The 72,089-nt window shown below is 43.3% G+C and overlaps 3 protein-coding genes across 3 annotated transcripts; 2 read left to right on the top strand and 1 right to left on the bottom strand.

Annotated features, from left to right (window-relative positions):
• The first annotated feature begins 22,490 nt into the window (after window positions 1-22,490).
• On the top strand, window positions 22,491-24,925 carry LOC138351998 (uncharacterized). The gene is made up of 3 exons (XM_069304170.1): window positions 22,491-22,620; window positions 23,711-23,782; window positions 24,250-24,925. Exons 1-3 carry the CDS (start codon window positions 22,596-22,598, stop codon window positions 24,492-24,494), a joined length of 342 nt encoding a protein of 113 aa, XP_069160271.1. The 5' UTR covers window positions 22,491-22,595; the 3' UTR covers window positions 24,495-24,925.
• Window positions 24,926-25,036: 111 nt separating this feature from the next.
• LOC138352082 (uncharacterized) lies at window positions 25,037-30,082 on the top strand. The gene is made up of 11 exons (XM_069304302.1): window positions 25,037-25,524; window positions 25,869-25,973; window positions 26,129-26,358; window positions 26,564-26,742; window positions 27,074-27,191; window positions 27,427-27,518; window positions 28,362-28,569; window positions 28,703-28,873; window positions 29,154-29,338; window positions 29,591-29,826; window positions 29,979-30,082. The coding sequence occupies exons 5-10, from the start codon at window positions 27,110-27,112 to the stop codon at window positions 29,816-29,818; spliced, it is 966 nt and encodes a 321-aa protein (XP_069160403.1). The 5' UTR covers window positions 25,037-25,524; window positions 25,869-25,973; window positions 26,129-26,358; window positions 26,564-26,742; window positions 27,074-27,109; the 3' UTR covers window positions 29,819-29,826; window positions 29,979-30,082.
• A 7,545-nt stretch (window positions 30,083-37,627) lies between these two features.
• Window positions 37,628-47,633, bottom strand: LOC138352081 (uncharacterized). The gene is made up of 5 exons (XM_069304301.1): window positions 46,654-47,633; window positions 42,322-42,466; window positions 40,408-40,613; window positions 39,480-39,588; window positions 37,628-38,241 (listed from the first exon to the last, which is right to left on the bottom strand). The coding sequence occupies exons 2-5, from the start codon at window positions 42,422-42,424 to the stop codon at window positions 37,892-37,894; spliced, it is 768 nt and encodes a 255-aa protein (XP_069160402.1). The 5' UTR covers window positions 42,425-42,466; window positions 46,654-47,633; the 3' UTR covers window positions 37,628-37,891.
• Between the last annotated feature and the right edge of the window lie 24,456 nt (window positions 47,634-72,089).

Genomic DNA, 72,089 nt, shown 5'->3' with positions numbered 1-72,089 from the left:
AAAGAGATGTGTGAAGAACTCAACAAAAGGTTCCAAGAGGTCTTTACAATAGAACAGGGAGAAGTCACGGTTCTAGGAGAGGTGGCAGCAAACCAGGTGACCTTGGAAAGGTTCGAAATTACAAGAGATGAGGTCAAGAAGCACCTATTGGAGCTGGATGTGAGAAAAGCTGTTGGGCCGGATGGAATCTCACCATGGGTATTGAAAGAGTGTGCAGGAGCACTTAGCTTGCCGCTCTCCATAGTGTATAGTAGGTCACTTGAACGGGAGACCTACCAGAAGTATGGAAGACTGCTAATGTAGTACCAATATTTAAAAAGGGTGACAGACAAGAGGCACTGAACTACAGGCCAGTGTCCTTAACTTGTATACCATGCAAGGTGATGGAGAAGATTGTGAGAAAAAACCTAGTAACACATCTGGAGAGAAGAGACTTCGTGACAACCCATCAACATGGGTTCAGGGAGGGTAAATCTTGCCTTACAGGCTTGATAGAATTCTATGATCAGGTGACAAAGATTAAGCAAGAAAGAGAAGGATGGGCGGACTGCATTTTTTTGGACTGACGGAAAGCCTTTGACACAGTACCCCATAAAAGGTTGATGCATAAGCTGGAGAAACAGGCAGGAGTAACTGGTAGGGCGCTCCAGTGGGTAAGGGAGTACCTAAGCAATAGGAAGCAGAGAGTTATAGTGAGGGGTGAGACCTCAGAATGGCGGGAAGTCACCAGTGGAGTCCCACAGGGCTCTGTGCTTGGACCTATCCTGTTTCTGATATACGTGAATGATCTCCCAGAGGGTATAGACTCATTCCTCTCAATGTTTGCTGACGATGCCAAAATTATGAGAAGGATTAAGACAGAGGAGGACAGCTTGAGGCTTCAAGAAGACCTGGACAAGCTGCAGGAATGGTCGAACAAATGGATGTTAGAGTTTATCCCAAGCAAATGTAATGTAATGAAGATAGGAGTAGGAAGCAGGAGACCAGATACAAGGTATCACTTGGGAGATGAAATACTTCAAGAGTCAGAGAGAGAGAAAGACCTGGGGGTTGATATCACGCCAGACCTGTCCCCTGAAGCTCATATCAAGAGGATAACATCGGCAGCATATGCCAGGTTGGCTAACATAAGAACGGCCTTTAGAAACTTGTGTAAGGAATCTTTCAGAACATTATATACCACATATGTCAGACCAATCCTGGAGAATGCGGCTCCAGCATGGAGTCCATATGTAGTCAAGCATAAGAGTAAACTGGAAAAGGTTCAAAGGTTTGCCACCAGACTAGTACCCGAGCTGAGAGGTATGAGCTACGAGGAGAGACTACGGGAATTGAACCTCACTTCGTTGGAAGACAGAAGAGTTAGGGGGGGACATGATCACCACATTCAAGATTCTCAAGGGAATCGACAGGGTTGATAAAGATAGGCTATTTAACACAAGGGGCACACGCACTAGGGGACACAGGTGGAAACTGAGTGCCCAAATGAGCCACAGAGATATTAGAAAGAACTTTTTTAGTGTCAGAGTGGTTGACAAATGGAATGCATTAGGAGGTGATGTGGTGGAGGCTGACTCCATACACAGTTTCAAGTGAAGATATGATAGGGCCCAATAGGCTCAGGAATGTGTACACCTGTTGATTGACGGTTGAGAGGCGGGACCAAAGAGCCAGAGCTCAACCCCCGCAAACACAGCTAGGTGAGTACACACCCACACACACACACACACCCACACACACACACACACACACACACACACACACACACACACACACACACACACACACACACACACACACACACACACACACACACACACACACACATACACACACACACACACACCGTGGATACTAAAAGAAGCAGCGCAGGCCCTCAGAGTGCCTCTGGCAGTGAACTTTAATGAGTCACTTATGTCGGGAGAATTGCCCAGTTGCTGGAAGAAGGCAAATGTCGTGCCGATCTTCAAGAAAGGCGATAGGGAGGAGGCACTTAACTATAGACCTGTATCACTGACAAGCATCCCCTGTAAAATATTGGAAAGAATAATTAGGATACGACTGGTTGCACACCTGGAGAACATTAGGTTTGTGAACAAACATCAACATGGGTTCTGGACAGGAAAATCGTGCCTAACAAACCTTCTGGAATTCTATGATAAAATAACGAGGATAAGACAGGACAGAGATGGTTGGGCAGACTGCATATTTCTGGATTGCCAAAAAGCCTTTGATACAGTACCGCACATGAGACTGCTGTTCAAGCTCGAGAGGCAGGCGGGGGTGGGGGGAAAGGTCCTAGCATGAATAAGGAACTACCTAACAGGAAGAAGCCAAAGAGTTACGGTAAGGGGCGAGAAGTCGGACTGGCGAACAGTAACAAGTGGAGTATCACAAGGTTCGGTGCTGGGACCAATTCTATTTCTTGTATATGTTAACGACACGTTTACAGGCGTAGAGTCCTACATGTCGATGTTTGCGGATGACGCAAAGTTGATGAGAAGAGTTGTGACAGATGAGGATTGCAGGATCCTCCAAGAGGACCTGAACAGGTTGCAGATATGGTCAGCGAAATGGCTACTGGAATTCAACACGAGCAAATGTAAAGTTATGAAAATGGGACTAGGAGATAGGAGACCAAAGGGACAGTACACAATGAAGGGGAACAGCCTACCTGTGACGACGCGCGAAAGAGACCTGGGTGTGGACGTAACACCTAATCTATCTCCTGAGGCACATACTAATAGGATAACGACAGCAGCATACTCTACACTGGCAAAAGTTAGAACATCATTCAGAAACCTAAGTAAGGAGGCATTTAGGGCGCTTTACACTGCCTACTTGAGGCCAGTCTTAGAGTATGCTGCCTCATCATGGAGTCCCCATCTGAAGAAGCATATAATGAAACTGGAAAAGGTTCAGAGGTTTGCAACGAGACTCGTCCCAGAGCTATGAGAGATGGGGTATGAGGAGCGCCTGAGGGAACTGTGCCTTACGACACTAGAAAGAAGCAGGGAGAGGGGGGACATGATAGGAACGTATAAAATACTCAGAGGGGTTGACAGAGTGGACATAGACGAAATGTTCACACGGAATAGTAACAGAACAAGGGAACATGGATGGAAGCTTAAAACTCAGATGAGTCACAGAGATGTTAGGAAGTTTTCTTTTAGCGTGAGAGTAGTGGGAAAATGGAATGCATTTCAGGAACAGGTTGTGGATGCAAATACTATTCATAATTTTAAAACCAGGTATGATAGGGAAATGGGTCAGGAGTCATTGCTGTAAACAACCGATGCTCGAAAGGCGGGATCCAAGAGTCAATGCTCGATCCTGCAGGCACAACTAGGTGAGTACAACTAGGTGAGTACACACACACACACACACACACACACACACACACACACACACACACACACACACACACACACACACACACACACACACACACAAACACACACACACACACACACACACACACACACACACACACACACACACACACACACACACACACACACACACACACACACACACACACACACACACACACACACACACATAACGCATAACGTCTGCGGCATATGCGAGGCTGGCTAACATCAGAACAGCGTTCAGGAACCTGTGTAAGGAATCATTCAGAATATTGTACACCACATACGTACGACCAATCCTGGAGTATGCGGCCCCAGCATGGAGCCCGTCCCTTGTCAAGCACAAGACGAAGCTGGAAAAAGTCCAAAGGTATGCCACTAGACTAGTCCAAGAACTAAGAGGCATGAGTTACAAGGAAAGGCTTCGGGAAATGCACCTTACGACACTGGAAGACAGAAGAGTAAGGGAAGACATGATCACAACCTACAAAATCCTCAGAGGAATCGACCGGGTAAACAAGGATAAACTATTCAACACGGGTTGGACGCGAACAAGGGGACACAGGTGGAAACTGAGTACCCACATGAGCCACAGAGACGTTAGAAGGAACTTTATCAGTGTGAGAGTAGTTAACGGATGGAATGCATTAGGCAGTGATGTGGTGGAGGCTGACTCCATACACAGTTTTAAATGTAGATATGATAGAGCCTAGTAGGCTCAGGAATCTGTACACCAGTTGATTGACAGTTGAGAGGCGGGACCAAAGAGCCAAAGCTCAACCCCCGCAAGCACAAATAGGTGAGTACAAATAGGTGAGTACACACACACACACGCATACGCACACGCATATGCACACACACACACACACTGGAGAGTGTGTGTGGGAAGGAATGGGAAGTGATGTGGTGGAGGCTGACTCCATACACAGTTTCAAGTGTAGATATGATAGAGCCCAATAGGCTCAGGAACCTTTACACCTTTTGATTGACGGTTGAGAGGCGGGACCAAAGAGCCAGAGCTCAACCCCCACAAGCACAATTAGGTGATTACAATTAGGTGAGTATAAACACACACACGCACACACACACACCTGGAGACCTAATAGCTGAGTGAACAGAGCTCTGGACAAGTAATCCAATATATATATATATATATATATATATATATATGTCGTACCTAGTAGCCAGAACGCACTTCTCAGCCTACTATGCAAGGCCAGATTTGCCTAATAAGCCAAGTTTTCATGAATTAATGTTTTTTCGGCTACCTAACCTACCTAACCTAACCTAACCTAACTTTTTCTGCTACCTAACCTAACCTAACCTATAAAGATAGGTTAGGTTAGGTTAGGTAGGGATGGTTAGGTTCGGTCATATATCTACGTTAATTTTAACTCCAATAAAAAAAATTGACCTCATACATAATGAAATGGGTAGCTTTATCATTTCATAAGAAAAAAATTAGAGAAAATATATTAATTCAGGAAAACTTGGCTTATTAGGCAAATCGGGCCTTGAATAGTAGGATGAAAAGTGCGTTCTGGCTATTAGGTACGACATATATATATATATATATATATATATATATATATATATATATATATATATATATATGTCGTACCTAATAGCCAGAACGCACTTCTCAGCCTACTATTCAAGGCCCGATTTGCCTAATAAGCCAAGTTTTCATGAATTAATGTTTTTTCGTCTACCTAACCTACCTAACCTAACCTAACCTAGCTTTTTTTGGCTACCTAACCTAACCTTACCTATAAATATAGGTTAGGTTAGGTTAGGTAGGGTTGGTTAGGTTCGGTCATATATCTACGTTAATTTTAACTCCAATAAAAAAAAATTGACCTCATACATAGAGAAAAGGGTTGCTTTATCATTTCATAAGAAAAAAATTATAGTAAATATATTAATTCAGGAAAACTTGGCTTATTAGGCAAATCGGGCCTTGAATAGTAGGCTGAGAAGTGAGTTCTGGCTACTAGGTACGACATATATATATATATATATATATATATATATATATATATATATATATATATGTCGTACCTAGTAGCCAGAACGCACTTCTCAGCCTACTATGCAAGGCCCAATTTGCCTAATAAGCCAAGTTTTCATGAATTAATTGTTTTTCGACTACCTAACCTACCTAACCTAACCTAACCTAACTTTTTCGGCTTCCTAACCAAACCTAACCTATAAAGATAGGTTAGGTTAGGTTAGGTAGGGTTGGTTAGGTTCGGTCATATATCTACGTTAGTTTTAACTCCAATAAAAAAAAATTGACCTCATACATAATGAAATGGGTAACTTTATCATTTCATAAGAAAAAAATTAGAAAAAAATATATTAATTCAGGAAAACTTGGCTTATTAGGCAAATCGGGCCTTGAATAGTAGGCCAAAAAGTGAGTTCTGGCTACTAGGTACGACATATATATATATATATATATATATATATATATATATATATATATATATATATATATATATATATATATATATATGTCGTACCTAGTAGCCAGAACGCACTTCTCAGCCTACTATGCAATTCCTGTTTTGCCTAATAAGCCAAGTTTTCATGAATTATTATATTTTCTCTAATTTTTTTCTTATGAAATGATAAAACTACCCATTTCATTATGTATGAGGTCAATTCTTTTTATTGCAGTTAAAATTAACTTAGATATATGACCGAACATAACCAACCCTACCTAACCTAACCTATCTATATAGGTTCGAACTAGGTTTTGGTGTCCCCCATGGCTGTGAAGCAGCAGCTCATGCAGCACGAGCCTATATCAAGCACCTCCCAGAAAATAAGGCATTAATTAAATTAGACTTTAAAAATGCTTTCAACCAGGTAAAAAGGGATGTGGTACTGGAAGCAGTTCGAACAAGCTTTCCTTCTCTACTCCCCTTCGTCTCAGCAGGGTACAGAAGGGAATCGACGCTGCTGTTTGGGGAACATGAAGTTGTTTCTGCAGAAGGTGTCCAGCAGGGAGACCCACTTGCCCCCTTTTTTTTTTTGCATGGCTGTTAAAGAGGTCACAAGCAGGTTGACTAGCGAACTCAACATCTGGTACCTGGACGATGGCACCCTGGCAGGGACACAGGAGTCCCTGCTAGAAGATCTACAGCTGGTGAAATCTAAAGGAGAGGAGTTAGGACTCACCCTAAACCCATTAAAGTGTGAAATCATCTCATCTAGCCAACCAACCATAGATGCAGTGCGAACCATATTGCCAGGAGCCCCAGTGATCGCTCCCACCGACAGTGTGCTGCTAGGGGCACCTCTGGGCTCGAGCGCCATTGAGGTAGTCCTCGAAGAAAAGCTGAACGACCTGAGGAGGATGGAGGGAAGAATAGGGGCTTTGGACGCCCACGATGCTTTGTACCTTCTCGCAAGGTGCCTGGTTTTGCCCAGACTGACCTATTTCCTAAGGTGTGCTCCCTCCTTCGACAGCCCAAAATTAACAGAATATGACACACTCCTAAGGTCAATTACCGTGAAAGTGTTAAACCTCTCCCTGCAAGATGACCAATGGGACCAAGCAACGCTCCCAGTTAGACTCGGGGGAATAGGTATTCGCAAGGCGACACAGTTAGCATTGCCAGCATTCTTATCCTCGACCAGTGCAACAGGTGAATTAGTTAAGGAAATACTACCGGAACACCTAAGAGACTCCATTGGGATTCATGATCCCAAATTCGCGGAAGGAGCCGGTCAGTGGGACACTCGTCAACTCTCATCCTCGACCGACTTTTCCAAATGACTGCAAACAGTCCAAATGGGATAGCCCCATAGTGGAGAACATCGCCACATCATTGCTGGAGGCAGCTTCCAGGAAGGACAAAGCGCGTCTTCTAGCTGTGCAAGCGCTCCATGCCGGGGACTTCCTGGTGGCAGTCCCTAATTCCGCCTTGGGCACCCGCCTGGACCATCGGACCCTAAGTATTGGTGTTGCTCTGCGCCTTGCCGCCCCTATCTCCACCGAGCACCGGTGTATTTGCGGCCATGCACGGGCAGACCAATACGGCAGCCATGGTCTCATCTGTCGTAAGACACAGGGAAAGATTGCCAGACATGAAGCAGTCAATGACATCATCAAGAGAAGTTTGGCTTCAGCTGGATGTCCAGCACAAAGGGAACCTCAGTTGTGCAGATGCGACACTTGAGCGCGTTTTGTAAAACTTATTACATTTTCAAAGACTTTAGTTTACACATACACAACTGAATAGAACTTACACATCTTCGATTTGTTTATATCTACATTTGAGGTGGATGGGGTGAGGTGGTATTAGTAGGGTATTAAATTGCTAAACACAAGACAGAACACGAAACAATGGGTATTGAATGGAAGTGATTGTAGAAAGCCTATTGGTCCATATTGCCAATTAAGAGAAATCCTAATAAACAACACAGAAATCATCGATAGATACAGCGATAGTAGGCGGCTTGACGTCTGCGAGGCACTACACATCAAGAAGTCAACACCAGCAATCAACAGCCAATTAATGCACAACTATATTCTACCCACCTCAAGACTCCGCTCCAATATAGAAGCATCAAGAAATATGGACCAATAGGCTTTCTACAATCACTTCCATTCAATACCCATTGTTTCGTGTTCTGTCTTGTGTTTAGCAATTTAATACCCTACTAATACCACCTCACCCCATCCACCTCAAATGTAGATATAAACAAATCGAAGATGTGTAAGTTCTATTCAGTTGTGTATGTGTAAACTAAAGTCTTTAAAAATGTAATAAGTTTTACGAAACACGCTCAAGTGTCGCGTCAGACTAGAAATAAAAATGAATTTTGGAGAATTGATTTTTGAATTACCACCAACAGTGAAAAGAAACGTACGAAAGATCGAGAAAATTCGTGTTAGAAATATTAATCTTACTTTTTCGGTCATATTTAATAATATATGTCTACAGGAAAGACTGCTACCAAAATATACTAATATTAAAACGCACGACCCAGCAGCAAGGAATCAAGCTTTCACGATAAAATATCGCCAGGATCTGATTCGTGATCAGATATACAAGGCAGAAAATGAAATCAAACACAACAAAACGCAACTACTTCATGCTACAAATGAATGGAGAAATAGCAACATCGACGAAAGTCTCCGTACCCGCATTGAACAACACCTCGACATCCTCACAGACCGACATCACCTCAGCACTGAAACAAGGATTATCAAGAAACTAACAACGTTATATGGAGGACCTATGGCAATTCCACGACCAAGAGATGGCTTCCTGAACCTGGCAGGAATTAACCTCACTGAGGACCAAGTCACTCTCCTAAATCTGGGTATAAACTGTCACGTTATGTCGCCAATATACGTCATTCTTAAAAAAGACGAATATCTGGCGAAAATGAACCTCATACTCTCTGACCAAACTAAATTCCAAAGGGTAACGAAGGACACTACAGCCGAATTGAAAGCAAAGGTCAACAAACTGATCGAAACTGTGAACGCCAAGAAATCCGGACTCCACCTGCCAAAGATTGTTGGGGAATATAAACCTGGATATGCGTATGGAAATGTCAAGACACACAAGCCTGGAAACCCACTTCGGCCAATCATTAGCCAGATACCCACACCCACGTACAGACTGGCGAAGCGACTCAACGGCCTGCTGACACCTTATGTCCCTTGCGCCTTCAGCCTGAAGTCTCCAAAGGAATTTGTTGACTTACTGCGGGGCACACGGGCCACAGGGATAAGAGCCTCGTTGGACGTCGAATCACTGTTTACCAACGTACCTGTGGACGAGACAATCAGGATGATAGCCGACAGAGTGTATCGTGATCCGGCCTGTACTCCTCTTGACATACCCGAAAATATTCTAAAGAAACTACTCCAAGCTTGTACTAAAGAGGCACCCTTCTTGAGCCCGGATGGGCACATGTATAAGCAAGTAGATGGGGTGGCCATGGGTTCTCCCCTAGGTGTCCTGTTTGCAAATTTCTACATGGGTCCCATCGAGCAAAAAGTTTTAGTCGACATGAACTTGAAACCGGCCATATACTGCAGGTATGTTGACGACATTTTTACACAGGTACCTGATGTCAGACATCTGCAGGAGCTGAAGGAGGCATTTGAGCAGAGTTCCGTGCTGCGTTTCACTTACGAGATGGAAAGGGATGGGAAGCTGCCCTTTCTAGATGTAACAGTCATGGAAAAGAGCGGAGGTTTCCACACTGCAGTCTACACTAAGGAAACAAACATAGGAATGTGCCTAAGTGCCAACAGCGACTGCCCAGACAGGTACAAGATGAGTGTTGTTAACGCCCATGTCGACCGTGCTCTCAGCCACAGCTCAGAATGGAAGCAAGTCGACGAAGAACTCTGTAGGGTAAGGCAGGTCCTAGTCAACAACGGCTTCTCCAATGGTTTCGTCGAAGACATCATAAGGAAAGTGAAACGCCATGCAACCTCTGAAGAGACAACTAAAACAACACCTATACCCCCTATTAGACTACTTTACAGGAACTTCTTTTCCACAGCCCATAAAACGGAGGAAAGGGTCCTGAAAGATATTGTCAGTAGAAACGTTATCCCTACAGACAAAAATCAGAGGATACAACTGACGATTTACTATAAAACCAGAAAAACGGCCAGCCTACTCATGAGAAACTCTCCAGACACAAAGCAGAACGCTTTAAAAGAGACCAACGTCGTCTATGCCTTCAAATGCCCTCTTGGGGACTGTAAGCTCCAAAAAACCCAGTATATAGGCAAGACAACAACATCTCTTTCTAGGCGTTTAACGATGCATAAGCAACAGGGCTCCATTAAGGAACATATAATCTCTTCCCACAACCAAACCATCGCCAGAGAAATCCTAGTAAACAACACAGAAATCATCGATAGATACAGCGATAGCAGGCGGCTTGACGTCTGCGAGGCACTACACATCAAGAAGTCAACACCAGCAATCAACAGCCAATTAATGCACAACTATATTCTACCCACCTCAAGACTCCGCTCCAATATAGAAGCATCAAGAAATATGGACCAATAGGCTTTCTACAATCACTTCCATTCAATACCCATTGTTTCGTGTTCTGTCTTGTGTTTAGCAATTTAATACCCTATTAATACCACCTCACCCCATCCACCTCACTCAAATGTAGATATAAACAAATCGAAGATGTGTAAGTTCTATTCAGTTGTGTATGTGTAAACTAAAGTCTTTGAAAATGTAATAAGTTTTACGAAACGCGCTCAAGTGTCGCGTCAGACTAGAAATAAAAATAAATTTTGGAGAATTGATTTTTGAATTACCACCAACAGTGAAAAGAAACGTACGAAAGATCGAGAAAATTCGTGTTAGAATTATTAATCTTACTTTTTCGGTCATATTTAATAATATATATATATATATATATATATATATATATATATATATATATATATATATATATATATATATATATATATATATATATATATATATATATATATATATATATATATATATGTCGTACCTAGTAGCCAGAACGCACTTCTCTGCCTACTAGGCAAGGCCCGATTTGCCTAATAAGCCAAATTTTCCTGAATTAATATATTTTCTCTAATTTTTTTTCTTTTGAAATGATAAAGCTACCCATTTAGTTATGTATGAGGTAAATTTTTTATTACTGGAGTTAAAATTAACGTAGATATATGACCGAACCTAACCAACCCTACCTAACCTATCTTTATAGGTTTGGTTAGGTTAGGTAGCCGAAAAAGTTAGGTTAGGTTAGGTTAGGTAGGTTAGGTTGTCGAAAAACAATTAATTCATGAAAACTTGGCTTATTAGGCAAATCGGGCCTTGCATAGTAGGCTGAGAAGTGCGTTCTGGCTACTAGGTACGACATATATATATATATATATATATATATATATATATATATATATATATATATATATATATATATATATATATATATATATATATATATATGTCGTACCTAGTAGCCAGAACGCACTTCTCAGCCTACCATGCAAGGCCCGATTTGCCTAATAAGCCAAGTTTTCATGAATTAATTGTTTTTCGACTACCTAACCTACCTAACCTAACCTAACCTAACTTTTTCGGCCACCTAACCTAACCTAACCTATTAAGATAGGTTAGGTTAGGTTAGGTAGGGTTGGTTAGGTTCGGTCATATATCTACGTTAATTTTAATCCAATAAGAAAGAATTGACCTCATACATAATGAAATGGGTAGCTTTATCATTTCATAAGAAAAAAATTAGAGAAAATATATTAATTCAGGAAAACTTGGCTTATTAGGCAAATTAGGCCATGCATAGTAGGCTGAGAAGTGCGTTCTGGCTTCTAGGTACGACATATATATATATATATATATATATATATATGTCGTACCTAGTAGCCAGAACTCACTTTTCAGCCTACTATTCAAGGCCCGATTTGCCTAATAAGCCAAGTTTTCCTGAATTAATATATTTACTATAATTTTTTTCTTATGAAATGATAAAGCAACTCTTTTCTGTATGTATAAGGTCATTTTTTTTTTATTGGAGTTAAAATTAACGTAGATATATGACCGAACCCAACCAACCCTACCTAACCTAACCTAACCTATATTTATAGGTAAGGTTAGGTTAGGTAGCCAAAAAAAGCTAGGTTAGGTTAGGTTAGGTAGGTTAGGTAGACGAAAAAACATTAATTCATGAAAACTTGGCTTATTAGGCAAATCGGGCCTTGAATAGTAGGCTGAGAAGTGCGTTCTGGCTATTAGGTACGACATATATATATATATATATATATATATATATATATATATATATATATATATATGTGTGTGTCGTACCTAGTAGCCAGAACGCACTTCTCAGCCTACTATGCAAGGCCCGATTTGCCTAATAAGCCAAGTTTTCCTGCATTAATATATTTTCTCTAATTTTTTTCTTATGAAATGATAAAGCTGCCCATTTCATTATATATGAGATCAATTTTTTTTTATTGGAGTTAAAATTTACGTAGATATATGGCCAAAACTAACCAACCCTACCTAACCTAACCTAACCTAGGGTTGTTAGGTTAGGGTTGTTAAAGTTAGGTTAGGTTAGGTTAGGTAGGTTAGGTAGTCGAAAAACAATTAATTCATGAAAACTTGGCTTATTAGGCAAATCGGGCCATGCATAGTAGGCTGAGAAGTGCGTTCTGGCTATTAGGTACGACATATGTATATATATATATATATATATATATATATATATATATATATATATATATATATATATATATATATATATATATATATATATGTCGTACCTAGTAGCCAGAACTCACTTCTCAGCCTACTATGCAAGGCCCGATTTGCCTAATAAGCCTAGTTTTAATGAATTAATGTTTTTTCGACTACCTAACCTACCTAACCTAACCTAACCTAACGTTTTCGGCTACCTAACCTAACCAAACCTATAAAGAGAGGTTAGGTTAGGTTAGGTTAGGTAGGGTTGGTTAGGTTCGGTCATATATCTACGATAATTTTAACTCCAATAAAAAAAATTTGACCTCATACATAATGAAATGGGTAGCTTTATCATTTCATAAGAAAAAAATTAGAGAAAATATATTAATTCAGTAAAACTTGGCTTATTAGGCAAATCGGGCCTTGCATAGTAGGCTGAAAAGTGAGTTCTGGCTATTAGGTACGACATATATATATATATATATATATATATATATATGTCGTACCTAGTAGCCAGAACTCACTTCTCAGCCTACTATGCAAGGCCCGATTTGCCTAATAAGCCAAGTTTTCATGAATTAATGTTTTTTCGTCGACCTAACCTACCTAACCTAACCTAACCTAGCTTTTTTTGGCTACCTAACCTAACCTTACCTATATATATAGGTTAGGTTAGGTTAGGTAGGTTTGGTTAGGTTCGGTCATATATCTACGTTAATTTTAACTCCAATAAAAAAAAATTGACCTCATACATAGTGAAAAGGGTAGCTTTATCATTTCATAAGAAAAAAATTATAGTAAATATATTAATTCAGGAAAACTTGGCTTATTAGGCAAAACGGGCCTTGAATAGTAGGCTGAGAAGTGAGTTCTGGCTACTAGGTACGACATATATATATATATATATATATATATATATATATATATATATATATATGTCGTACCTAGTAGCCAGAACGCACTTCTCAGCCTACTATGCAAGGCCTGATTTGCCTAATAAGCCAAGTTTTCATGAATAAATATATTTTCTCTAATTTTTTTCTTATGAAATGATAAAGCTACCCATTTCATTATGTATGAGGTCAATTTTTTTTATTGGAGTTAAAAATAACGTAGATATATGACCGAACCTAACCAACCCTACCTAACCTAACCTAACCTATCTTAATAGGTTAGGTTAGGTTAGGTAGCCGAAAAAGTTAGATTAGGTTAGGTTAGGTAGGTTAGGTAGTCGAAAAACAATTAATTCATGAAAACTTGGCTTATTAGGCAAATAGGGCCTTGAATAGTAGGCATAGAAGTGAGTTCTGGCTATTAGGTACGACATATATATATATATATATATATATATATATATATATATGTCGTACCTAGTAGCCAGAACTCACTTTTCAGCCTACAATGCAAGGCCCGATTTGCCTAATAAGCCAAGTTTTCATGAATTAATATATTTTCTCTAATTTTTTACTTACGAAATGATAAAGCAACCCATTTCATTATGTAAGAGGTCAATTTTTTTTATTGGAGTTAAAATTAACGTAGATATATGACTGAACCTAACCAACCCTACCTAACCTAACCTAACCTATCTTTATAGGTTAGGTTAGGTTAGATAGCCGAAAAAGTTAGGTTAGGTTAGGTTAGGTAGGTTAGGTAGTCGAAAAGCAATTAATTCATGAAAACTTGGCTTATTAGGCAAATCGGGCCTTGCATAGTAGGCTCAGAAGTGAGCTCTGGCTACTAGGTACGACATATATATATGTATATATATATATATATATATATATATATATATACATATATATATATATATATATATATATATTACATATATATATATATATATATATATTACATATATATATATATATATATATATATATATATATATATATATATATATATATATATATATATATATATATATTGACAGGTCCACCATCGACATGGTCTTTTCCCTCAGACAACTGCAGGAGAAATGCGGGTAACAGAAGCAACCACTCTTCGTAGCCTTCATGGATCTGACGAAGGTCTTCGACTTCGTCAGCAGGGATGTCCTGTTCAAGATCCTCCCCAAGATCGGATGCCCACCCAGGCTCCTCAGCATCATCAGATCTTTCCATGAGAACATGAAGGGCACCGTGGTCTTTGATGGCCTAACATCAGACGCCTTTGACATCCGAAGTGGAGTAAAGCAGGGCTGCGTACTGGCTCCAACCTTATTCGGGATTTTCTTTGCAATTATGCTGAGGCACGCCTTCGGATCTGTCACGGAAGGCATTTACCTCCGGACCAGGTCGGATGGAAAGCTCTTTAACCTCGCCAGGCTGAGTGCCAAGACGAAGGTTCGGCTGAGGTGTCTGCGCGACTTCCTTTTTGCCGACGACGCAGCAGTCACTGCGCACTCAGCTGAAGATCTCCAACGGCTCATGACCCGCTTCAGCGAGGCCTCTCAGGCTTTCGGACTCACCATCAGCCTGAAGAAAACACAAGTCATGGGACAACGAGTGGACTCCCCACCTGACATCGGCATCTCCGATTCCAAACTGGAAGTCGTTCACGACTTCGTGTACCTGGGCTCCACAATCTCTGACTCCCTCTCTCTTGATACGGAGCTAAACAAACGCATCGGTAAGGCATCTACTACCATGTCCAGACTGACATAGAGAGTGTGGCTAGCAATAGGCTAACTGAGTATACTAAGATTCAGGTTTACAGAGCCTGCGTCCTGAGCACTCTCCTTTATGGCAGTGAGTCTTGAACACTCCGCGCCCGTCAGGAAAGACAGCTGAATGCCTACCACATGCGCTGCCTTCGACACATCTTGGACATCACCTGGCAGGACAAGGTGACAAACAACAACGTCTTGGGGAGAGCAAGAATCACCAGCATGTACACAATGCTGAAACAGAGACGAATGCGCTGGCTCGGGCACGTTGTGCGAATGGGTGACGGCAGGATCCCCAAGGATCTCCTGTATGGAGAGCTGAGGCAGGGAAAGCGTCCAACAGGCAAGCCCCAGCTACGGTACAAAGACGTATGCAAGAGGGACCTGAAAGCCATTGACGTCGATCTTGCTATATGGGAGACACTGGCTGCAGACCGTTCAGCCTGGGGGCAGTCTGTTCAAAGAGGTCTCTCCAAGTTCGAGGAGTCACTTGCCAAGGAATCGGAGGCAAAGAGACAGAGAAGGAAAGCCGGTAGCCAGGAAGACAGACCAGAATCGGACTTCGTTTGTGCTCGGTGTGGGATGGACTGCCACTCTCGGATTGGCCTCATCAGTCACACCAGACGCTGCACCAGGATTGACAACTAGGGCGCAACTCCATAGTCTCCCGAGACTGAAGAATGCCTGCTATATATATATATATATGCCACTGAAAACTCACCCCACCCCAGAAGTGACTCGAACCCATGCTGCCAGAAGTAATGCACCTGATGTTCAGGATCTCTTAACCACTCGACCAACACGACTGGACAAAAGAGGATGGTAGTTGAGGCTATTTCTATCCCCGCACCGGCACTCGGATGGTATTCTTGGGCATGGAATTTTATCAAATCACCTCATTCTTTGGGGCACATGTGAGGAACACAAATGCGAACAAACGTGAAGGGTTTCAAGGCATATATGCCACTGAAAACTCACACCCCAGAAGTGACTCGAACCCATACTGCCAGAAGCAATGCAACTGATGTACAGGATCCTTTAACCACTCGACCAACATGACCGGACAAAAGAGGATGGTCGCCGAGGCTATTTCCATCCCCCCCGCCGGCACTCGGTTGGTAATCTTGGGCATGGTATTTTCACTTCTGGGGTGTGAGTTTTCAGTGGCATATATGCACACACACAGAGGAAGTGTGTGTGTGCATATAACAATAACATAAGATAGTAAATATTTACAATGAAGTAGTGAGACAAATGGGTATCAATGATCCTGCTCAAATCGCCCTTTAATTTATCTATCAAAAATGGATCTAAGTTATATAAACCACTGCTAATATTCAAATTACTTTTTTTTGTAATCTGTATTAAAGCAGATTCAATTATGTTCCTGTTATAAGTGCTTTTACAATTCGTTATTGAAGAAGCCATCTCCCAATCATTTTGGTGAGCATTTTCAGGCAGATGAACAAACAAAGCATTAGACAATTTGGCCATGTCTTACTGAGTATTTATGTTGCGAAATTCTACATTTCAAATCTATAGATGTTTGTCCAACTTAGAACTTATTACAGTCTTTACAAGGTATTTTATATATGACACAATTATCACTACGAGGGCTGTTTCTAACTAATAGCTTACCAACAGCATTTTCGTAGCTAAACAATAAACAGGCCTTGACAATATTCTCAAACCCAGAGATAAACCAGATATACATAAGGGTAAAGTGTGAGGCATAAAGGAGAAAAAAGTAGAATAAGGCTAAATAGGGTACAAAACACATACAAAGATTAATCAGGTGTAGTGGGCGTTGTTTGTCGAGCAGTGTCTTCTATGTTGGCATCTTGACGTTTTGGTCTTGTTCCTACTCTCATGGTGGGTAGAGTGAATAGTTTTGTAATTTGAGTATTTATGGTAGGTTGTTCTATTTTTATGTGGATTGCTTCAAGAATTTGTAATCTTCTTACATTTTGGGTTTTGTCTATTATCCAAGTGTTTTTATTCAACACTTCTCTTGCTAAGGGTGATATCGTGGGCTTGTCTAATCTGATTTCTGGGGGCACCGGATTCAAGATGACAGGTCAAATGTCTCGTCACCTTGGTTGACGTCATACCTAATGTACTTAAATTGAAGGTTACATCCTTCGTCGGGGCAGGTGAACATGTATACAATGCTTGACTGCTGTAAAGGGTTCTCAATCGGCTTCCGACTGTTTTTGATAAGAAGGTCAGTAGTATTTTTTGTTTTATAGAATATGATCAGGTCTATGCCTTGGTTAGGCGTAATGCGGATTATTTCTTTCATTATTCTTTTTTTTATGTTTGCTATGCATACTTGATTTGTAATATTATTTTATTGGAGTTGTTGTGGTTTCTGTTCTATGTTCAGGATTGTAATATCGGTCCAAGTGTCTTCTTATAGCAGCATTTGTTTCCATATTGCTATATCCACCCAGTACACTAGCATCACACTACCTGTAGTGTGATGCTAGTGTACTGACCCACCTCTGATGTGATCCAGGTGTATTGACCCAACTGTGGAGTGATGCTAGTGTACTGACCCACCTGTCGGATGATCTCCGTGTACTGACCCATCTGTGGTGTGATCCTGATGTACTGACCCACCTGTGGTGTGATGCTGCTGTACTGACCCACCTGTGGTGTGATGCTGCTGTACTGACCCACCTGTGGTGTGATCGTGGTGTACTGACTTACCTGTGGTGTGATGCTGGTGTACTGACCTACCTGTGGTGTAATGCTGGTGTACTGACCTACCTGTGGTGTGATGCTGGTGTACTGACACACCTGTGGTGTGATCGTTGTGTACTGATCCCACCTGTGGTGTGATCGACTTGTACTGACCTACCTGTTGTGTCATCGTGGGGTACTGACCCACCTGTTGTGTGATGCTGGTGTACTGACCAACCTGTGATGTGATGCTGGTGTACTGACCCACCTGTGGTATGATGCTGGTGTTGTAAAGGCCCGTTCTTCTCTCTACCCTTCCTCTCCACTCAATACCCCAGTTCAACACTGCTACAGCTCAGTATGACACCTCACTGAGCTACCGCGGGTACAAGCTGAAATATTAAATGAGGAGGAAACAAAAAGAATAGGAATGATTAATTTTTGAAACTAATAATTAAAAACTCATTAGACACTGCCACTACCTTCCCGATCTAACATACCTGAATGTGTCTATCATTGATCCTCCAGGAAGGCAAGGGATCGGTATTCATGAACTCCCGGGCAATAGGAACTTCGGTAATAAATCTTGGGAATTAGTTTGTTTAATATACTTTGCTTATTTAGGTCCAAGGGCAATATAAATATCCATTAAATGGCGGAGAACAGGGGGATTTCCAAATACCACACATGTATATACTTCATGTAGAAACTGCTCAAAATTTATGACAAATGGGACAGAGATAATTAAACAACAAAAACAAATTAATAATTTTATTTTATTTAACACATATATTGAAATCAAATGAACATATATCCCTATTATACCTAAGAGGCAAATTGAATATCTACCGAGGACACGAATACTCAGGTGCACAATACCTAAAAACTGCACGTCGGCTAAGATGTCCAAGGATGCCCTCAGACCCTGTGACGCTGGACCGAGTTCCCAGCCCCAACAACTACCAGAATACACTCCCGAATTTTGTTTCACCAGCTTACCAGTGGAAGGATTGCTCCTCCCACAATCTAATACAGCCCCAGGGCTCCACCCATTATTTTTATTCTACAGCCAACCATTAAAAACTAGGCATGAGGTCTGGCTCTCCAGGGCAAATAACTTGGCACTTATCTACCGTCAATCACCTTCCATGATCTGCCTGAAGGTACATGAAATCCTCGAAGACTGAGTCAGCTCTCCCCAGCTAATCGAAGGGGACGAGGCGCTTCTGTAGTTGGACCACCCCAGCGTGGGGCACAGCGGAGCAATGTTTACAGAACTGACAAATTATGTTCAAACCTATCTCCTCTAAGTTAAAAGGTAGGGACATTTGACCCGCCTGGTATGGGGGGGTGGGGGAACCGGTGAGAGGGGGAAGAGAGGGAATTCGGTGGGGAATGGAGAGGGAAAAGTGGGGGAGGATAGGCACTGAGAGAACCAAACTAGCAACACCACCCTCAGGTCAACCTCATGGCCCTTAACAAATAAGAGAAGGGGGGGGGGAGGAGGGAATCAGCCGTTACAGTGTATTAACCCACCTGTGGTGTGATCGTGGTATACTGACCCACTTGTGGTGTGATCGTGGTATACTGACCCACCTGCGGTGTGATTCTGGTGTACTGACCCACCTGTTGTGTGATCCTTGTGTACTGACCCACTTGTATTCTGAGGTTAGTGTACTGACCCACCTGTGGTGTGGTCATGGTGTACTGACCCACCTGTTGTGTGATCCTTGTGTACTGACCCACCTGTGGTGTGGTCATGGTGTACTGACTCACCTGTGATGTGATGCTAGTGTACTGACCCACTTGTTGTGTGATCCTGGTCTACTGACCACCTTGTAGTGTGATTCTGGTCTAATGACCCAACTGTGTTGTGATCCTGATGTACTGACCCACCTGTGGTGTGGTCATGGTGTACTGACTCACCTGTGATGTGATGCTAGTGTACCGACCCACCTGTGGTGTGATTCTGTTGTACTGACCAACCTGTGGTGTGATTCATGTAATACTGACCCACCTGTAGTGTGATCCTGGTGTACTGACACTCCTGAGGTGTGATTCTAGTCTACTGACCCACCTGTGTTTTGATAATGGTGTGTTGACCCAACTGTGGTGTGATCCTAGTGTATTGACTCACGTTTGGGGTGTTCCTGGTGTAATGACCCACCTGTTGCGTGATCCTGGATTACTTACCCACATGTGGTGTGATTCTGGTATACTGACTTACCTGTGGTGTGATCCTGGTGTATTGACCCACCTGTGGTGAGATCCTAGTGTATTGACAAACCTGTGGTGTGAACCTGGTGTACTGACACACCTGTGGTGTGATCCTGGTGTACTGACCCACTTTTGGTGGGATCGTGATGTACTGACGTACCTGAGGTTTGAGCGTAGTGTATTGATCCACCTGTGGTGTGATACTGGTGTAGTGACCCACCTGTGAGGTGATCCTGGTGTATTGACTCACCTGTCGTGTGATCCTGGCGCACTGTCCCACCTGTAGTGTGATGCTGGTGTAATGACCCACCTGTTGTGTGGTATTGGTGTTCTGACCCTCCTATGGTGTGATCCTGCAACCCGTTCTCACACAAGACAGTACATATATGACTAGTGCTTAAAGTCAATATGTGGAATGTGATTTAGTACATATGTGATATATTCCCAGTTAACTTTTTTACCAAGGCTCAAACTCTTCCTCACGTACCAATTTACGTCTCACAGTACTCGTCCATCAACGTAGATAGCTGAATAGTCGTGATTGGTTCAATTATAACGAAAATTGTAGTTTTCAGGTCCCACATGGGTTGTGAAATTCACCTACTATTGTCCATGCTCTTATAATATTACAGATCAGCTACATCCTATTGAAGGCTCGTAGTTTTGTTTTGAGAAATATTAGTTGTTCTTAGTAAATTATAATAAGCACAATAAATTATTACATAGAATAAGTGCTTCACCAATCAATATTATATACTATAGTTTGTGCTTTAGAAATCTTTAAAGAATGTTTTGTAGGAACGCTAACAGAAAACGATGTTATGTTGGAATGTATATAGGGTAAACTACTGCAAACAGGATGGTATGGTGTGGATTATTGGAAACTATAGGATTAGGGTCCACTACCACCTGTTAGGTGGGTAAGGGGTCCAATAACACCCGCAGGATGAGTATGGGGGTCACATCCACCCACAGGAATGGTATGGGGATCACTTCCACCCACAGGAAGGGTATGGGATCCAATACCATCCACTGGATGTGTATTGCGTCCACTACCACCGACAGGATGGGTATGGGCTCACAACCACCCACAGGATAGGTATGGGGTCCAATACCACCCACAGGATGAGTATGGGGTCCACTATAACCCACAGGATGGGTATGGGGCTCCAACCACCCACAGAATAAGTATGGGGTACAATAACACCCACTGGATATGTATGGCATCCATTGCCCCCACAGGATGACTATAGGGTACAGTATCGCCCACAGGATTAGTATATAGGGTTCACTGCCGCCCACAGAGTCGGTATGGAGTCCACCGCCACCCACAGGGTCGGTATGGGGTTCACTACCGCCCACTGGGTCGCTATGAAGTCAACTACCGTCCACAGGGTCGGTAGGGGTCCACTACCGCCCACAGGGTCGGCAGGGGGTCCACTGCCACCCACTGGGTCGGTAGGGGGTCCACTGCCGCCCACAGGATCGATAGGGGGTCCACTGCCGCCCACAGGGTCGATATGGGGGGGGTCCACTACCGCCCACAGGATCGATAGGGGGTCCACTGCCGCCCACAGGGTCGGTAGGGGGTCCACTGCCGCCCACACGTTCGGTAGGGGTCCACTGCCGCCCACAGGGTCGGTAGGGGGTCCACTGCCGCCCACAGGACCGATAGGGGGTCCACTGCCGCCCACAGGGTCGATAGGGGGTCCCTTACCGCCCACAGGGTCTCTATGAAGTCAACTACCGCCCATAGTGTTTGTATAGTGTCCACTATCGCCCATAGTGTTATTATGGGGTCCACTACCCCTCATAGGGTCGGTATGGGGGTCCATTACTACCCACAGGGTGTGTCTGGGGTCTATTTTGGCAATACTGCTTTTCCAATCTCATTTGTTGTTCAATGTAAAATATTTGTTGCTCGACTTGCAACAATTTATATATATATATATATAGTATAGTGCCTTTGCAATAATGTACCAATGTGTGTATTTTCATAACTCGTTTTAAATTGTTGAAAAATAAATAACTACATTGTGAATGCAAGTCAATGTTTACATGCTAAATCAGAGTTGCCAGATTCCGCTTAAAATAGCAAATTGTGCTTATTTTCAAAGCTTGAGAATTTAGCTTTAAAGTAGTTAAAAAACTACGAATTTCGCAATTTGCTATGTACTTTAGTGTACTATTTTAAAATAAGATTGGTTTTTAAGCTGCAAGTCATATGAATCTCAAAAAAAGTATATTATTAACAATCTTATCTCCATAGTTCACTAGTTTCTGTAAATCAGATCTGGTAACTGTAGGCCAAGTACTGGAAGACTCAAGACACAATGTGTTGAAGCTATTCTCTTTGAAGAAGTCATCTCGACAGGATCTTCCAGCTCCAGCTATAAAACTTCACCAAACATGGATCTACCTAGTACATCAAATGGTAAGGAATTACTAAACTGTACAAAGTTTTATGCTAGAACATTTGTTACAGAATTGTCCCTGTCAGGGACAATTCAGTCCCTATTCTATGTGTACTCCATCACATAGTGACGGAGTATGTGGGAATAATTTTGTTGACACTGTCCATTTTGTCAATTCTACAACAGCAGATAATATGAATTCCCAGAGATATTTGTAACTTGAGATACTTGGTTTGGTTTGGTTAAGTTAGGTTAGGTTAGCCTAACCCAGTAAATCCTCCCCGGCTAGAATATAAACCCCGGACAAAGTGCTCGTGAAATGCCAGGCATTTGCAAATATGAGGATGTGGTTGATTAGATTATATTCTTTTCTATATCATAGATGTTCAATATATGAAAAATATTTTAGACTTAAAAATGGACCCCTGAGGTACTCAACTTAACACATTTCTTCATATTCATTCCCATTTAGTATGACCTTTTGCTCTCTTTGTTTTAACTATTGTTTTGTGCACTTTACAATTTTTTTCATGAACCTGTAATTTCCTTGCTAGTCTTCCATGTGGTACCTTATTAAAGTCTTTAGCATAATCCATGTATACTACATCCACCGGAAACCCTTTATCTGAGTACCATGTTACCATGTCCCAAAAGTGAGGAGGTTTATAAGGTAGCATCTGTTTTTAAGAAGACCATGGTGTGTCGATTGAATAAGATTGTTCACTGAAAGATGGTAAATGATTCCCTCCCTTAGGATTTTCGCCATGAGCTTGCAGATGTGTTATACCTAGCTGATTGGACATTAGTTTTGTGCTTAACTCTTTCTGCTTTTTTTTTAAATACTGTAAGGGTGAAATTTTCATATTTCAAATCTCGGGGTACTATCCCTTGGTTCAGATATTTTGTGGAAAGTATTTTCAGCAGTATTCATAGTTCTTCTGTCAGTTTATTTTCCTTTATAATTAAGGTTTGTTTTCTTTTGTACCATAGAAAGTACCACAGAAAGGTGTTATAATGTTGTGTTAGCTTTTCTGTACAATTTTTCTTTTTTGTTTGTATAAAAGGCTATGCAATGAATTCAAATATTTACGCTACCAATCAATTTTTCAGATAGATCATCGGATTTTGACAGTATGCTGTACATACCAGATGTTCCAAAAATAACTACAGACAACAATAATGGTACTGTGTTTACTATTTTTATACTTTATATATAGGAAGACAAGTTCAATCAATGAGCATTTTAATATATCATCAAAATTTTCATACATTTCTTTCACTTTGTTACACTTGTAAAAACTTATTCTTAGCTATATTTATATAAATGTTAATACCACTGTTAAATGAACATATTGATTTGTGTCCTTATTAGTTATAGCTTATTTATGTTGACCCAGCACCTTACTAAAGGGATTACCTTAACTTGTGTCACTATCTCTCTAGGGGGCTCCAGGTAGGCAGTATAGGTAATGCCACTAACATGCATATCATTATGGGAAAGTCCATAATTTAACACATAATTATAAGTAGGAAATTTGTAGCAAATTTTAAGATTATTAATAGGTACATTGTAGCATAATTTTGCATAAGCATAATTTTCTTGTTTTGTTCTTGTACTTTTCCTTCGAACAGTATTATTTTCTCTTCAGAATTTCACCGGAGAATAGCAGTGATGACTAGAGAACATCTTGAACGTGAGTACCAGAAAGCACGTGCTGCAATGATACAAAGAAATGAGTACTTGAAGAGACTCTTAAACGTGGAGGAACCAAACTCAATAAAGGTGACAAACAAGAAACAGAAAAAAGATAACATACAGGATGTATCACACATTAATTCAAAACAAAGACCAGCTGCACCCCAATCTGATGGTAATCTTCTATTATTTTCTTAACAATATTTCTACAGCTGTTATTTGTGTACTTTCCAATAATATTTGTTGCCTATTTTTAAGTGTATGCTAGACAATTATGGAGATTAAATTACTATAACACTGAACAACTTGGTAGCATAAAGTTAGTTATAGTAATATCTTGAGATTTGTCTGAAAATATTAATACTTGTATACAATTTGCAATTATGTACCATGCTTAAATCTTCAAATGTGCCACCCAGACATTCTGCCTGCTATACTTTCACCACCACACATTCAAAATGCGGGCTATTCTACTAGTGGCAGAACGTACACTCAAAGTTATTTGGCAGCTGGTGAAGAAACTTTGGAATCATTTGATGTTGGTATGTCCCAACATCATTTGTTGGTATTTAAATGAGGGTTTATTTAATGGACACACGTCATAAATATTATGTACCAAAATTGTGCTTAATGCCTATGAAATTTTGTTTAACATATTATACTAATCATTCCTTTCACTTACAAATTTTTCTTACTAATTTTTAATCCCATATTTCAAAGTACTTGCTGCAGAACTTGAACAAATTAAAGATTCTCAGCCAAGTGTTTCTGACTGGCAAAAAAGAAGAAAAAATGCAGAGATTAATTGGGGAGAAAGCAGGGCAATGCTGTTCGATTGGACATTGTCTGAGTTGGGTGTTCCAGATAAAGGTAAATTAAATATTGCTGTGTTCATTAAGGTTATACTGTATAATAAGCATCATATGCATATTAATGACACTCTATTAATACATTTAGACTTCAGATTGTTTAAAATGTTAGGTATACAGTATTTAAAATTAGTATAAATAATTACCCCTTTTTTCATCAGGTAAAGTTTGTGTACAATGTACAAATTGTGAGGCAAGCATCAAATGTGAAGACTGTTTTGCATTTTTGTGTCACATTTGTGACCAAATGCAACATTTTCTCATGCCTTTCCACCACAGATTATATTGGAAAAATGGCTTTTATGAGCCATTAGACCCGACACAAACTGTGTGCCCTGAAGGAAATATCTTTCACTGGAGTAAGTATACGATACCTGTATAAAATCCGTACTTTGTTCCGAGATTACTTCTACTTCCCAATCCCAGTCTAGAGCTACGATTATCTTGGTATAACAAAATAAAATGAATAAATGTTTCATTTCAGTCATTACAACATTTGGAGAAGTCTTAAAGTTTAAACCTGACACTTGGTTTTATAGATTGATTTAATCGTCTGATTGTTTCTTTTCTGTGAATTTCTCAGTCATTATCTGGAGAATAATGTCAATATTTTGTACAATCAAGAAACAATGAAATATTCAGTCTGAAATTCTTTTCCATAAAACTCATTTTGTCAAACTGTCTTCCTTTTCTTTGTTACCAGAACCTGTTGTACCAGCCCAACCACCAAATTCTTGCCCCAACTGCACAGATTGCAAGTTTAAAATTTCAAGCTCCAGCAATCTCTGCATCTTCATCACTATAATGGGTAAATAAACTTTAAAATTTACCCTTTTATTTCCATTACCGGATATTCCTGAATCACAATACATTTTGAAATTTTTGTTGCTATAAATGTTAATTTTTACATCACTATTTTAGCAAGTCGCCACACCACTCAATGCACTGTATTTTAAACTACAGGAAGGTATGACCTCTATACTCCAATCTATACATGCCACTGTGGATATGAGCATCAACAACTAGGCAAGACCATGCACAAGTCTGGTTTCTATTCATCATTAGGAAAGAGCAGCACATTCTACAGCACCAGTCTGCTTGAATCATGGCACCATATAAAAAGAAATTGTCCTGGAACATCATTTCGGGCATTAGTCACTGCACTGGAATCCTTTGGTGCTTCTCGTGGGCGTGTATGTTTTGATACCGTTATTCTTAATATTTTCAGTTTTATATTTCAATACAAAAATTATCAAAATTTTGTAGTAATGTATATTCATTTATTAATAATTAGTTTTTAATTTTGTTCAAACACAAAATGGAATGTTTTTTTTGTTTATTTATCTTATGTCATAATATGCATTTTAAATGTCACCATCTAAAAAATTCTATTCCTAGATTGGACCCATTAATTATATAACTTCGAAGAGAGTGTTCTTCGAATGGCGATTCCAGCAATATGAGCTGAGAAAAATTAGAGGAGAAGCTGACAATGAGTGTCCTGCTTGTGATAAAACCCCTTTAGCAGTACATATTGATGGCAACAAGAAGCTGTATCGTTACAACAAAGTTGGGAGGTAATAAAATGTGCTTTACAGATACTTAATGTATAGTATTCTTTTGTTCTCTACACACACTATATTATAATGAATTATATTGTCTTCAAATTAATGTTCTTATAAATAAAGTATGCACATATAAATATACATTGTCATATGACATATTTTTTAACTGAGTATGTCTTTATAGTTTGCCTTTCAATTGCATCCATATCATCATTTTATTTATCTAACACCATGTAAATTTTTGTTTTATGTAAAATTTAGCAGTGCATCAGAATTCTTCATAGGCTTTTAATTTTTGTACAATAATTTGAATTTTTTTTTACTGTATACTTTTATGTTAAAGGTATTATATGGAGGGCGGTGGCAAGAAGGAAGTGGCATGACTTTAGGGGAAGAGGCAGAGCAAGTGTTTGCATACCTCTCACGATACAACTCTACAACTAAAAACATGCTGAAAGCTGGTATTTGTTTATATGGTTCATCTGATCAAGTTTTTTATTATTTTACCTGCCCTGTAATCAGTATAATGCGATTTGTATTCAGTATTCAATAAGTATCAACTCCCTCAAATAATCAATAAAAGAATGAAAACATATTGGTCAAACTTGAGTTGGTCTTGGTGAGTAAAGGTATGTTATGAAACTGTTATTAATCTATGCTCTTCAAGATGTTCATTGCTATAAATATTTTTCTCAGAAAGAACAGAAGAACTCACAGAGGGTGCAGTCTTTTGGAACCATCGAAAAATTGATGGACTGGCTCGTGCATTAGTTACTCGACTCAGAAAGGTACTAAAAATAATATATATTTATTTTATTTATTTGTATTTATTTTGAAACTTATTATAATGCATTTATATGTGAAAGGTATTATAATGCATTTATAGGTTAGTTATGTGTTCAGATCATGTACTACATATATTTTCCATTATAAATTAGCGACCATTTCCTTGAATTAACTGCTTGAACTTTTTCAATATATCAATAAGGTTAATTTGTATAAAGTATATAGTATTTAATTAACCTAAATGTATGATTCCGAGATATATCAAATGTGTTCACAGAGAAATCACAGTATCGTGATATATCACGGGAACTGTGATGAGGGTTTGAACCCCATGCACTGAGTGCTCTCAGATGCATGCTCTAGTTCACTACGCCACGACATGGTCAGATGAATTGCAACTTGGAGTACTACTGCACCCACAAGGATCCCAAGGCTTCCACTGAAGCCAAACCAGGTTTCACACAATTCCCCCATGAACTCGGTCTCTGTCATTCAGTAGTTCTGCCTTTGATGCCCCCATTTCAAGGTCTTTCTCCATGTATTGATATATCACAATAATATGAATTCTATGTGTATTGAAAGGGCCATCAGAGGTAAAACTACTGGAGGACACAGACCAAGTACATGGGAAACTGCATGCACAACCGCCCATGGAATGGGTATGGGGGTGCATAATTAACAAAAATTGAATTGTGGGTTCATTAGTACCCTAGGTTGCAATTCTTTTGACCATGTTGTGGCGCATTCAACTACAGCAAGCATCTGGGAATGCCAAGCCCATAGGTTCGAACCACTCATCATGGTTAATGTGATTTGTTCATTAAATTTATTATATTTTCAAATAGGCCAGAGAGACGGAAATAACAGTTTCAAATGAGATCGACAAACTTGATGTTCAAAAGTCATTGATTCAAGAATGGCGATCTGACCTACAAATGATTTGTAAGGAGTTAGAGTTAAACACTGGAACAACCTCGAAGAACATAAAATATTCTATCGAGGCAGTTGCAGACTCTATCAGGCATCGCAAAAATCTGATTGCCACTGATGCAGGTAGGCTTACTATTTCTTTGTTAACTCTGAAGCAATTTCTATTTAGCTCTTGTCTATAATTTCTATGTAGGTAAATGATGAGGAAATTTTTTTAACAACTTTAAAACTTTCAGCCAAAAAACTTTATTTGCAGCATCCAGTAAAATGCGCTCTTCCCTCCGGCACAGAAATGAGTGTGATAGGAAAAAGCTTCAAGGCTTCATAAAAATCTACAATAGTGAAAACTCTGAAATTCTCAGTGAAAAGGATGCAATAGAAGGTATCCTGCCATGGCACAATTTATTGCCTCATCATAGCCAAAATGGTATGTAACTACATCTCATTTTATCAGGGGTTACAATTCGGCCTTATCAAGATAACTAACATTTAGCATGCATAATGGATAAGCTTTACTTATTTTTGAAGTAAAATATCATCACTACTGTTTGTAAAATAGGTGCAGTATCATAATCCGTAGGTTTTTATCAGGTTGATACTGCACAATAAACTATGTATAGTATGTATAATGCAAGTACCTAAACTGTAATTACATTAAATTGAGTTGTAGTTTACTTGCAGTAAATATAAATTTCCTCTTTTATTAGTGTCCCTTGCTCAAAAAAAGAAGGCAGTAGAAGATGTGGAGCTTCAGAAGAGATCCAGAGAAGAGCAACAACACACTGTTCAAGAAATGCTGCATTATCTCGCATATTACAAGAATAAGAGAGAGATTTTAACCGAACATACTGAAGAGTTGTTATGTGGAATTTTTCCTTCATATCTAAGCAAGGTAAGCTAACAGCCTAAATGTGTGTTGCAATTCAGTTCTTCATAAACATTTATCCAGCAGAATTTTATACTTGTCTTGCTATTTACAACTTTGACAGGTAGACAATTCCATGGTTTTCATATACTGTACTGGTGTGTTTTACATATATTTGAACTTTTACCGAAAACTTTATTTATTTATTCTAATTTCTTTAGTATTTTCAGGGAAATTTGTAAATGTCTTAAACCCCATTAAATAGTCTATATATTACAGGATCCTAACAAGTACACTATTGAAGAGAAGCACCTATCAACCAAAAATAAGAGTGGAATCTTGGCTCTTTTGAAGCAAGGGCAAAAGATGTGTTCTGACAAGCTGAGTGATGCAAAGCGTTTATTTGGATACCAGGAAGAGGATGTTGATGTTTCCGAGCCCTACCTGGAGCTTTGTGACAGTGAAGATGATGATGATGAAGATGAAGATTTACTACTAAACTCATGATACAAAAGTTAAGTATAATAAATATTACCTGATTTCTCTTGCTAATTTCTCTTACTTAATTTCTCTAATTTCTAATTATCCTAGCCCTAAGATTACTACTGGCCTCCATTGCCTTGCCTGCACTTTGTTTCCCCCTTAACCATATCACTCATTCTTACAGGTGTGAGACAGAGAGGTACAAGATCATCCAAGAGGAACAACACCTGAAGCACCCAACATTTGGGTGTTTTAATTAATAAAAACGCCCTTCATGGCTTCACTCATCCTGGCTGGTTTAATTAAAAAAACCTAACCTAAACCTAATATATATACCTCTAGAGTCAAGGGAGTTAAGTTTTAGGCTGCACAATGAAACTGCTATTGACAATTTTATAACTGCTGCTGATAATGTCTGTCCTGTGACTTTTTTGTAAGCATAACCAAAAGGCTTAACAATCCCTTGCTTACAAAGGGAATACTTAAACCCATTAATAAAAAACATGACCTTGAGAAGAAGTATAGGTTAGGAATTGTCTCCAAAGAATTCTCATGCTCTTCAACAGGTCACTTGAACTCCAAACCTTTCCAGTTATCCTAAAAAAAGCGAGTTACCCCTGTACACAAATGTGGTGATCTCACAGATGTTAACAATTACAGACCTATATCAATCCTGCCTAACTTGTCAACATTTTTTGAAAAACTAATCTACAAGCAGTTTTACTCTTATCTAGCCAAACACCATATACTTAGTACTAGGCTGTACAAGAATATAACAACTCTTGTATATATCTCAAAAAAAAAAAAAAAAAAAAGCACAAGACGAAGCTTGAAAAAGTTTAGTGGTATGCAAATAGGCTAGTCCCAGGACTAAGAGGCATGAGTTACGAGGACAGGCTGCGAGAAATGCAATTGATAGGGTACATAAAGATAAACTGTTTAACACGGGTGGTAGGCGAACAAGGGGACACAGGTGGAAACTTAGTACCCAAATGAACCACTAGGATGTTAGAAAGAACTTTTTCAGTGTCAGAGTAGTTAATAGATGGAATGCATTAGGCAGTGATGTGGTGGAGGCTGACTCCATACACAGTTTCAAATGCAGATATGATAGAGCCCAGTAGGCTCAGGAATCTGTACATCAGTTGATTGCCAGTTGAGAGGTGGGACCAAAGAGCCAGAGCTCAACCCCCCGGTCCCCCTCTCTGACCCTGTCCCTCTGTCTCTGTCTCTGTCCATGTCCCCCTCTCTGTCCCTGTCTCCCTCCCTGTCCCACTGCTCCCCCTCTGTTCCCCCGTCCCTCCTCTGGCCCTGTCCGTCTGTCCCTGTCCCTCTGTCTCTGCCTCTCCTCGTTTCTGACATTCTCTGTGTCAGCCTATCTCTCTGTCTCTTTCCTCGCTCTATCTCTGTCATTCTCTCACTGACTTTGCATATCCTTATCTATACGTCTCTGTGTCTAACATTCTCTCCCTGACTCTGTCTATATCTATTTCTCTGTCTCGATCTTCATCTCTTTCTCTCTCTCTCTCTCTCTCTCTCTCTCTCTCTCTCTCTCTCTCTCTCTCTCTCTCTCTCTCTCTCTCTCTCTCTCTCTCTCTCTCTCTCTCTCTCTCTCTCTCTCTCTCTCTCTCCTTACATACATACATACATACATACATACATACATACATACATACATACATACATACATACATACATACATACATACATACATACATACATACATACATACGTACATACATACATACATACATACATTTATTTAACACATGTGGTACACGCACAAGGGGACACAGGTGGTGGAGGCTGATTCCATACACAGTTTCAAGTGTATGGAAAGTGTATGTATTCAAGTGTATGTATTCAAGTGGCGGGACCAAAGAGCCAAAGTTCAACCCTTGCAACCACAACTAGGTTAGTACATACATACATACATAAGATATAAAACAGTGGAGGATTCCCAGGTAGAACAATCAACCACAATGCCCATTACCCCTTTACCCTGATGTCCTTAACTACACAACTATACAAGAGTCATTAACACGTGTAATGGCTGATCCCCCATCTTTCATTTTATCAGCTTAGTTCCTTTATTATGCCCCAATTACTCATCCCTTGAGCGGTAGTTAAACTGAACCCAAATTTAAAAAAAGTTCCTTGCTAAGCAAGCTACAGTCTTGATAAGTCAGATATATTGTTTGTTAACACATTTCTCAACAATGAACAGTCAGTTTTATCAAGCTAACATATCCTAACACAACGAGTGAGAGTATTAACTGGTATAATTATTTTATTAGACCAGTATATATTATTAGATTATACTGGTATAATTATATATATATATATATATATATATATATATATATATATATATATATATATATATATATATATATATATATATATATATATATATATATATATATATGTATGTATGTATGAGTGTGTGTGTACATGTGTATACAACATTAATAATTTTGTAACTAGCGTCAAACATTGTTATTTGCTTAGCTAAACGAACTAGAGGGTTCCGGTCCTGAACCGATTATGTGCCTCTGTAATCCTTTACACCACGGCCCACGGGATGGGTATGGGGTGCATAATAAAGAAAGCAATAGAAGAAATTGAAATTGCATAATACGGTTATTGACATTCAATAATAGTAAGATAAAGCAATGAGGACCAAATGGGAGACCAGTGATCAGTGTCTTGTATTCCCTGCAATACCTCAAATCCTACGTACCTCACTGACAGGCTCCAGTATGTTTCTGTGAATAATTCAATTTCTCCCACCCTACCCATCAACATTGGTGTTCCTCAGGGCAGCATACTTGGCATACTTGGGTATCCTTTGGAGGTGCTTATCCAGTTCTCACTTGAACACTATGAGGGGATTGCCAGTTATGCCATGCAGTTATGCAATGTTTGAATCTATCTATAAGTCCACCAATCTTTGTAAAAATTTCTTGTATGGATGTACCTTACCTAAATAAACATTTATTTATTTATTATTTATATTTAGGATTCATCAACTGCCAAAGATATTCACATGTCAGTATAATTCTGGCGAGAGAGAGGTTTGGGAAAAGCCGTTATACCAACTAGTCAGCAATAAGGGTGATATTTGTGGGGCACAGGCACACTCGGCCTGGCCCATTAACCCCCAACTGACACTATAACTACTAGCTACTAGGTACATGAACATAATTACATAATTTACGTACATAATTTAAGGTACATAATTACTAGGTACATGAGGACTGGCCATTGTACTATATAGACCTGAAAAAGTGTAACTTAGCGACAACAAGAAAATATTGAATCACAAGACCAACGACGACCATTCCCTTACCCTGCCATAAACACTGAAATTTGACACCCTACCTCTGGAGCCACCCTGACCACAGGTCCACCAACTACATTTCCCTCCCTCCAACTCTGCCTCCACTTACATTGTACACCACGCAAGTGTGGACTAGTGTGTAAATCTTACTGATACCACACTTAACCTTTATTCTTTCTCAATGTGTTGTATAAAAGGATCTGATTATACCGTTTCATTTCTAACTCCTTTTCTTGGAAGAATGCCACATATGATCGTACACACACACTAGGTCTGTATAGGGTATAGGCAAGGTCTGACAAGGTATACTAGGTGAGTACTAGTTGAGTACTTACACACAAGATATTCTAGGTGAGACTAGGTGAGTATACACACACACGCAACATATACTAAGTTAGTACACCCAGAAACAAGATATACTAGGTGAATACACACATACAAGGTATACTAGGTGAGTACTAGTTGAGAACTTACACACAAGATATTCTAGGTGAGACTAGGTGAGTATACACACACACACGCAACATATACTAGGTTAGTACACCCAGAAACAAGATATACTAGGTGAATACACACATACAAGGTATACTAGGTGAGTACTAGTTGAGAACTTACACACAAGATATTCTAGGTGAGACTAGGTGAGTATACACACACACACGCAACATATACTAGGTTAGTACACCCAGAAACAAGATATACTAGGTGAATACACACATACAAGGTATACTAGGTGAGTACTAGTTGAGAACTTACACACAAGATATTCTAGGTGAGACTAGGTGAGTATACACACACACACGCAACATATACTAGGTTAGTACACCCAGAAACAAGATATACTAGGTGAATACACACATACAAGGTATACTAGGTGAGTACTAGTTGAGAACTTACACACAAGATATTCTAGGTGAGACTAGGTGAGTATACACACACACACGCAACATATACTAGGTTAGTACACCCAGAAACAAGATATACTAGGTGAATACCCTAACACCAACCTCCTACAGTACACAACACCAACCTCCCACAGTACACCTCCCACAGGTAACCCCAGCACCAACCTCCCACAGTACACATCCCACAGGTAACCCCAGCACCAACCTCCCACAGTACACAACACCAACCTCCCACAGTACACAACACCAACCTCCCACAGGTAACCCCAACACCAACCTCCCACAGTACACCTCCCACAGGTAACCCCAGCACCAACCTCCCACAGTAACCCCAACACCAACCTCCCACAGTACACAACACCAACCTCCCACAGTACACATCCCACAGGTAACCCCAGCACCAACCTCCCACAGTACACCTCCCACAGGTAACCCCAACACCAACCTCCCACAGTACACAACACCAACCTCCCACAGTACACCTCCTACAGGTAACCCCAACACCAACCTCACACAGTACACCTCCCACAGTAACCCCAGCACCAACCTCCCACAGTAACCCCAACACCAACCTCCCACAGTACACAACACCAACCTCCCACAGTACACATCCCACAGGTAACCCCAGCACCAACCTCCCACAGTACACCTCCCACAGGTAACCCCAACACCAACCTCCCACAGTACACAACACCAACCTCCCACAGTACACCTCCCACAGGTAACCCCAGCACCAACCTCCCACAGTACACAACACCAACCTCCCACAGTACACCTCCCACAGGTAACCCCAGCACCAACCTCCCACAGTACACAACACCAACCTCCCACAGTACACAACACCAACCTCCCACAGTACACATCCCACAGGTAACCCCAGCACCAACCTCCCACAGTACACAACACCAACCTCCCACAGTACACCTCCCACAGGTAACCCCAGCACCAACCTCCCACAGTACACCTCCTACAGGTAACCCCAACACCAACCTCACACAGTACACCTCCCACAGTAACCCCAGCACCAACCTCCCACAGGTACAAAATGAAGCCATGAGAATTATCTTAGGATGCCCAAGAAATGCTATGATTGAGAAAATCAGGATGGAGTTGAATCTGCAGAGTATTGGGGATAGAATTGCAGAGATAAATGTAGCTTCTGCCATTAGATTAATGAGAGGTGGGGGAGCTAATGAATTGGTCCTCTCAGTTCAAAAGGTGGGAAGTACTGAACAGTGTATGATGAAGAAAAGAGCATATATGAATACCTTATGTTCTAATGTTATTAAGTATGATGTTATTTCAGAGTGTATTGCTGTGCCCAAGAGAAAATTTACACCACCATGGGAGGATTGTAATGTAGATGTAGTAATTACTCCCTTGCAAAAGAAAAAAAGTATGTATGAAATAGGAGAGCTGAGGGCAACATATGATTGTATAATTAGAAAATTGCCTACAGAAAACACTCTACTACATGTATATTGTGATGGGTCAGTAGCTAGGGATGGGAAGGCAGGATGTATATTGTGATGGGTCAGTAGCTAGGGATGGGAAGGCAGGATGTATATGTTCTTAACATTCTGAAACCTATATTGTTTGCTGGTGATACTACACTCATCTACTCCAACCCCAACCCACATACACTAAATACTGTAATGTTGTTAATAATGAACTAAAAAAAGTCCACTTATGGATGTCAACCAACAAACTAACACTTAACATAGAAAAGACCTACTACATCTTATTTGGAAGCAAATCTACAAATGCAATTCAGCTTCAGATGACAATGTAAACATTAGCAATAACAATGATGGAAAGTTTCTTGGTCTATTCTTAGACAAGAGACTCAACTTCAGTACCCACATACAATACATAACTAAGAAAGTCTCTAAAACAGTTGGTATACTCTCCAAAATCAGATATTATGTACCTAACCCTGCTCTCATCTCTCTATATTATACACTAATCTATCCCTATCTCAACTATGGTATCTGTGCATGGGGTTCAACCACTGCAAACCACTGCAAACCACCTCAAGTCCATCATCACCCAGCAAAAATCTGCTATCAGAATAATATCAAATTCTGCTTTCAGACAACACACAGCCCCCTTGTTTAACTCCCTAAACATGCTAAACATAATCTCACTCCATAAATTCTCTTGTGTCAACTACATTTACAAAACCCTGTTCTTAAATGCAAATCCTGCTCTGAAACTCTTCCTGGACAGATGTAATAGGACCCATTATCACCACACCAGAAATAAATATCTCTTTGATATCCCCAGAGTTAAACTTGTATAAATAAATAAATAAATAAATAAATATGTTTATTCAGGTAAGGTACATACATACAAGTAATGTTACATTAATGGATCGATATATAGATAGAGCTAGTACATACAATGCCTAAAGCCACTATTACGCAACGCGTTTCGGGCAGGAAAAACATTAATATCTAGAACTTAATACTAATTGAGCATAAAGAATAAAATGTGTTGAGAACAAATACAAATAAAGATAAAAAAAAGAGGGAACATGACTGAAAAAGCAGCACAAATACAATAGGTTGACAAACAGTGTTGATTAAAAAAAAAAAAAAAATAACAGACATGGGTTGACAATAGAGGGGTAAGGTAGGTTAGTGAATTTATTAGGTAGTGTTTAGTTTTTATCTTAAACTGGTTGAGAGAGGTACAGTCTTTAACATGGTTGGGAAGATCATTCCACATTCTGGGTCCCTTGATTTGTAGAGCATTTCTAGTTTGATTAAGTCGTATTCTTGGAATATCAAAACTGTATTTTTTTCTGGTGTGGTGCTCATGGGTTCTGTTACAACCTTCAATGAAGCTTTTGAGCTTATATGTATGTATTTGTAATGTATGTATGTAAACAATGTATTTATTATCATTTATCAATTCTGATAGAAATTACCTACTTAAAATTATCTGTTAGATTAAGGACCTGCCTGAAACGCTGCGCATACTAGTGGCTTTACAAGATTGTAAATACTGTACTATTCAATGTATTCTCACAACCCCAATGTACCTACTTGTATATATATAAATAAAATAAAATAAAATATTGTGATGGGTCAGTAGCTAGGGATGGGAAGGCAGGATGCAGTATGCCAAACTGAATTCGTGCGCCCCTTGAGGGACTTGAAGTAGAGGGATAGGGATCACAGGATAAGTATGGGTTGCACAAACTACTGGTAACAGGATGAGTATGGGTTGCACAATTAATTACTACAAAGTGGTTGAGTATGGGGTGCACGTAAATGAAGACTCCCAAGAAGCAAATCAGAGATCAGCCCAAGCTTCATCTTGAGGCAAAGCTCAATGCCTTAAGCCATATTGATGCTCTGTCCACAGAGCATTCTCTCTCTCAAATCATAATAGTACACTAATGGTTCCCTACACCACCCCTCAGGTGCAGCTGCAGCAGGCTTGGGTGACATGATGACTATGGGGTGCACAATAAACTAACACTCACAGAATGAGTATGGGCTGCACAATAAGCTACCTCTCACAAGATTAGTAATAAAGAAACATTAATTTTTTGGGTAGGGTGACTGAAACTCATCCTGGGGTAAAAATGTTTATTTAAATTTATTATAGTTAAATGAATTTAGTAAATTATTCCATATATTGTATTATAAGTGAATTGACACTAAACTATAAATGATACTAATAAGGTTTTAAAAATGAAAAACAGTAAAAATCCTTCATGTAAGATATGGAAGTTGAAAAGTAAATTAACTGTAAACTAAATTATAAACTGTAGACATAATATAAAGTATTATAAGTAAAATACCTATAAACTACCAAATAATGTGTAAGGAACCATTTCTATTGTTTGTCCTTTTTTACCTGTTTCCTCAGGTATTTTAAAATTCCCATTCCGTTGTTACTACACTGTTTTCCTGGTGTAGTTCCCTGTGGTTCAAATTTTACTACTTGTACTTCTTGCTGTTTCTGAAGGATTGCTAATGGTAGCCCTTGTTGCACCGGCGGAACTTTTTGTAAATGTTCCACCTGCGGAACTTTTTGTAATTGTTGAATTTCTTGCACCTGCGGTACCTTTTGGACTTTATGCACCTGCTGCACTTGTAGCTCGTCAGGATTTTTTTCCAGGGCATTATCGCTATCACCTTCTGATCCTAATGTAAGTTTATCTGCATCAAGCTTCCTGGTGCGTGCTGGAATAAAAAATAAAAATAAAAAATAAAAAATTTTGAAATGGAAGATCCTGTGTAACAAATTTAATCAGTTACTATGATCGAGCCGCAGAAATTTTACAGGAAAGATATGGTTGGGTTGACTGCATCTATCTGGACCTAAAAGAGGCATTCAATAGAATTCCACATAAGAGTTTGTTCTGGAAACTAGAACATATTGGAGGGGTGACAGGTAAGCTTCTAACATGGATTAAAAAATTTCAAACTGATAGAAAAATGAGGGCAGTAATCAGAGGCAATGTATTGGACTGGAGAAATGTCACGAGTGGAGTACCACAGGGTTTAGTTCTGGCATTCATGGATAAATAATAAATAAATTGTTCATGATTTTTTTAGACAAAAGCTAGAATATGCAGCAGTTGTATGGTGCCCATATCTTAAGAAGTACATGTACAAACTTGAAATGATACAAAGACGTCATGGGTGTCATAGGGGCACCAGCACACTGGTTTGCTAAAGGGCCCTTAATGCTGTCGAGACCTTATGGGCCCTTGGACCCATTACGTTAAGACATAGTGCTGTATTGGGCCACACACTTTTTGCCATATACATCAACGACAGAGATGATTGAATTGAAATTATATATATATATATATATATATATATATATATATATATATATATATATATATATATATATATATATATACATATATATATATATATATATATATATATATATATATATATATATATGTCGTACCTAATAGCCAGAACGCACTTCTCAGCCAACTATGCATGGCCCAATTTGCATAATAAGCCAAGTTTTCATGAATTAATGTTTTTTCGACTACCTAACCTACCTAACCTAACCTAACCTAACTTTTTCTGCTACCTAACCTAACCTAACCGATAGAGATAGGTTAGGTTAGGTTAGGTAGGGTTGGTTAGGTTCGGTCATATATCTACGTTAATTTTAACTCCAATAAAAAAAATTGACCTCATACGTAATGAATTGGGTAGCTTTATCATTTCATAGGAAAAAAATTAGAAAAAATATATTAATTCAGGAAAACTTGGCTTATTAGGCAAATCGGGCCTTGAATAGTAGGCTGAGAAGTGCGTTCTGGCTATTAGGTACGACATATATATATATATACATATGTATATATATATATATATACATATGTATATATATATATATATATGAGAGAAAATAATAGGTGGTGATATATTTATATATTATGTGAACTACTTACACAAAAAGAAGTTAGTGGTGAAGATCTTCTTGTCCTCTTCTTGTCGTGCTGGTCCTTTCTTGTAATAGATAACGATTGATTCATACCCACAGCCACGCAGATATGTTAGCTGAAAAGCAAATAATATTTAAACAATAACACTATCTGGGAAAATGCAACAAAATAAATGTTTGAAGCATAGCTGGGCATGTGCAATAGAACCCATAATAGAATCACAATACCAGAAATAAATATCTTTGATATCCCCAGAGTCAAAGTTATTCTGTGTAAATACTCTATGCAAATAAAGGGACCTTGTCTATGGAACTAACTTGCTAACAAATTTAAAAACTGTCCAACTTCTGCCATTTTAAAAAATAAAACCAAAAAGTACCTAAATTTTTTCTTGATAGTTTCCTAACTAGTGTATTAAACTCGCACTGTATCTTATGAAATCCAATGCCAGAATATATGTGCCTAAACCATACAACTTTTCCATTGTAATCATTGCTATCACCTTATATCATGATTGTTATATTGAATGCATATCTTACTATATTATACCTTGAAATATTCCTCAAATTATGCTACAATTTATATGTTGATAACCCTCAAATTTTACTTTAATGTACATAGTAATCTTTGTGATACTTTCTTACAATGTACCAGCCAATTTTTTCCATTTAAGCTTTAAATTGCCTATTTAAAATTATCTGTTAGATTAAGGACCTGCCCAAAACACTATGTGTGCTAGTGGCTTTACAAGAATGTAAAAACATCAATTCTATGTACTCTCATAATCCCAGTGTGCTATCTTGTATATAAATAAATAAACAAATAGTATGTAAGTACTGTACAGCATTATTCATGTTGATTCTATACCTTATCAAGCAAGTTCAGCATAAGAAGAATACAAATGAATACAACAGATGTAGACAAACTTCAATACCTGATTTTCAATCCTTCGTAGAACCCGGCTTGCTGTATTTCGTTCTAAAGCCTTCTTGCCTTTAAGTAGAAAACGGGCTTCCTCTTCTTTCTTCATTAATTCTCTACTGTTTCGGAAGTCACACTGGCAGAACTTGCAAACATTGCTTCGGACATGCACACATTGTTTGCAGTTTGTGCATCTCCTCAAGAATTTTCCCTGAAGACCTGAAGGAAATAGTTTCTAATAAAATACTTATATTCAAATGACCTATGCTGCAAAAATTATAAGTTAAATTGTTGTTAAAATGTACTACAGTAATTAAATATATTATTTAAATTATGAAATAATCTACATTAACACTAGTGAGAGCAATGTTAAAAATTTTAGGACTGCATCTGGAAATAACTTTAATTTTGGATGTGATTAACCATGCTGTAACTCGTATAACAAAACTGAGAGGAGTTGAATCCAACAGCCTGATTGACCAGGCTGTTAATTTCAAGCGAATACTATATTATTGGAAGAAAAAAAAATTATATATATATATATATATATATATATATATATATATATATATATATATATATATATATATATATATATATATATATATATATATATATATATATATGTCGTACCTAATAGCCAGAACGCACTTCTCAGCCTACTATGCAAGGCCCGATTTGCCTAATACGCCAAGTTTTCATGAACTAATTGTTTTTCGACGACCTAACCTACCTAACCTAACCTAACCTAACTTTTTCGGCTACCTAACCTAACCTAACCTATAAAGATAGGCTAGGTTAGGTTAGGTAGGGTTGGTTAGGTTCTGTCATATATCTACGTTAATTTTAACTCCAATAAAAAAAAAATGACCTCATACATAATGAAGTGGGTAGCTTTATCATTTCATAAGAAAAAAATTAGAGAAAATATATTAATTCAGGAAAACTTGGCTCATTAGGCAAATCGGGCCTTGCATAGTAGGCTGAGAAGTGCGTTCTGGCTACTAGGTACGACATATATATATATATATATATATATATATATATATATATATATATATATATATATATATATATATATAATCAATATTGTAACTTTTTTTGTGTAATGACGTTTTCAAATAAAGTTAGATAAATATACACACATACCAAAAGAATAAGGGTGGTAGGAGAAGAAAATATGAAAGTGTTCAGTGAGGATCCACAAGGTCTTCTCTGAGTACTCTTTATTTTCTTCTCCGAGGCTATGGGTCCCTACACTTGCACCAGAGGTGGTACCCCTCATATATATATATATATATATATATATATATATATATATATATATATATATATATATATATATATATATATATATATATATATATATATATATATATATATGTCGTACCTAGTAGCCCGAACGCACTTCTCAGCCTACTATGCAAGGCCCGATTTGCCTAATAAGCCAAGTTTTTATGAATTAATTGTTTTTCGACTACCTAACCTACCTAAGCTAACCTAACCTAACTTTTTCGGCTACCTAACCTAACCTAACCTATAAATATAGGTTAGGTTAGGTTAGGTAGGGTTGGTTAGGTTCGGCCATATATCTACGTTAATTTTAACTCCAATAAAAAAAATTGACCTCATACATAATGAAATGGGTAGCTTTATCATTTCATCAGAAAACAAATTAGAGAAAATATACTGTCAGGAAAACTTGGCTTATTATGCAAATCGGGCCTTGCATAGTAAGCCGAGTACGACGTTCTGGCTACTAGGTACAACATATATATATATATATATATATATACATACATACATACATACATACATACATACATACATACATACATACATACATACACACATACATATATATATATATATATATATATATATGACAGTGTCAGATTCAGTTTACTACAGTTTAGTAATTCCTTACCATTTGATGTACTAGGTAGATCCATGTTTGGTGAAGTTTTATAGCTGGAGCTGGAAGATCCTGTCGAGATGACTTCTTCAAAGAGAATAGCTTCAACACACATTGTGTCTTGAGTCTACCAGTACTTGGCCTACAGTTACCAGATCTGATTTACAGAAACTAGTGAACTATGGAGATAAGATTGTTAATAATATACTTTTTTTGAGATTCATATGACTTGCAGCTTAAAAACCAACCTTATTTTAAAATAGTACACTAAAGTACATAGCAAATTGCGAAATTCGTAGTTTTTTAACTACTTTAAAGCTAAATTCTCAAGCTTTGAAAATAAGCACAATTTGCTATTTTAAGCGGAATCTGGCAACTCTGATTTAGCATGTAAACATTGACTTGCATTCACAATGTAGTTATTTATTTTTCAACAATTTAAAACGAGTTATGAAAATACACACATTGGTACATTATTGCAAAGGCACTATACTATATATATATATATATATAAATTGTTGCAAGTCGAGCAACAAATATTTTACATTGAACAACAAATGAGATTGGAAAAGCAGTATTGCCAAAATAGACCCCAGACACACCCTGTGGGTAGTAATGGACCCCCATACCGACCCTATGAGGGGTAGTGGACCCCATAATAACACTATGGGCGATAGTGGACACTATACAAACACTATGGGCGGTAGTTGACTTCATAGAGACCCTGTGGGCGGTAAGGGACCCCCTATCGACCCTGTGGGCGGCAGTGGACCCCCTATCGATCCTGTGGGCGGCAGTGGACCCCCTACCGACCCTGTGGGCGGCAGTGGACCCCTACCGAACGTGTGGGCGGCAGTGGACCCCCTACCGACCCTGTGGGCGGCAGTGGACCCCCTATCGATCCTGTGGGCGGTAGTGGACCCCCCCCATATCGACCCTGTGGGCGGCAGTGGACCCCCTATCGATCCTGTGGGCGGCAGTGGACCCCCTACCGACCCAGTGGGTGGCAGTGGACCCCCTGCCGACCCTGTGGGCGGTAGTGGACCCCTACCGACCCTGTGGACGGTAGTTGACTTCATAGCGACCCAGTGGGCGGTAGTGGACCCCATACCGACCCTGTGGGTGGCGGTGGACTCCATACCGACTCTGTGGGCGGCAGTGAACCCTATATACTAATCCTGTGGGCGATACTGTACCCTATAGTCATCCTGTGGGGGCAATGGATGCCATACATATCCAGTGGGTGTTATTGTACCCCATACTTATTCTGTGGGTGGTTGGAGCCCCATACCCATCCTGTGGGTTATAGTGGACCCCATACTCATCCTGTGGGTGGTATTGGACCCCATACCTATCCTGTGGGTGGTTGTGAGCCCATACCCATCCTGTCGGTGGTAGTGGACGCAATACACATCCAGTGGATGGTATTGGATCCCATACCCTTCCTGTGGGTGGAAGTGATCCCCATACCATTCCTGTGGGTGGATGTGACCCCCATACTCATCCTGCGGGTGTTATTGGACCCCTTACCCACCTAACAGGTGGTAGTGGACCCTAATCCTATAGTTTCCAATAATCCACACCATACCATCCTGTTTGCAGTAGTTTACCCTATATACATTCCAACATAACATCGTTTTCTGTTAGCGTTCCTACAAAACATTCTTTAAAGATTTCTAAAGCACAAACTATAGTATATAATATTGATTGGTGAAGCACTTATTCTATGTAATAATTTATTGTGCTTATTATAATTTACTAAGAACAACTAATATTTCTCAAAACAAAACTACGAGCCTTCAATAGGATGTAGCTGATCTGTAATATTATAAGAGCATGGACAATAGTAGGTGAATTTCACAACCCATGTGGGACCTGAAAACTACAATTTTCGTTATAATTGAACCAATCACGACTATTCAGCTATCTACGTTGATGGACGAGTACTGTGAGACGTAAATTGGTACGTGAGGAAGAGTTTGAGCCTTGGTAAAAAAGTTAACTGGGAATATATCACATATGTACTAAATCACATTCCACATATTGACTTTAAGCACTAGTCATATATGTACTGTCTTGTGTGAGAACGGGTTGGATCCTGGTGTTCTGACACACCTGTGGTGTGATCCTGGTACACTGACCCACCTGTGGAGAGATGCTAGGGTTCTGACCCAACTATGGTGTGATTCTAGTGTACTGACCCACCTGTGATTTGATGATAGTGTGTTGACCCAACTGTGGTGTGATCCTGGTATACTGACCCAAATGTGGCGTGCTCCTGGAGTACTGACCCACCTGTGCTGTTATCCTGTTGTATTGACCCACCTGCGGTTTGATCCTGGTGTATTGACCCACCTGTGGTGTGATCCTGGTGTAATGACCCCCCCCCTCCCCCGTGGTGTGATCCTAGTGTACTGACCCACCTGTGGTTTGATGCTGGTGTACTGACCCACCTGAGGGGTGATCCTTGTGTACTGAACCACCTGTGGTGTAATCCTGGTGTTTTGCCTTACCTGTGGTGTGATACTGGCGTACTGACCCACCTGTGGTGTGATCCTAGTGTACTGAGCCCCCCGTGGTGTGATCCTAGTGTACCGACCCACCTGTGGTTTGATGCTGGTGTACTGACCCACCGGAGGCGTGATCCTTGTGTACTGAACCACCTGTGGCGTGATCGTGGTGTACTCACACACCTGTTTTGTGATCCTGGTGTACTGACCCACCTTTGGTGTGATCCTAGTGTTCTGACCCACCTTTGGTGTGATCCAAGTGTTCTGACCCACCTGAGTCTTGATGATGGTGTTTTGACCCACCTGTGGTGTCATGCTGGTGTATTGACCCACCTGTGGTTTGATCCTGATGTATTGACCCTCCTCTGGTGTGATCCTAGTGTATTGACCAACTTGTGATGTGAACCTGAAGTACTGACCCACGTTTCGTGTGATCCTTGTGTATTGACCAGCCTGAGGTGTGATTCTAGTGTATTGACCCACCTGTGGTGTGATGCTGGTTTACTGACCCTCCTACGGTGTTATCCTGGTGTATTGACCCACCTGTGGTGTGATACTGGTGTACTGACCCACCTGTAGTGTGATCCTGGTGTATAGACCCACCTGAGGCGTGATCATAGTGTAAGTGACCCACCTGTGGTGTAATGCTGGCGTACTGACCCACCTGTGGTATGATCGTGGTGTACTGACACAACTGTGGTGTGATTCTGGAGTACTGACCCACCTTTGATGTAATCCTGGTGTACTGACCCACCTGAGGTGTGATCCAAGTGTATTGACCACCTGTGGTGTGATCCTGGTGTACTGACCCAGCTGTGGCATGATCCTGGTGTACTGACCAACCTGTGGTGTGATCCTGGTGTACTGACCCACCTGTGGTGTGATCCTGGTGTACTGACCCACCTGTAGTGCGATCCTGGTGTACTGACACTCCTGAGGTGTGATTCTAGTCTACTGACCCACCTGCGTTTTGATAATGGTGTGTTGACCCAACTGTGGTGTGATCCTAGTGTATTGACTCACGTTTGGGGTGATCCTGGTGTAATGACCCACCTGTTGCGTGATCCTGGTGTACTTACCCACACGTGGTGTGATCCTGGTATACTGACCTACCTGTGGTGTGATCCTGGTGTATTGACCCACCTGTTGCGTGATCCTGGTGTACTTACCCACATGTGGTGTGATCCTGGTATACTCACCTACCTGTGGTGTGATCCTGGTGTATTGACCCACCTGTGGTGAGATCCTAGTGTATTGAAAAACCTGTGGTGTGATTCTGGTGTACTGACACACCTGTGGTGTGATCGTGATGTACTGACGTACCTGACGTTTGAGCGTAGTGTATTGATCCACCTGTGGTGTGATGCTGGTGTACTGACACACGTGTGGTGTGATCGTGGTGTACTGATCCCACCTGTGGTGTGATGCTGGTGTACTGACACACCTGTGGTGTGATCGACTTGTACTGACCTACCTGTTGTGTCATCGTGGTGTACTGACCCACCTGTAGTGTGATACTGGTGTACTGACCAACCTGTGGTGTGATGCTGGTGTACTGACCCACCTGTGGTGTGATCGTGGTGTACTGACCAACCTGTGGAGTGATGGTGGTGTACTGACCCACCTGTGGTGTGATCCTGGTGTACTGACCAACCTGTGGTGTGATGCTGGTGTACTGACCCACCTGTGGTGTGATCGTGGTGTACTGACCAACCTGTGGTGTGATCCTGGTGTACTGACCCACCTGTGGTGTGATGGTGGTGTACTGACCCACCTGTGGTGTGATGCTGGTGTACTGACCAACCTGTGGTGTGATGGTGGTGTACTGACCCACCTGTGGTATGATGCTGGTGTTGTAAAGGCCCGTTCTTCTCTCTACCCTTCCTCTCCACTCAATACCCCAGTTCAACACTGCTACAGCTCAGTATGACACCTCACTGAGCTACCGCGGGTACAAGCTGAAATATTAAATGAGGAGGAAACAAAAAGAATAGGGATTATTAATTTTTGAAACTAATAATTAAAAACTCATTAGACACTGCCACTACCTTCCCGATCTAACATACCTGAATGTGTCTATCATTGATCCTCCAAGAAGGCAAGGGATCGGTATTCATGAACTCCCGGGCAACAGGAACTTCGGTAATAAATCTTGGGAATTAGTTTGTTTAATATACTTTGCTTATTTAGGTCCAAGGGCAAATTAAATATCCATTAAATGGCGGAGAACAGGGGGATTTCCAAATACCACACATGTATATACTTCATGTAAAAACTGCTCAAAATTTATGACAAATGGGACAGAGATAATTAAACAACAAAAACAAATTATAACTTTATTTTATTTAACACATATATTGAAATCAAATGAACATATATCCCTATTATCCCTAAGAGGCACATTGAATATCTACCGAGGACACGAATACTCAAGTGCACAATACTTAAAAACTGCACGTCGGCTAAGATGTCAAAGGATGCCCTCAGACCCTGTGACGCTGGACCGAGTTCCCAGCCCCAAGCACTACCAGAATACACTCCCGAATTTTGTTTCACCAGCTTACCAGTGGAAGGATTGCTCCTCCCACAATCTAATACAGCCCCAGGGCTCCACACATTATTTTTATTATACAGCCAACCATTAAAAACTAGGCATGAGGTCTGGCTCTCCAGGGCAAATAACTTGGTACTTATCTACCGTCAATCACCTTCCATGATCTGCCTGAAGGTACATGAAATCCTCGAAGACTGAGTCAGCTCTCCCCAGCTAATCGAAGGGGACGAGGCGCTTCTGTAGTTGGACCACCCCAGCGTGGGGCACAGCGGAGCAATGTTTACAGAACTGACAAATTATGTTCAAACCTATCTCCTCTAAGTTAAAAGGTAGGGACATTTGACCCGCCTTGTATGGGGGGGGTTGGGGGAACCGGTGAGAGGGGGAAGAGAGGGAATTCGGTGGGGAATGGAGAGGGAAAAGTGGGGGAGGATAGGCACTGAGAGGACCAAACTAGCAACACCACCCTCAGGTCAACCTCATGGCCCTTAACAAATAAGCGAAAGGGGGGGGGGGGAGGAGAGAATCAGCCGTTACAGTGTACTGACCCACCTGTGGTGTGATCGTGGTATACTGACCCACCTGTGGTGTGACCGTGGTGTACTGACCCACCTGTGGTGTGATCGTGGTGTACTGATCCACCTGTGGTGTGATCGTGGTATACTGACCCACCTGTGGTGTGATCGTGGTGTACAGATCCATCTGTGGTGTAATCGTGGTGTACTGACCCACCTGTTGTGTTATGCTGGTATACTGACCCATCTGTGGTGTGATGCTGGTGTACTGACCCACCTGTTGTGTGATCGTGGTATACTGACCCACCTGTGGTGTGATTCTGGTGTACTGACCCACCTGTTGTGTGATCCTTGTGTACTGACCCACTTGTATTCTGAGGTTAGTGTACTGACCCACCTGTGGTGTGGTCATGGTGTACTGACCCACCTGTTGTGTGATCCTTGTGTACTGACCCACCTGTGGTGTGGTCATGGTGTACTGACTCACCTGTGATGTGATGCTAGTGTACTGACCCACTTCTTGTGTGATCCTGGTCTACTGACCACCTTGTAGTGTGATCCTGGTCTAATGACCCACCTGTGTTGTGATCCTGATGTACTGACCCAGCTGTGGCGTGATCCTGGTGTACTCACCAACATGTTGTGTGATGCTAGTGTACCGACCCACCTGTGGTGTGATTCTGGTGTACTGACCAACCTGTGGTGTGATTCATGTAATACTGACCCACCTGTAGTGCGATCCTGGTGTACTGACACTCCTGAGGTATTATTCTAGTCTACTGACCCACCTGTGTTTTGATGATGGTGTGTTGACCCAACTGTGGTGTGATCCTAGTGTATTGACTCACGTTTGGGGTGTTCCTGGTGTAATGACTCACCTGTTGCGTGATCCTGGAGTACTTACCCACATGTGGTGTGATTCTGGTATACTGACCTACCTGTGGTGTGATCCTGGGGTATTGACCCACCTGTGGTGAGATCCTAGTGTATTGACAAACCTGTGGTGTGAACCTGGTGTACTGACACACCTGTGGTGTGATCCTGGTGTACTGACCCACTTTTGGTGGGATCGTGATGTACTGACGTACCTGAGGTTTGAGCGTAGTGTATTGATCCACCTGAGGTGTGATACTGGTGTAGTGACCCACCTGTGAGGTGATCCTGGTGTATTGACTCACCTGTGGTGTGATCCTGGTGTACTGGCCCACCTGTACTCACCTAGCTGACTGACCCACCTGTGGGTTGATGCTGTGTACTGACCCACCTGTCGTGTGATCCTGGTGTAGTGTCCCACCTGTAGTGTGATGCTGGTGTAATGACCCACCTGTTGCGTGGTCCTGGTGTACTGACCCTCCTATGGTGTGATCCTGGTGTTTTGACACACCTGTGGTGAGATCCTGGTATACTGACCCACCTGTGGAGAGATGCTAGGGTTCTGACCCAACTATAGTGTGATCCTGGTGTATTGACTCACCAGTGGTGTGATCCTAGTGTACTGACCAACCTGTGGTGTGATTCTAGTGTACTAACCCCCCTGTGGTGTGGTCCTAGTGTTCTGGCCCACCTGAGTTTTGATGATGGTGTATTGACCCACCAGTGTTTTGATGATTGTGTATTGACCCACCTGTGGTGTCATGCTGGTGTATTGACCCACCTGTGGTTTGATCCTGATGTATTGTCCCTCCTCTGGTGTGATCACAGTATATTGACCAACTTGTGGTGTGATCCAGGTGTACTGACACACCTGGTGTGAACCTGAAGTACTGACCCACGTTTCGTGTGATCCTTGTGTATTGACCCACCTGAGGTGTGATCCTAGTGTATTGACCCACGTGTGGTGTGATGCTGGTTTACTGACCCACCTACGGTGTTATCCTGGTGTACTGACCTACCTGTGGTGTGATCCTGCTTTACTGATCCACCTGTGGTGTGATCCTGGTGTACTGACCCACCTGTGGTGTGATGCTGGTGATCTGACCCACCTGAGGAGTGATCCTAGTGTACTGACCCACCTGTGGTGTGATGCTGGTGCACTGACCCACAAGTGGCATGATCCCAGTGTACTGACCCACTTGTGGTTTGATGCTGTTGTACTGACCCACCTGTGGGCATGATTCTAGTGTACTGACCAACCTGTGGGGTGATCCTGGTGTACTGACCCACTTGTGGCGTGATCCTGGAGTAATCCCTCACCTTTGGTGTGACTCTAGTGTACTGACCCACCAATGGTGTGATCCTGGTTTACTGACCTACCTGTGGCGTGATCCTGATGTACTCACCCACCTGCTTTGTGATCCTGGTGTACTGACCCATCTGTGATGTGATCCTGGTATACTGACCCACCTGTGTTGTGATCCTGGTGTATAGACCCACCTGTGGTGTGACCCTGGTTTATTGACCCACCTGTTGTGTGATCCTGGTGTTTTGACCCACCTGTGATGTAATGCTGGTGTACTAACCCACCTGCGGTGTGATCCTAAAGTAGTGACCCACCTTTGGTGTGATCCTGGTGTACTGACCCTCCTGTGGTGTGATCCTGGTGTACTAACCCACCTGTGGTGTGATCCTGGTGTACTGGCCCACCTGTGGTGTGATCCTAGTGTACTGACCCACCTGTGGTGTGATCCTGGTGTTTTGACCCACCTGTCATGTAATACTAATGTATTGACCAACCCGTTGTTTGATCATGATGTATTGACCCACCTCTGGTGTGATCCTATTGTATTGACCCATTTCTGGTGTGATCCTTGTGTACTGACGCACCTGTGGTGTGATCCTGGCGTACTGACCCACCTTTGCTGTGATCCTGGTGTAGTGACCCACCTGAGGTGTGATCCTGGTGTATTAAACCACGTGTGGTGTGATGGTGGTGTACTGACCCACCTACGGTGTTATTCTGGTTTACTGACCTTCCTGTGGTGTGATCCAGGTGTATTGACCCACCTGTGGTGTGATACTGGTGTTTTGACCCACCTGTGGTGTGATCCTAGTTTACTGACCCACCTGCGGTGGGGTCCTAGTGTACTGACCCACCTGTGGTGTGATGCTGATATACTGACCCACCTATGGCATGATCCTAGTGTACTGACCCTCCTGACGCGTGATCCTAGTGTACTGACCCAGCTGTGGTGTGATCTTGGTGTAGTGACCTTCCTGTGGCGTGATCCTGGTGTACTCAACCACCTGTTTTGTGATCCTTGTGTACGGACCCACCTGTGGTATAATCCTGGTGTTCTGTCCCACTTGTGGCGTGACCCAGATGTACGCACCCACCTGTGGTGTGATCCTGGTGTACTGACCAACCTGTGGTGTGATCCTAGTGTACTGACCCACCTGTGGTGTGATCCTGGTTTACTGACGCACCTGAGGTGTGTTCCTGGTGTATAGACCCACCTGTGGTGTGACCCTGGTGTATTGACCCACCTGTGGTGTGATCCTGGTGTACTGACCCACCTGTGGTGTGATCCTACTGTACCGATCCACCTGTGGTGTGATCCTAGTGTACTAACCCACCCTGTGGTGTGATGCTAGTGTTCTGACCCACCTGAGATTTGATGATGGTGTACTGATCCAGCTGTTGTGTGATTCTTGTGTACTGACTCACCTGTGGTGTGGTGCTTGTTTACTGACCCACCTGTAGTTTGATCCTGGTGTAATGACCCACCTGTGGTGTGATGCTGGTGTACTGACCCACCTGTAGTGTGATCCTGGTGTACTGACCCACCTGTAGTTTGATCCTGGTGTAATGACCCACCTGTGGTGTGATGCTGGTGTACTGACCCAGCTGTTGTGTGATTCTTGTGTACTGAGCCACCTGTGGTGTGAGGTTTGTGTACTAACCCAACTGTGGTGTGATACTGGTGTTCTGACCCAACTGTGGCTTGATCCTGGTGTAAAGACCCACCTGTGGTGTGATCCTGGTGTACTGACCCACCTGTGGTGAGATGCTAGTGTTCTGACCCACCTGTGGTGTGATTCTGTGGTACTGACCCACCTTTGGTGTGATGCTAGTGTACTGACCCACCTGTGGTGTGATCCTGGTATTTTGACCCACCTGTGGTGTGATACTGGTGTGCTGACGCACCAGTGGTGTGATCCTACTGTACTCACCAACCTGTGGTGTGATCCTACTGTACTCACCAACCTGTGGTGTGATTCTAGTGTACTGACCCACCTGTGGTTTGATGCTGGTATACTGACCCACCTGAGGCGTGATCCTAGTGTAATAACCCATCTGCGGTGTTATCCTGGCTTACTAACCCACTTACTTAGTGATCCTAGTATCCTGACCCACCTGTGGTGTGATACTGGTGTACTGACTCACCTGAGGCGAGATCCTAGTGTACTGACCCACGAGTGGTGTGATGATGGTGTACTGACCCACCTGTGGCATGATCTCAGTGTACTGACCAACCAGTGGTTTGTTGCTGGTGAACTGACCCACCTGTGGCATGATCCTAGTATACTGACTCAGCTGGGGTTAGATTCTTGTATACTGACCCACCTGTGGTTTGATGCTTGTGTACTGACCCGCCTGAGGCGTGATCCTAGTGTAATGACCTACCTATGGTGTGATCCTGGTGTACTGACCCACCTGTTTGGTGAACCTGGTGTACTGACCCACCTGTAGTGTGATCCTGGTGTAGTGACCAACCAGTGGTGTGATCCTGGTGTACTGACCTACCTGTGGCGTGATCCTGGTGTACGGAACCACCTGTGTTGTGATCCTGGTGTACTCACCCACCTGTGGTATGATTCTAGTGTACAGACGCACCTGTAGCGTGATTTTGGTGTACTCACCCACCTGTGGCGTGATCCTAGTGTACTGACCCACCTGTAGTGTGATCCTGGTGTACTGACCAACCAGTGGTGTGATCCTGGTGTACTTACTAACCTGTGGTGTGATCCTGGTGTACTGACCCACCTGTGTTGTGATCCTGGTGTACTCACCCACCTGTGGTATGATACTAGTGTACAGACGCACCTGTAGCATGATTTTGGTGTACTCACTCACCTGTGGCGTGAACCTAGTGTACTGACCCACCTGTAGTGTGATCCTGGTGTAAAGACCCACCTGTGGTGTGATCCTGGTGTACTGACCCACCTGTGGTGTGATCCTGGTGTATAGACCCACCTGTGGCGTGATCCTGGTATTTTGACCCACCTGTGGTGTTATACTGGTGTACTGACCCACCTATGGTGTGATCCTGGTGTACTGACCCACCTGTTTGGTGAACCTGGTGTACTGACCCACCTGTAGTGTGATCCTGGTGTAGTGACCAACCAGTGGTGTGATCCTGGTGTACTGACCTACCTGTGGCGTGATCCTGGTGTACGGAACCACCTGTGTTGTGATCCTGGTGTACTCACCCACCTGTGGTATGATTCTAGTGTACAGACGCACCTGTAGCGTGATTTTGGTGTACTCACCCACCTGTGGCGTGATCCTAGTGTACTGACCCACCTGTAGTGTGATCCTGGTGTACTGACCAACCAGTGGTGTGGTCCTGGTGTACTTACTAACCTGTGGTGTGATCCTGGTGTACTGACCCACCTGTGTTGTGATCCTGGTGTACTCACCCACCTGTGGTATGATTCTAGTGTACAGACGCACCTGTAGCATGATTTTGGTGTACTCACTCACCTGTGGCGTGATCCTAGTGTACTGACCCACCTGTAGTGTGATCCTGGTGTAAAGACCCACCTGTGGTGTGATCCTGGTGTACTGACCCACCTGTGGTGTGATCCTGGTGTATAGACCCACCTGTGGCGTGATCCTGGTATTTTGAACCACCTGTGGTGTTATACTGGTGTACTGACCCACCTGTGGTGTGTTCCTAGTGTACCGATCCACCTGTGTTGTGATTCAAGTGTACTAACCCTCCTGTGGTGTGATCCTAGTGTTCTGACCTACTTGTGTTTTGATGATGGTGTATTGACCCACCTGTACTCACCTAGTTGTACTCACCTAGTTGTGCTTGCGGGGGTTGAGCTCTGGCTCTTTGGTCCCGCCTCTCAACCGTCAATCAACAGGTGTACAGGTTCCTGAGCCTATTGGGCTCTATCATATCTACACTTGAAACTGTGTATGGAGTCAGCCTCCACCACATTGCTTCCTAATGCATTCCATTTGTCAACCACTCTGACACTAAAAAAGTTCTTTCTAATATCTTTGTGGCTCATTTGGGCACTCAGTTTCCACCTGTGTCCCCTAGTGCGTGTGCCCCTTGTGTTAAATAGCCTAACTTTATCAACCCTGTCGATTCCCTTGAGAATCTTGAATGTGGTGATCATGTCCCCCCTAACTCTTCTGTCTTCCAACGAAGTGAGGTTCAATTCCCGTAGTCTCTCCTCGTAGCTCATACCTCTCAGCTCGGGTACTAGTCTGCTGGCAAACCTTTGAACCTTTTCCAGTTTACTCTTATGCTTGACTAGATATGGACTCCATGCTGGAGCCGCATACTCCAGGATTGGTCTGACATATGTGGTATATAATGTTCTGAAAGATTCCTTACACAAGTTTCTAAAGGCCGTTTTTATGTTAGCCAACCTGGCATATGCTACTGATGTTATCCTCTTGATATAAGCTTCAGGGGAAAGGTCTGGCGTGATATCAACCCCCAGGTCTTTCTCTCTCTCTGACTCTTGAAGTATTTCATCTCCCAAGTGATACCTTGTATCTGGTCTCCTGCTTCCTACTCCTATCTTCATTACATTACATTTGCTTGGGTTAAACTCTAACATCCATTTGTTCGACCATTCCTTCAGCTTGTCCAGGTCTTCTTGAAGCCTCAAGCTGTCCTCCTCTGTCTTTATCCTTCTAATAATTTTGGAGTCGTCAGCAAACATTGAGAGGAATGAGTCTATACCCTCTGGGAGATCATTTACGTATATCAGAAACAGGATAGGTCCAAGCACAGAGCCCTGTGGGACTCCACTGGTGACTTCCCGCCATTCTGAGGTCTCACCCCTCACTATAACTCTCTGCTTCCTATTGCTTAGGTACTCCCTTACCCACTGGAGCGCCCTACCAGTTACTCCTGCCTGTTTCTCCAGCTTATGCATCAACCTTTTATGGGGTACTGTGTCAAAGGCTTTCCGTCAGTCCAAAAAAATGCAGTCCGCCCATCCTTCTCTTTCTTGCTTAATCTTTGTCACCTGATCATAGAATTCTATCAAGCCTGTAAGGCAAGATTTACCCTCCCTGAACCCATGCTGATGGGTTGTCACGAAGTCTCTTCTCTCCAGATGTGTTACTAGGTTTTTTCTCACAATCTTCTCCATCACCTTGCATGGTATACAAGTTAAGGACACTGGCCTGTAGTTCAGTGCCTCTTGTCTGTCACCCTTTTTAAATATTGGTACTACATTAGCAGTCTTCCATACTTCTGGTAGGTCTCCCGTTTCCAGTGACCTACTATACACTATGGAGAGTGGCAAGCTAAGTGCTCCTGCACACTCTTTCAATACCCATGGTGAGATTCCATCCGGCCCAACAGCTTTTCTCACATCCAGCTCCAATAGGTGCTTCTTGACCTCATCTCTTGTAATTTCGAACCTTTCCAAGGTCACCTGGTTTGCTGCCACCTCTCCTAGCACCGTGACGTCTCCCTGTTCTATTGTAAAGACCTCCTGGAACCTTTTGTTGAGTTCTTCACACATCTCTTTGTCATTCACTGTGTACCTGTCCTCGCCCACCCTAAGTTTCATCACCTGTTCCTTCGCTGTTGTCTTTCTCCTGATGTGACTGTGTAGTAGCTTTGGTTCGGTCTTGGCTTTATTAGCTATATCATTTTCATACCTTTTCTCAGCTGCTCTTCTCACACTAACATACTCGTTCCTGGTTCTCTGGTATCTCTCTCTACTTTCTGGTGTTCTGTTATTACGGAAGTTCCTCCATGCCCTTTTGTTCAGCTCCTTTGCTTTCATACATTCCCTATTAAACCACGGATTCTTCCTTTGCTTCTGTTTTTTCCTGTTGGTCTGGGACAAACCTGCTTACAGCCTCCTGACATTTTTGGGTGACATAGTCCACCATGTCTTGTACAGACTTTGTTCCGAGTTCTGTGTCCCAATGTATATCCCTTAGGAATTTATTCATCTCCTCGTAGTTTCCCTTTCGGTACGCCAGCCCTTTGTTTCCCAGTTCTTTTTTGGGGGTGATAATTCCTAGCTCAACCAGGTACTCAAAGCTCAATACACTATGATCACTCATTCCCAAGGGGGCTTCCAACTTAACTTCCCTTATATCCGACTCATTTAGGGTAAATATCAGATCAAGCAAGGCTGGTTCATCCCCTCCTCTCGTTCTTGTCGGTCCCTTGACGTGTTGACTTAGAAAGTTTCTTGTTGCCACATCCAGCAGCTTAGCTCTCCATGTATCTGAGCCTCCATGTGGGTCTCTGTTCCCCCAATCTATCTTTCCATGGTTGAAGTCTCCCATGATTAGTAGCCTGGATCCGTTCCTGCTAGCCACAGAAGTTGCTCTCTCTATTATATTGATGGTGGCCAAGTTGTTTCTATCATATTCCTGTCTGGGTCTTCTGACATTCGGTGGGGGGTTATATATGACTACTACTATAATTTTCTGTCCTCCAGTTGCTATGGTGCCTGATATGTAGTCACTGAAACCTTCACAGTTCTGAATTACCATCTCTTCGAAACTCCAACCTTCTCTTAGTAGCAAAGCTACACCACATCCTCCTCTCCCTTCTCTCTCTTTCCTCACTACATAGTAGCCCTGTGGAAACACTGCGTTTGTTATGGTGTTTGTTAGCTTTGTTTCTGTGAGTGCTAATATTTCTGGGTTTTCTTCTAGTGCCCATTCTCTGAGTTCACTTGTTTTATTAGTAATTCCATCTATGTTAGTGTACATTGCCTTGAAGCTCACTTTCTTCAGTTCATTTTCTTGTCCCTTTCTTGGCGAGCATTCTGCTGGTGTGGGAAGCTTTTCAGTGGGTGAGATGATCTGTGAGGTGGTTTGCAGGGTTTCAGGGGAGTTTGGGGAGAGGGGTGGGGGTTTCATGGAAGGGGGGACAGGTAGGGTGTGGGTTAAGGAGATAGGGGGGACATGGAGGATGCGGGGTGAGGGGGGAGGAGGGATAGGGAGGGTATGGGATGAAGGGGGAGGGGGGACAGGGGGGGAAAGGTGGGAGGGGGACATGATGGGAATGGGGAAGGGATGACAGGGTAAGAATGGGGTGGGGGGGGGGGGAGGGAGGGTTGGGTGGGGGCAGGTAGGGTGAGGGGAAGGGATGGTTTCTATGCAGAGGGGGGTGGTGGGGTTGCCCTCCCCTTTGGTGTTGCTGGGATGCTGGTTTTGGGTTCGCCTCTTGTCTCTAGGACTGTTGTGTTGGGGGCTGTGATTTCCTGGTTTGCTTCTCCCTCCCTGCGCTTCCTCCTTGCCTCTGCTGCCCTGGCTCTCTCCTCCTTCGTCCTGTCCCTCTGCAGGAATACTTTCTTGTATCCCTCCACATGCTGCAGTCGACTCTTCCTTTCGAGAATATCCTCCTTCGTGGTTTCGTTTGTAAACACCACCTTTACAAGTCGGTTTCTGTCCTTGTTGTACCAGCCCAACCTGAAAACCTTCTCAATGTTTCGTTCAGCCCCTTCCATCTGTAACCCCTTCAGTAGCCCCTGTACTGCCTCTCTATCCTTGCTATTCCATTCTTGCCTGTTGGATCCTTCCTGTTCTTTTATGCCTACAACTACCACTGATCTTTTTCTCTCCAGCAGCTGAGTGGTGCATCTTGCTGCTTCCTGTGAGGTGGCTGCTTGCATCGCTACCTCCCTCACTGTGTCCATTGCTTCTAAGCTCTTTTTCAGTATGTCTGCAAATGTTTCAGGTACAGAGGCATTTCCTTCCAATGTAACATTCCCACCTTCTTTTTGGATGATAATCTGATGCTCGGTCTTTTTATTTTTTTCTGTGAGGGATTTGATCTCCTCTCTTGCTGATGTCAGCTCACTTTGCAGGTTGTTAATTGTAATCCTCATTTCCTGCATCTCCTTCCTGAATTCCTCCAGAACTTGGGTTAACATGTCCCTCGTTTGATCAATTTGGCTGTTCCCTGTGTCCCTGTTGCGTCCACCTGCCATGTTGCCCTTGTCAAGAGAGAGAGAGCAAGAATAGTCCTAGTGTGAGTGGGTGTGGTGGGGGGGAGGGAGTGTTTTGGAGAGTGGGAGTGGTGGTGGGGGGGGGAAGTGTGGTGGGATAGTGAGATGGTGGGTTAAGAGAAGGGTGAGGTGTAGTCTTCAGATTACGGCGGGTGGGGGAGGATTAGCGGCTTATCTGGGTTCCCAGTGAGCTCATAGTTGCTGTCCCTGTTACCTGTCTACCACGATTGTATTATTACGATTGTATTATTGAATGGAATGCAATAGTGTCTATATGATATGATATTATATAAACCTTGTACACTGTTGGAGACTTATGAGAGACACTTACCAGCCAGCCCCCCACAAGCACTCTAGGTGAATACACGGTTTGTCGTCGGTAATCCTGTGAGGTCTTCAGGTCTCCACTTGTATCCCGGCTGATGCGACTGCTGCTTCTTCAAGAAGTCGATATTCACTAGCTATCTTCTCTATATTCACCAAGATAATTCACCACGAGATGTGATCAATGTGTTGCATAACAAGGCCACTGTTCAATTTATACTGTCCCGATTCTCACTGCACAGTTCACCCACTCCCTTGAACCCTATTGTTCCCTCGGTTAACGCGACCGCTGACCCTACACGTCTGCTCACGATCAAAGCTGACCCAAGACTGACACCTGTGGAGTCATGCTGGTGTATTGACCCACCTGTGGTTTGATCCTGATGTATTGACCCACCTCTGGTGTGTTATCCTAGTGTATTGACCCACCTGTGGTGTGATCTTGGTGTACTGACACACCTGTGGTGTGATCCTGGAGTACTGACCCACGTGTGGCATGATCCTGGTGTATTGACTCACTTGTAAGGTGATACTGGTGTACTGACCCTCCTGACACGTGATCCTAGTGTATTGATCCAGCTGTGGTGTGATCCTAGTGTCCTGACCAACCTCTGGTGAGGATTGTTACGGCCCTCTCGGGTCGCAACCGGGTTCTTTCTCTGATGTAAGTAGAGTTTGGGTATCCGGCCCCAAGCTAGTAGTGGCTTTCAAGGGATGTGATCCATAACGCAAGTAAATAAAAGGGGAAGGGAAATAAAGGCAAAAACTTAATAATATAATTAACACCGTCACCATAAATAATATAAAGATTATCACAAGGGGGAGGAATAAACACTATAATGTACAACGTTGTCTTCTTCTGAAGACTCTGGACGTTCACGGTGCTCACGATGCTAAGCTCTTGGTGCTCTTGTGGCCTCACTATGAATCCTTCGATCCTCTTGAGTCTACCCTGGCCACAGGCCATCCAAATCACAGTTCTACTGGGGGCACCGTCGTGGAGGCCATCAACCACAAGTGCAGCCGGTAGCTGGCAGGTTCCAAATCAGCGACGCTGGTTAGGCCACTCCACGATCGATACTAAGGTCGTGAACTCTAGTCAGGAGCCTCGTGTGATCCCACAGACCACTCTCCTCGCCACAACACCCCAGTGGTTAAGCGGGTCCACCAGTCAGTCCCGGGTACTACAATCCCTCAACTGCCACGTCACAGGCAGGGTAACACCAGAGTGTTCATCCGGGGGTCGACTCACAGCTGCTGCAGCAAACACTTGGAGACAAGACGACAGCCTTGGGTAGACTGATCCACTGTCCGATTCAGCAGTCCCAGGTCGACTCTGTAATCAGACACGTCATCAGTACGAGGGACACTCTAGGGCACTTCACTTACCGGCTTAGACACAAACGCCCACCTATCCACTCCATAGATGGCGTTGGTGTCAAAGCTCCACCTCACCAGAGGTCAGCAGCGGCTGTGTTATGAGCTGATCAGGACGGGAAACTTGCCCTTGTGGCTGGTATATCTCGTCCTCACTAGATGGCGGCGGCCATTTGGAGGGGGTTTCGGGAGCTGACCCACAGATGGCGCGGTCGTCACTGCTCCGTGCTCGGAAGTTGGGCTCGGGTCCGTAACAAGGATCTAGTGTACTGACCAAACTGTGGTGTGATCCTAGTGTACTGACCCACCTGAGGCGTGATCATAATGTAAGTAACCCATCTGTGGTGTGATGTTGGTGTACTGACCCACCTGTTGCATGATCCTAGTGTACTGACCCACCTGTGGTGTGATGCTTGTGTACCGACCGACCTGTGGTGTGGTCCTTGTGTACTAACCCTCCTGTGGTGTGATCCTAAACTTCTAACCCAGCTGTGTTTTGATGATGGTGTATTGACCCACATGTAGTGTCATTCTGGTGTATTGACCAACCTGTGGTTTGATCCTGATGTATTGTCCCTCCTCTGGTGTGATCCTAGTGTATTGACCCTCCTGTGGTGTGATCCTAGTGTACTGACCCACCAGTGGTGTGATCCTGGCGTACTGACCTACCTGTGGCGTGATCCAGGTGAACTGACCCACCTGTGGTGTGATCCTGGTGTACTGACCCACCTGTGGTGTGTTCCTGGTGTATAGACCCACCTGTGGTGTGCCCTGGTGTATTGACCCACCTGTGGTGTGATCTTGGTGTACTGACCCACCTGTGGTGTGATCCTAGTGTTCCGATCCACCTGTGGTGTGATCCTAGTGTACTGACCCACCTGAGTTTTGATGATGGTGTATTGACCCACCTGTGGTGTCTTGATAATGTATTGACCCACCTGTGGTTTGATACTGTTGTATTGTTCCTCCTCTAGTGTGATCCTAGTGAATTGACCCACCTGTGGTGTGATGCCGGTGTACTGACCCACCTGTAGTGTGATCCTGGTGTACTGACCCCCTTTGGTGTGATCCTGGTGAACTGACCCACCTGTGGTGTGATACTGGTGTTCTGACCCACCTGAGGTGTGATCCTAGTGTACTGACCCACCTGTTGTGTGATGCTGGTGTACTGACTCACCTTTAGTGTGATCCTAGTGTACTGACCCACCTGTGGTGTGATCCGGGTATACTGACCCACCTGTGGTGTGACCCTGGGGTATAGACCCACCTGTGGTGTGAAACTGGTGTATTGACCCACCTGTAGTGTGATACTGGTGTTTTGACCTACCTGTTGTGTGATACTGGTGTATTGACCTACATGTGGTTTGATCCTGATGTATTGACCCACCTCTGGTGTGATCCTAGTGTATTGACCCAACTGTGGTGTGATGCTGGTGTACTGACGCACCTGTGGTGTCATCCTGGAGTACTGACCCACCTTTGGTGTGAACCTGGTGTATTGACCCAACTGAGGTGTGATCCTACTGTATTGAACCACGTGTGGTGTGATGCTGGTGTACTGACCCACCTACGGTTTTATCCTAGTGTACTGACGCACCTGTGGTGGGGTCCTAGTGTACTGACCCACCTGTGGTGTGATGCTGGTGTACTGACCCACCTGTAGTGTGATCCTGGTGTACTGACCCACATGAGGCGTGATCATAGTGTAAGTGACCCACCTGTGGTGTGATGCTGGTGTACTGACCAACCTGTGGCATGATCCTAGTGTACTGACCCTCCTGATGCGTGATCCTAGTGTACTGACCCAGCTGTGGGGTAATCCTGGTGTACTGTCCCACCTGTGGTTTGATTCTGGAGTATTGACCCACCTGTGGTGTGATGGTGTTTTAACCCACCTCTCGTGTGATACTGATGTACTGACCCACCTGTGGCGTGATCCTACTGAACCGACCAACCTGAGGTGTGATCCTAGTGTACTAAGCCCCCCTGTGGTGTGATCCTAGTGTTCTGACCTACCTGAGTTTTGATGATAGTCTATTGACCCACATGAGTTTTGATGATGGTGTATTGACCCATCTGTGTTTTGATGATGGTGTATTGACCCATCTGTAGTGTCATGCTGGTGTATTGACCAACCTGTGGTTTGATCCTGATGTATTGTCCCTCCTCTGGTGTGATCCTAGTGTATTGACCCACCTGTGGTGTGATCCTGGTGTACTGACACACCTGTGACCAGTACACAGTAATGTGGTGTGATCCTGTTGTACTCACCCACCTGTTGTGTGATTCTAGTGCACTGACCCACTAGTGGTGTGATCCTGGTGTACTGACCTACCTGTGGCGTGATCCAGGTGTACTCAACCACCTGTTTTGTGATCCTGCTGTACTGACCCACCTGTGGTGTGACCCTGGTGTTCTGACCCGCCTTTGGTGTAATACTGGTGTACTGACCCACCTGTGTTGTGATTCTCGTGTACTGACCCACCTGTGGTGTGATCCTGGTTTACTGACCAACCTGTGGTGTAATCCTGGTGTACGGACCCCACCTGTTTTGTGATCCTGGTGTACTGACCCACCTGTTTTGTGATTCTCGTGTACTGACCCACCTATGGTGTGATCCTGGTTTACTGACCAACCTGTGGTGTAATCCTGGTGTACGGACCCCACCTGTTTTGTGATCCTGGTGTACTGACCCACCTGTAGTATAATCCTGTTGTTCTGTCCCACCTGTAGTGTGATCCAAATGTACGCACCCACCTGTGGTGTGATCCTGGTGCACTGACCCACCTGTAGTGTAATCCTAGTGTACTGACCCACCTGTGGTGTGATCCTGGTGTACTGATCCACCTGTGGTGTGTTCCTGGTATACTGACCCACCTGTGGTGTGATCCTAGTGTATCGATCCAGCTGTGGTGTGATCCTAGTGTACTAACCCCCCCCCCATGTGGTGTGATCCTAGTGTTCTGACCCACCTGAGTTTTGATGATGGTGTATTGACCCACTTGTGTTTTGATGATGGTGTATTGACCCACCTGTGGTTTGATACTGATGTATTGTCTCTCCTCTGGTGTGATCCTAGTGTAGTGACCCACCTGTGGTGTGATCCTGGTGTACTGACACACCTGTGGTGTGATCCTGGAGTACTGACCCACCTGTGGTGTGATCCTGGTGTACTGACCCACCTGTGGTGTGATCCTAGTGTTCCGATCCACCTGTGGTGTGATCTTAGTGTACTGACCCATCTGTGGTGTGATCCTAGTGTACTGACCCACCTGTGGTGTGATACTGGTGTTCTGACACACTTGAGGTGTGATCCTAGTGTTCTGACCCACCTGTTGTGTGATGCTGGTGTACTGACCCACCTGTAGTGTGATCCTAGTGTACTGACCCACCTGTGGTGTGATCCTGGTATACTGACCCACCTGTGGTGTGATTCTGGGGTATAGACCCACCTGTGGTGTGAAACTGGTGTACTGACCCATCTGTGTTTACTAGTTGTGTTTTTACGGGGGTTGAGCTTTGCTATTTCGGCCCGCCTCTCAACTGTCAAACAACTGTTTACTAACTACTTTTTTTTTTTTTTTTTTTTCCACACCACACACACACCCCAGGAAGCAGCCCGTGACAGCTGACTAACTCCCAGGTACCTATTTACTGCTAGGTAACAGGGGCACTTAGTGTGAAAGAAACTTTGCCCATTTGTTTCTGCCTCGTGAGGGAATTGAACCCGCGCCACAGAATTACGAGTCCTGCGCGCTATCCACCACCTGTGGTGTGATACTGGTGTTTTGACCCACCTGTGGGGTGATACTGGTGTATTGACCTACATGTGGTTTGATCCTGATGTTTTGACCCACCTCTGGTGTGATCCTAGTGCATTGACCCAACTGTGGTGTGATCCTGGTGTACTGACGCACCTGTGGTGTGATCCTGGAGTACTGTCCAGCCTTTGGTGTGAACCTAGTGTATTGACCCACCTGAGGTGTGATCATGGTGTATTGAACCACGTGTTATGTGGTGTTGGTGTACTGACCCACCTACGGTGTTATCCTAGTGCACTGACGCACCTGTGGTGGGGTCCTAGTGTACTGACCCACCTGTGGTGTGATGCTGGTGTACTGACCCACCTGTAGTGTGATCCTGGTGTACTGACCCACATGAGGTGTGATCATATTGTAAGTGATCCACCTGTGGTGTGATGCTGGTGTACTGACCAACCTGTGGCATGATCCTAGTGTACTGACCCTCCTGATGCGTGATCCTAGTGTACTGACCCAGCTGTGGTGTGATCCTGGTATACTGACCCACCTGTGGTGTGACCCTGGAGTATTGACCCACCTGTGGTGTGATCCTAGTGTTCTGACCTACCTGAGTTTTGATGATGGTGTATTGACCCACATGAGTTTTGATGATGGTGTATTGACCCACCTGTGTTTTGATGATGGTGTATTGACCCACCTGTGGTGTCATGCTGGAGTATTGACCAACCTGTGGTTTGATCCTGATGTATTGTCCCTCCTCTGGTGTGATCCTAGTGTATTGACCCACCTGTCGTGTGATCCTAGTGTATTGACTCACCTGTGGTGTGATCATGGTGTACTGACACACCTGTGGTGTGATTCTAGTGTACTGTCCCAACTGTGGTATGATTCTAGTGTACTCTCCCACCAGTGGTGTGATCCTGGTGTACTGAAATACCTGTGGCGCGATCCAGGTGTATTCAACAACCTGTTTTGTGATCCTGCTGTACTGACCCACCTGTGGTGTGATCCTCGTGTTCTGATCCGCCTTTGGTGTAATACTGGTGTACTGACCCACCTGTTTTGTGATTCCCGTGTACTGACCCACCTGTGGTGTGATCCTGGTTTACTGACCCACCTGTTTGGTGAACCTGGTGTACTGACCAACCTGTAGTGTGATCCTGGTGTACTGACCAACCTGTGGTGTGATCCTGGTGTACAAACTCACCTGTAGCGTGATCCTGGTGTACTCACCCACCTGTGGTGTGATTCTAGTGTACTGACTCACCAGTGGTGTGATCCTGGTGTACTGACCAACCTGTGGTATGATCCTGGTGTATGGACCCACCTGTGGTGTGATCCTTGTGTACTGACCAACCTGTGGTATGATCCTGGTGTACTGACCCACCTGTGTTGTGATCCTGGTGTATTGACCCACCTGTTGTGTGTGATCCTGGTGTACGCACCCACCTGTGGTGTGATCCTGGTGTACTGACCCACCTGTGGTGTGATCCTGGTGCACTGACCCACCTGTGGTGTGATCCTGGAGTACTGATCCACCAGTGGTGTGATCCTGGTTTATAGACCCACCTGTGGTGTGATCCTGGTATTTTGACCCACGAGTGGTGTGATACTGGTGTACTGACCCACCTGTGGTGTGATCGTAGTGTACCGATCCACCTGTGGTGTGATCCTAGTGTACTCCTGTGGTGTGATCCTAGTGTTCTGACCTACCTGTGTTTTGATGATGGTGTATTCACCCACCTGTGGTTTGATCCTGGAGTACTGACCCACCTTTGGTGTGATCCTAGTGTATTGACCCAACTGTGGTGTGATGATGGTGTACTGACCCACCTACGGTGATATCCTGTTGTACCGACCTCTCTGTGGTGTGTTCCTGGTTTACTGACCCACCTGTGGCTTGATCCTGGTGTATTGACCCACCTGTGGTGTGATACTGGTGTACTGACCCACCAGAGGTGTGATCCTAGTGTACTGACCCACCTCTGGTGAGGTCCTAGTGTACTGACCCACCTGTGGTGTGATGCTGGTGTACTGACCCACCTCTGGTGAGGTCCTAGTGTACTGACCTACCTGTGTTTTGATGATGGTGTATTGACCCACCTGTGGTGTCATGCTAGTGTATTGACCCACTTGTGGTTTGATCCTGATGTATTGACCCACCTCTGGTGTGATCCTAGTTTATTGACCCACCTGTTGTGTGTTCCTGGTGTACTGACACACCTGTAGTGTGATCCTGGAGTACTGACCCACCTTTGGTGTGATCCTGGTATATTAACCCACCTGAGGTGTGATACTAGTGTATTGACCCACCTGTGGGTTGATGCTGGTGTACTGACCCACCTACGGTGTTATCCTGGTTTACTGACCCTCCTGTTGTGTGATGTTAGTATACTGACCCACCTGTGGCTTGATCCTGATGTACGCACCAACCTGTGGTGTGACCCTGGTGTACTGACCCACCTGTGGTGTGATCCTGGTGTATTGACCCACCTGTGGTGTGATCCTGGTATTTTGACCCACCTGTGGTGTCATACTGGTGTACTGACCCACCTGTGGTGTGATCCTAGTGTACCGATCCACCTGTGGTGTGGTCCTAGTGGACTAACCCTCCTGTGGTGTGATCCTAGTGTACTGACCCACCTGTGGTGTGGTGCTGGTGTACTGACCCACCTGTAGTGTGTTCCTGGTGTTCTGACCCACCTGAGGTGTGATCATAATGTAAGTAACCCATCTGTGGTGTGATGCTGGTGTACTGACAAACCTGTGACATGATCCTAGTGTACTGACCCACCTGTGGTGTGATGCCTGTGTACCGACCGACCTGTGGTGTGATCCTAGTGTGCTAACCCTCCTGTGGTGTGATCCTAGTGTACTAACCCACCTGTGTTTTGTTGACGGTGTATTGACCCACCTTTAGTGTCATGCTGGTGTATTGACCCACCTGTGGTTTGATTCTGATGTATTGACTCACCTCTGGTGTGACCCTAGTTTATTGAACCTCCTGTGGTGTGATCCTGGAGTGCTGACCCACATTTGGTGTGATCCTGCTGTATTAACCCACCTGAGGTGTGATACTAGTTTATTGACCCACCTGTGGGTTGATGCTGGTGTACTGACCCACCTACGGTGTTATCCTGGTGTACTGACCCACCTGTAGTGTGATCCTGGTGTATTGACCTACCTGTGGATTGATCCTGGTGTATTGACCCACCTGTGGTGTAATCCTGGCATTTTGACCCACCTGTGGTGTGATACTGGTGTACTGAGCCACCTGTGGTCTAATCCTAGTGTACTCACCCACCTGTGGTGTGATCCTAGTGTAATGACCATCTCGTGGTGTTATCCTAGTTTACTGACCCACCTGTGGTGTGATCCTGGTACACTGATTCACCTGTGGTGTGATCCTGTTGTATTGACCCACCTGTGGTGTGATCCAGGTGTATTGACCCACCTGTGGTGTGATCCTGGTGTATTGACCCACTTGTCCTGTGATCCTGGTGTTTTGACATACCTGTGGTGTGATACTGGTGTACTGACCCAACTGAGGCGTGATCCTAGTGGAATGAACCACCTGTGGTGTGATCCTGGTGTACTGACCCACCTGTTTTGTGATCCTTGTGTACTGATCAACCTGCGGTGTGATCCTTGTGAACTGACCCACCTGTGGTGTGATCCTGGTGTATAAACCCACCTGTGGTGTAACCCTGGTGTATTGACCCACCTGTGGTGTGATCATGGTGTTTTGACCCACCTGTGGTGTGATACTGGTGTATTGACCTATTTGTGGTTTGATCCTGATGTATTGACCCACCTCTAGTGTGATTCTAGTGCATTGACCCAACTGTGGTGTGATCCTGGTGTACTGACACACCTGTGGTTTGATCCTAGAGCACTGACCCACCTTTGGAGTGATCCTGGTGTTTTGACCCATCTGAGGTGTGATCCTAGTGTATTGAACCACCTGTGGTGTGATGCTGGTGTACTGACCCACCTACGGTGTTATCCTGGTTTACTGACCTACCTGTGGTGTGATCCAGGTGTATTGACCCACCTGTGGTGAGATGCTGGTGTACTGACCCACCTGAGGTGGATCCTAGTGTACTGATCCACCTGAGGCGGATCCTAGTGTACTGACCCAACTGTCGTGTGGTCCTAGTGTACTGACCCACTTGTGGTGTGATGCTGGTGTACTGACCAACCTGTGGTGTGAACCTAGTGTACTGGCCCACCTGTGGTGAGGTCCTGGTGTACTGACCATCCTGTTGTGTGATGCTGGTATATTGACCATTCTGTAGTGTCATGCTGTTGTATTGACCAACCTGTGGTTTGATACTGATGTATTGTCCGTCCTTTGGTGTGATTCTAGTGTATTGACCCACCTGTGGTGTGATCCTGGAGTACTGATCCACCAGTGGTGTGATCCTGGTTTATAGACCCACCTGTGGTGTGATCCTGGTATTTTGACCCATGAGTGGTGTGATACTGGTGTACTGACCCACCTGTGGTGTGATCGTAGTGTACCGATCCACCTGTGGTGTGATCCTAGTGTACTCCTGTGGTGTGATCCTAGTGTTCTGACCTACCTGTGTTTTGATGATGGTGTATTCACCCACCTGTGGTTTGATCCTGGAGTACTGACCCACCTTTGGTGTGATCCTAGTGTATTGACCCAACTGTGGTGCGATGATGGTGTACTGACCCACCTACGGTGATATCCTGTTGTACTGACCTCTCTGTGGTGTGTTCCTGGTTTACTGACCCACCTGTGGCTTGATCCTGGTGTATTGACCCACCTGTGGTGTGATACTGGTGTACTGACCCACCAGAGGTGTGATCCTAGTGTACTGACCCACCTCTGGTGAGGTCCTAGTGTACTGACCCACCTGTGGTGTGATGCTGGTGTACTGACCCACCTCTGGTGAGGTCCTAGTGTACTGACCTACCTGTGTTTTGATGATGGTGTATTGACCCACCTGTGGTGTCATGCTAGTGTGGATTGACCCACCTGTTGTGTGTTCCTGGTGTACTGACACACCTGTAGTGTGATCCTGGAGTACTGACCCACCTTTGGTGTGATCCTGGTATATTAACCCACCTGAGGTGTGATACTAGTGTATTGACCCACCTGTGGGTTGATGCTGGTGTACTGACCCACCTACTGTGTTATCCTGGTTTACTGACCCTCCTGTTGTGTGATGTTAGTATACTGACCCACCTGTGGCTTGATCCTGATGTACGCACCAACCTGTGGTGTGACCCTGGTGTACTGACCCACCTGTACTCACCTAGTTGTACTCATCTAGTTGTGTTTGCGGGGGTTGAGCTCTGGCTCTTTGGTCCCGCCTCTCAACCGTCAATCAACAGGTGTACAGATTCCTGAGCCTATCGGGCTCTGTCATATCTACACTTGAAACTGTGTATGGAGTGAGCCTCCACCACATCACCCCCTAATGCATTCCATTTGTCAACCACTCTGACACTAAAAAAGTTCTTTCTAATATCTCTGTGGCTCATTTGGGCACTCAGTTTCCACCTGTGTCCCCTTGTGCGTGTTCCCCTTGTGTTAAATAGACTGTCTTTATCTACCCTATCAATCCCCTTCAGAATCTTGAATGTGGTGATCATGTCCCCCCTAACTCTTCTGTCTTCCAGCGAAGTGAGGTTTAATTCCCGTAGTCTCTCCTCGTAGCTCATACCTCTCAGCTTGGGTACTAGTGTGGTGGCAAACCTTTGAACCTTTTCCAGTTTAGTCTTATCCTTGACTAGATATGGACTCCATGCTGGGGCTGCATACTCCAGGATTGGCCTGACATATGTGGTATACAAAGTTCTGAATGATTCTTTACACAAGTTTCTGAATGCCGTTCGTATGTTGGCCAGCCTGGCATATGCCGCTGATGTTATCCGCTTGATATGTGCTGCAGGAGACAGGTCTGGCGTGATATCAACCCCCAAGTCTTTTTCCTTCTCTGACTCCTGAAGAATTTCCTCTCCCAAATGATACCTTGTATCTGGCCTCCTGCTCCCTACACCTATCTTCATTACATTACATTTGGTTGGGTTAAACTCTAACAACCATTTGTTCGACCATTCCTTCAACTTGTCTAGGTCTTCTTGAAGCCTCAAACAGTCCTCTTCTGTTTTAATCCTTCTCATAATTTTAGCATCGTCCGCAAACATTGAGAGAAATGAATCGATACCCTCCGGGAGATCATTTACATATATCAGAAACAAGATAGGACCGAGTACAGAGCCCTGTGGGACTCCACTGGTGACTTCACGCCAATCGGAGGTCTCACCCCTCACCGTAACTCTCTGCTTCCTATTGCTTAGATACTCCCTTATCCACTGGAGCACCTTACCAGCTCACACCACAGGTGGGTCAAAATGCCAGGATTACACCACAGGTGGGTCAATACACCAGGATCAATCCACAGGTAGGTCAATACACCAGGATCACACTACAGGTGGGTCAGTACACCAGGATAACACCGTAGGTGGGTGATCACACCACCTGTGGTGTCATCCTGGTGTATTGACCCACCTGTGGTGTGATCCTGGTATTTTGACCCACCTGTGGTGTGATACTGGTGTACTGACCCACCTGTGGTGTGATCCTAGTGTACCGATCCACCTGTGGTGTGGTCCTAGTGTACTAACCCTCCTGTGGTGTGATCCTAGTGTACTGACCCACCTGTGGTGTGATGCTGGTGTACTGACCCACCTGTAGTGTGTTCCTGGTGTTCTGACCCACCTGAGGTGTGATCATAATGTAAGTAACCCATCTATGGTGTGATGCTGGTGTACTGACAAACCTTTTGACATGATCCTAGTGTACTGACCCACCTGTGGTGTGATGCCTGTGTACCGACCGACCTGTGGTGTGATCCTAGTGTGCTAACCCTCCTGTGGTGTGATCCTAGTGTACTAACCCACCTGTGTTTTGTTGACGGTGTATTGACCCACCTTTAGTGTCATGCTGGTGTATTGACCCACCTGTGGTTTGATTCTGATGTATTGACTCACCTCTGGTGTGACCCTAGTTTATTGAACCTCCTGTGGTGTGATCCTGGAGTGCTGACCCACATTTGGTGTGATCCTGGTGTATTAACCCACCTGAGGTGTGATACTAGTTTATTGACCCACCTGTGGGTTAATGCTGGTGTACTGACCCACCTACGGTGTTATCCTGGTGTACTGACCCACCTGTAGTGTGATCCTGGTGTATTGACCTACCTGTGGAGTGATCCTGGTGTATTGACCCACCTGTGGTGTAATCCTGGCATTTTGACCCACCTGTGGTGTGATACTGGTGTACTGAGCCACCTGTGGTGTAATCCTAGTGTACTCACCCACCTGTGGTGTGATCCTAGTGTAATGACCATCTCGAGGTGTTATCCTAGTTTACTGACCCACCTGTGGTGTGATCCTGGTACACTGATTCACCTGTGGTGTGATCCTGTTGTATTGACCCTCCTGTGGTGTGATCCAGGTGTATTCACCCACCTGTGGTGTGATCCTGGTGTATTGACCCACTTGTCCTGTGATCCTGGTGTTTTGACATACCTGTGGTGTGATACTGGTGTACTGACCCAACTGAGGCGTGATCCTAGTGGAATGAACCACCTGTGGTGTGATCCTGGTGTACTGACCCACCTGTTTTGTGATCCTTGTGTACTGATCAACCTGCGGTGTGATCCTTGTGAACTGACCCACCTGTGGTGTGATCCTGGTGTATAAACCCACCTGTGGTGTAACCCTGGTGTATTGACCCACCTGTGGTGTGATCATGGTGTTTTGACCCAACTGTGGTGTGATCCTGGTGTACTGACACACCTGTGGTTTGATCCTAGAGCACTGACCCACCTTTGGAGTGATCCTGGTGTTTTGACCCATCTGAGGTGTGATCCTAGTGTATTGAACCACCTGTGGTGTGATGCTGGTGTACTGACCCACCTACGGTGTTATCCTGGTTTACTGACCTACCTGTGGTGTGATCCAGGTGTATTGACCCACCTGTGGTGAGAAGCTGGTGTACTGACCCACCTGAGGTGGATCCTAGTGTACTGATCCACCTGAGGCGGATCCTAGTGTACTGACCCAACTGTCGTGTGGTCCTAGTGTACTGACCCACTTGTGGTGTGATGCTGGTGTACTGACCAACCTGTGGTGTGAACCTAGTGTACTGGCCCACCTGTGGTGAGGTCCTGGTGTACTGACCATCCTGTTGTGTGATGCTGGTATATTGACCATTCTGTAGTGTCATGCTGTTGTATTGACCAACCTGTGGTTTGATACTGATGTATTGTCCGTCCTTTGGTGTGATTCTAGTGTATTGACCCACCTGTGGTGTGATCCTGTTGTACTGACACACCTGTGGTGTGATCCTGGAGTACTGACCCTCCTGTGGTGTGATCCTGGTGTACTGACCTACCTGTACTCACCTAGTTGTAATCAACTAGATATGTTTGCGGGTGTTGAGCTCAGGCTCTTTGGTTCCGATTTCAACCGTCAATCAACAGGTGTAAAGGGTCCTAAGCCTACTAGGCTCTATCATATCTACACATGAAACTGTGTATGGAGTCAGCCTCTACCACATCACTTCCTAATGCATTCGATT

The sequence above is a fragment of the Procambarus clarkii genome, chromosome 52 (assembly GCF_040958095.1).
Source record: "Procambarus clarkii isolate CNS0578487 chromosome 52, FALCON_Pclarkii_2.0, whole genome shotgun sequence".
NCBI lineage: Eukaryota > Metazoa > Arthropoda > Malacostraca > Decapoda > Cambaridae > Procambarus > Procambarus clarkii.
Note: the sequence above shows the minus strand (reverse complement) of the source record. Positions and strands in the feature narration are given on the sequence as shown.

Coding starts and splice junctions, on each gene's coding strand:
- LOC138351998 (XM_069304170.1), top strand. CDS start 22,596: ATGGATCTACCTAGTACATCAAATG. Junction 22,621..23,710: donor TCTACCTAGTACATCAAATG/GTAAGGAATTAC, acceptor TCAATTTTTCAG/ATAGATCATCGGATTTTGAC. Junction 23,783..24,249: donor AACTACAGACAACAATAATG/GTACTGTGTTTA, acceptor TTTTCTCTTCAG/AATTTCACCGGAGAATAGCA.
- LOC138352082 (XM_069304302.1), top strand. CDS start 27,110: ATGACTTTAGGGGAAGAGGCAGAGCAAGTGTTTGCATACCTCTCACGA. Junction 27,519..28,361: donor TAGTTACTCGACTCAGAAAG/GTACTAAAAATA, acceptor ATTTTCAAATAG/GCCAGAGAGACGGAAATAAC. Junction 29,339..29,590: donor TTCCTTCATATCTAAGCAAG/GTAAGCTAACAG, acceptor TATATATTACAG/GATCCTAACAAGTACACTAT.
- LOC138352081 (XM_069304301.1), bottom strand. CDS start 42,424: ATGTGTGTTGAAGCTATTCTCTTTGAAGAAGTCATCTCGACAGGATCT. Junction 39,589..40,407: donor TACGAAGGATTGAAAATCAG/GTATTGAAGTTT, acceptor TTTGCTTTTCAG/CTAACATATCTGCGTGGCTG. Junction 38,242..39,479: donor CACCACTAACTTCTTTTTGT/GTAAGTAGTTCA, acceptor TTTTTATTCCAG/CACGCACCAGGAAGCTTGAT.